A 72,089-nucleotide genomic window follows, 5' to 3' on the forward strand; every position below is an offset into this window, starting at 1 on the left:
ACAGGACTGAAGAATGCAATTTATTCTTTTCTGCATTTAGGACAGGTGGAAGAATCTCACACTGACCTGCAGAACTGGGGAGAGAGTGCCTGCAGTTTGAAATACAAATGAGTCCATTGTTGAACTATAAAGTCAGTTCTGTAGCTGAGCCTTGCAAACAAATTCGAGTGTGCATCCTTAAAATGCCTGCATTGTAATCACACAGGTTATTTGCTATTGAATCATGTCAATCAAAAACTAAAAAAAAAAACAAAAAACATTCAAGGTATCATCAGTCCCTTCCGGCTATGTTTAATGTGACCCCCACAAGAATATTTTTTTAATATTTTATACTCAGACTGAGAGAACAGATGGAAATTCCCAACATTTACCCTGCATATACAATATGCATAGGATGTTTTGGATATTTTGGGATTGAATTCTTAACTTTAATATTTATTTGTATCACCTTGACAACATAAATGAAAAAAATAGTTATCTTCTCTATTCAAATTATAAACAATTTTCCCCTCACTTTTGTGTCTGTAAAAACTGAGAATGCCAATAACTTCTTTGTACCTTGATATTTGTAATGAGTTTCATACAGAATAGATGTTCTGGGTATGCGACCTGTTTTTATTATTTCCAAATTCAGTATGCACAAAGGTAACTTATTTTCCATTGTATGCCTCTACCCATTCCACAAATTAAGATGAGATTCATTTGTATTTTCCCTGTTTTCTTACCATCCTACACCATCTGACTCTAGCCAATGAATCTGTGCTTTTAGTTTTTGTGCTTTTCCTTTCTGCCCATTGTCTTTAAAGCAAAAGACTTTTAAACTGTTGTTTTAAGCTCTATTTTTGAAGCTTCTTCAGTTTAATTACCTGTGAGGAATGAATTATGCACGCCAAACAAAATCAGAATGACCTGCAGTGTCCTAAAGGCTCTGGAGTAGCAATATTAGAAATCTAGAATTTATCAGATCCATAAGCAAAATCATGTAAATATAAAGTCATAGTACAAAATTACAAGTCCTCATAACATCTTCCAAAGTTGATTCATAATAAGAGGTCAGCGAAGGAGAAATAGACTTTCTGTGTGTGTTGGGAGGCTCTGTGGGGGAGGGTGGTAGTGGTGAACTATCAAGAGGCATTTGAGCTAACACGATCAATAAGGATGAACGTTGTCAAAATAGATTATTTGTAACCAAGAAAATATGACAACAAAATGTGTTGAAATTGTTGAAAGAAGAGGGGAAGGGGTAAAGGGGTAAAGGAAAGTAGTAGGATGATGAGCTTGTTTGGAATACCTTATATGTGTGGAAATGTAACATGAGATATTTCATGTTCTACTGTAACTATTATTGAGTTCATACTTATTACTTTCATCTTGGTAGAGCAGAAATGGGGGCAATCAAGGTGGGGAAATCTTTGTTTATAGATCCTGAGTTTGTTTGTATGTTTTTTTGTTGATCCTGGGGCTTGAACTCAGGGCCTGGGTTCTGTCTCTGAGCTTTTTCATTGAGGCAAGCATTCTACCACTTGAGCCACAGATCTCGTTGAAACCTAGGCAGACTTCAAACCATGATCCTCAGATCTCAGCCTCTTGAGTAGCGTGAATTACAGGTGTGAGCCCCCAGCTCCTAGCTAAAGAAGATCTATAGATCCTATTAATCCACATTTTTTCCATTTGTATCATAATGAACAGTGCTCTTTTCAATCTTTTCTACCCATGCACAATTTATACTGCCTTTGTAGCAGAATGTTTCTGAGTATAGCACTTCTTAGCTTTTTTTTTTAAGGGATGGAATGAAAATAAGATTGTCTAGAATATAAAGTTCAATGCAACCGTTGGAATACTGAATAATAACCTTTGAGGGACATTCATACCCTCAACTATAGAAACTAAATATTGTGTCTTATATAACCCAGAAGGATCAAGGTTGCAGATTATCCTGGATTCTCTGGGCAAGCCAATGTAATAACAAGAAGAAGGCGGAAGAGTTGTCAAAATGACACGAGTCTTTAAAAGTGGAAGAGAAAGTCAGAACGACTTGTAGAGAGGCTGTATCAGCCATTGCTAATATGCAGAGTCAAAGGATCCAAGAACCAAGAGATGAAGGGAATTTCTATACATTGTGGACGTCAAGGCATCTGCTTGTCTCTGGAGCTTCCTGGAAGGAACTAGGCCTTCTGCATTTGTTGACTGTGGTCAGGAAGATGTGCTGGAGACTTCTGACTTTCAGAACTTTCACAACAGCAAGAAAATATACCTGTGTTGTACTGAGTTGTGAATAATTTGTTATAGATACAGCAGAAAACATAGTCAGAAAATGCTTTCTGCAAAGGTTTCAGAAAAAATAGTAGGATCTCTGAAGGCCAAACTGTCTATTGTCACAGCTATTCTAAATTCCCACTATTGTCTAAAAACAGTTACAGACAATAGACAAATAAATTGATATGTCTGTCTTCTAGTAATATTTTTATTTGTAAAATGAATTGGCAGGCCAGATTTGGTTGGTATATCACAATTCTGTGAGTGTCCGTGGTTTACCCATAAGCACACATTTCCATTTCCTTGAATCCTATGTTGTCTTATGTCTTTGAGCCTTTGTTCTTTACAGGAGCAATGTGTTTGAGATAAATAATTATCTTCAAAAATTCATATTCATTTCTTCCATAATGGAAGTTGCTCCTAATAAGTAACTGTTCTCCCAAGAATATTTTGATGTATTCTTTACATTTAGGTATAGATATAACCTTCTGTCCAATCAGGATCTGAGTTCAAGTGATGGTTCCATTCCCATGAGTATCTACACATGAGTATCTATACAACTCTGCTTGAAAGTCATTTTTCAAGTTGTAATAGAGATGGCAGCAAGAATGACCTTGAACATGAGATTTTGAATGTGGGCATCTTTTATTCTTGGGTTTCTGAATAAATGAATAGACTACAGGTAATTTATTTTAGTGATCCAAAAAATAACATGTGAACAAGAAGTAATTTCCAGTTCTTCAGAGCTGTTATAATTGTGTAAGTTTATATAAATTAATATACTGTATTATCCATCATTTAGAGTTCTGCTGAAGATTAAATAAAATACTAAGTAAAATACTATATACAACACATGAGCTAGTGTTCAATGAATAGTTTTACCATGCTTAAAAGCAATATTCAACAAATGACAGATAACTATTATGTTTAACTCTTATGGATACATTGGATTATGTCAGGGTTTTAGTTCATGTTAACAAATACTCTGAATTGTTCTTCAGTTATGCACCATATATATGCAGTGTCTGGATAATGAGATATCTATTTAATTCATTATAAAGTAATATATCATTAAAACTAGAAAGTAGACTTTAAACAGAGAGAAGCATGTGATTAATGAAGTAAAATAATAGCTTAGGGGAAAAACTTCGTTAGACTTTTATGTTCCTGTGAATATCAGCTATATAGCCACATTTTCAAATAGTTGCTGAATCTCCTGGCTTCAATTTTTGACGTATGTTAAGTAGAACAACCTGGAAGAGTTTCAGAAAGAATAAGATAAGATAAATAACCTCCCAGTATAGAGCATGATGCACAGTAGGTGACCAATCATTATTGTTATTGTAATTTTAAAATCTTAAGCTACAAATGCTGAGTAATAACCATTTTGAGACTGATTGCAATTATTATTATCACAAGAATTGCACTATGTGAGTGATGTTTTTGTTATGCCATTTTCAAGTCCTTGTTCTAAGAGTGAATGTAATCCCGTTGCAATATTCTGAATTTTGTAAGAGTAACAGTCTTGACTTGAACATGGATTGGTTAAGTCCTGAAGATGATAAATGATTTTCATAAAAATTCTCCCCATTCTATGTAAACCTAAAATACTGTACATGGTTAAATCTTCTGATAAATCAAAAGAGTGTGTGAAAGCTGAAAACAGAGGTTATTTGAAAAGGCAGACTGGTTAATCCATTCATTTGCATATCTATTTAGACTTTCTATTTGGTTATCCATCAAGTAATCTTCAAAGTATAAATCAATGTTTCAGGTTAGCTTTATATGATCAGAAATCGCACGTCTCTGTATCTAAAAAGCATACATCATCACCAACAATGTTTACTGGAGTTGTCATCTAACAATAAAGAACCCACCCTTGTCGATATTGTCCAGCACCAGAGAAGAAGTCTTTCATTCTTCCTGGAATTGTCAGAGCATTAATTTTAACCTCTATTCCTGTAGAACTAGACATGAGGCAATTCCTGTCCAGTTTCTTTCTTCTTTTTTTTTATTATTCTATTTTTAATGATATTTTCTTGCAAAAATGCTGTACAGAGAGGTGACAGTTGCCTCAGTAAGGTAATGAGTACATTTCTGTTTTTATGTGTACATTTTTTATTGTAAAAAAAAATGCTGTATAGAGGAGTTACGGTGACATGAGCAAGGTCATGAGTACATTTCCTATGAGCACTGTTGCCTCCTCCTTTGTTTCTACCTACCATCCCTTCCCTCCCACCTCCACAACTACACTCCCACCTAAATTGTAAAGTTCGTTTTTCAACATAGTGTTTTGTACATCTCATTGTTACAGGGGGTCAACCTGTATCCTTATTGAAGGATTTTGTTTTTTTCCCTTCCCTTCCCTGAATTAGAGAAGTGTACCGAGATCAAATACAGTGAAAACAGGGGTTATACCATGAGGGAGGAACATACAAAGCAACAAAAAATCACATGGTACATGATAAATATGTTAGAAACAACAACGAGAAAGAAAAAAGATCTTTGTGTCACTATCTTGGGCTTCATTTCGCTGAACATCATCTTATATGATAACTAGCACATGTGTAGGACAAGCAGAAGAGGCCAAAAGCTATGTTCATATGAGTACATTTCTTGTCGGGCATTGTTATTCCCTCCTTTGTTTGGCTAACACTTTTCCTTCCCTCCCCTGCCTCCCGTATTCCCTCCTGCCCCACAAAGTTGTAAGGGTCATTTCTAACATAGTGTCTTGTGAGTATCACTGTTGCAACATCCTGTGACCTTGTTTCAGCATTTTGTGATTCCAGTTTCTTTAAGTTGTTTTTATACTATGGATTTCAGTGTCCATTAGATTTTCAATTTTGGGGACTGTCATTCCTTCATTTCTCGAGTTCAAATTTATAGATACATTTGACTCCAATTTTCTCTTTTCCATAACAATTGGCCATCACACTTGATAGTTCCTTTCCTAAATATCAGACAATTTGCTTTCTTTTTTACTCTGTCAACTCCCTTGCAAAGGTCTTTCATACTTTACAGAATCACTTCTGAAATGGTCACATAATGTTTAGCTATGACAACTTATTTTCAAAAAATATATGCATGAATTTGAATGCCTTGAGGGCCAGGAAAATGATGCAAAGTGAAACTATATAATATACATACATAAACATACATATACTGTTTACATACAGCTTTATATTATACTAGGAAATAGTTTATTTGCAGAAATATACAACATTTCTACTTCTCTGTAATATTCATGCTTTTACGATTTTCAATATTTTCATTAACACATAGTTGCATAACTTTGAATAGTAAATAGCATTAATATATTGTATATAATAAAATCTGTTTTCTGACCCCACAGTTTCCTCTCTTAATTTTTATTCCTTCAGCGGATAAACTAAGACATGTTTATGTTTTCAAATAATTTTTTGTATTACTGCTCTACTTATTCTGTTTTCCATAAGATATTCTGCATTGAAGAGGAATGTTTCATAGTCCTTGAAAACCTATACCCATACATTAAAGGAAAGACTTCTTTATATGTTAGCCTGTGTCAGTCTCGAATATTGGATTTATGAAGCACAGATCATGGGTTTTATCCTTAGAGTTCTGATCCAGGATTTCTGATGGGGAAAGTAATATTTTGTAATCAAATCAAAGCAAGGGCCCAGCAATTTCCTTACATGGCCTCAACATTGCTGTTAGAGGACAAACTTTGGAAACCATTAAGTTGTTATATTATTACTTGTAAAATAAATATTTGTTGTCATTTTAATGGCTCAAATACCATTTGGGCTTTTCTCCATTATAGTGTGCTAGAGTTGTCATTCATTATTGTGCAATTTTCCTGTCACTTCTGAAAGTAATATTTTTACATTCTTATTTACAAACTAGTATTTATTGAATTAATTTTAGTATCTTTAAATAGTTGTGGAAAATCATTTCAGTTCAACATGTCAGTTTATGAGTATAATGCTTCAAACTCTTTAATTGAATTGACAAATGTCTATAGTCTTCACATTCCAATATGCTAAAGAATGTAATAGTTTATATTACTTTTTAAAAGCATCTGTTCTGAAGTTTACCTTTATTCATTTCTATCAATCATTTATTTTCTATTATCTATCTGTCATCTATGTCTAGCTAGCTAGCTAGCTATCACCTATCTATCTTATCCTTATTTTAACTGCTTGCTCTTTAGATCATTATTATAGATTTTATTCACATCTGAAAATTTCCTTGACTATTTCCTTGGATTTTCTACTTCCTAGGTTCCATTTCTTGAATTTTGTGACTTTCACTTTCCTTTTGCTAAAACTATTCCTCCAATAGCTCACCTTAAGTTAATTCATATATGAATATATTCTTATTGAACCTATATATTTGATTTTTTTAGCTAGTACGCTCTTATAAGAGATAAAATGCTTTTCCCTCAGTAGTTTTTGAAGTATTGTTTCATTTTTCCCTTTTAGTATCACTACTGGGAAATCTAATATTTTTATTCTATCTTATGTGTGTATGTGTGCATGTGTATGTAAATGTAAACTGAAAATATATTGTTGAGAAGCTGTAAAATTCAGGAAGACTTCTGAGAACTTTTAGATGAAAGGGAACAACATAGAAGAAGCTGTAAGTTTCATAAATAGGAAATACATTTCTCTGAGACAAGTAACTTCTCTCTGTAGAAGAATATATAGTGGAAAATGGCAAGTGTGTGTGTGTGTGTGTGTGTGTGTGTGTGTGTGTGTGTGTGTGTGTGTGTGTGTATTCTGCATACTTTCTGATACTTTACATTTATAGTCCTCCAACAAGTTAGTCCCTACATAGCATTTAATACCAAATCCTAACTTTAACTTTGGGATTGATTAGTTACCCAGGTGGACTGATGAAACTGTTCCAATATACCAGATCTAGGAATGGGCATGTGACCTATCAGTGTCTGGGCTTGCAAAAACAGAGACTATGAAATTCCTCTTCTCAATGGTCAATATGCTTACCAAGTGGTGAGAGCCTTTCTGGGAAGAAAGCCAATGCTAGATAAAGAGGAAAAAACACTCAGCACTGAGAATATATCTGAGCTTCAGAATTCACTCTTGCCTTTCCCTGATAAAAGAGAAAACAATCCTTTTTAAATTAAATATGTGATTCATTTTGTTACATTTGATGTATAAAGCCTGGATGTGTATACTTTCTATCTACCCAGATGGAGAAAGTCTTTAACGCCATTGAATGAATCATTTAATATATCTGGATAATATAGTTACAAGCAGAAAAATTCTAAAAGGATCAAAGCAGATCTTGGTAGCATATTTTCAAATGTCCACTTATAATTCAGAAAACCTTTTTCAATGCAAGTATAAACTCAAAATTAAAATGAAAACAGGGTTATATGGTATATGTGCCTGGCAACTGTAAAGATTATAAAATTATTGTTTTCATTTTTATTATAATTGTGATTAGTATCACCAGTAATGCAATGCTACTCTTACTGGATTCTCTAGGTTATGGTTTCTGAGACATTGATCAGTGTATTTACTGTCATACATTTTTATTGTATTATCGTTTATTAGTGCAAAAAGCATCACCATATAGGATAAATTATATGATATACAAATTATATGATACACCATTCTGGAAAGTGTTATCATAACCAATCACAATGCCACATGCCTTTTCTCACTGCTGCTATTTTGTACCATTTTAATGCCTCTAATTTGTATGCCTTGCCTCTTATCCCTTCAATCATAATCTCACTTTAATTGCCTCTTCCATGGCAAATATAAACATTATCTTCCTTACTCCTGGAATTAATAACTTCTCTGATGGCTTATCATCTTTTTTTTGTTCTCTAGTGCATGGTTTCCAATTAAAATGGAAATGAAATGGAACTGCCTGTGACAACCAAAATCATATATGTAGCTTCTTGCAGACTTGTATTCTATTGCTAGACAGAGCTCTTTATATGTGAGTCATTTTTTTGCATGTGATGTTTTCTACCAAAAATGCATATATGACATTTATATATACATATACAGAGAGACAGAATCACAAAGGATGAGAATGAGGATTCCAAGGGAGAGAGGGAGGGAGGGAGGGAAAGAAGGAGAGAAGAAGAAAGTGAGAGTCTATCTATTCATACTTTCATTTTTCATCCTGGAATTTTGTAATCTTTTTTAGTTGACAATTTCATTTTTCTCTTTGGTTGGTTCACATTTGTTTTAGTGTCTTTTCTTGTTTGCATATATTTCTCAGCCCTATCACTGTTACTTATTTATTTGTCTGCATCATATAAGCTTGGAAGATGCTTGGAAAAGGGCTATTCATTTACTTTCCCATGTCCACCTCTCTGTCCCACAGTCCTTGATCCTGTCCACAGGAGTCCTGTGCTTAGCCCTCTGATATTCCTATCTGCAGGGACAATTTACTGTCAGGAGAGTTCATTCCTGAGCAAGGGAAGGTGACTCTTCTGCTTCTGGACTTCAAGGTGTGATATTAGGGCAGTCCACTATACCTTGGGGTCATCCACATTCCCTAAATTCCTCCTTATTTTACCTATTTACCCTGGTTAAAGTTCATGACCCCAGTGCTTATTAGACTATTTCCTTGCTTTGCCCATTTAGACTAGCACTTTGAGTTGTTTTTGGCTTAAATTTCCAAATAACCATTCGCCTTCCAACTACTTATTATTATCTGTTAACTTCTACCTACTTTCTATTATCTCTTACTTATTTGTATTTGACAAAAAGTAATTTATGGTCACTAGAATAAATGAAAATATAGTAATGGGAAACTAAAGATAAATTAAGATTACCAATGATTCCATGATAAGAGAGCACTGCTTCATTCAAAATATATTCTCTTTCTTTTAAAATGTTTTACTGTAAAGAATAATTACCTTTAAAATTTCAGTTTATATTACATGTGATTCTTAGATAATTGCTCTTGTCCTTTAAACAATATGCAATGGGTTATTTGCTTGACTCAAAGAATGATCTTTGTATTAGTGAGTCCAGGCTGTCATAATAAAATAACACAACTTGGCAGGCTAAAATGAAACAAATTTATTCTCACCTTTCTGGCCTAGACTTTTGAAATCAATGTACCATCAAACATTTTTTTTCTACTAGCTTGCTTATGACTTCTTGTTCACTGAATTTTCACATAAATTTTCCACTCTGGGGAAAAATGGGAGCAAAATAGAGAGAGGGAGAAAGAGAAAGAAAAAGAGAAGGGAAAAGACACATAGAGACAGAGATTCTTAAAAACTCACTTTGGAGATTTTTAGTGTTAAAGTTCAATGTGTAAAGGTTTCTTTCAGTATAGCTACATTCCAAAGTGTTTAATTATATGGACTACCATAGTTCTCTTCACATTCCATTTCATATAATCAGGCTTTGTACAATTCTCAGTTTTTAATTATAAATGATATTAAAATAAGTATTAAAAGATTTCTAAAAGATATTTCCCAATTAATTTCAGTTGTTTCTTTTGGGAGAAAAGTCATAACTTAAAATGACATAGTCAAATTAGTTTTAAGTTTTGATCATAACAAAAAGTTTCTCAGGCATAATTGCAGTTTATTTCTATGACACATATGATCAGTATGTTAATTCTTTCATATTTACCACTGAGGAGTGACTACAATTTTTTTAAATCTGTGTGACTTTATTCCAAGGAAAGCATTACTATATTATATTACAACTTTTCTTTTTTACTTCATTTTATTGATAACAGGGAACTTTTTGCTCCAAGACTTCTCCCTCTCTCAAATGACTAGAGCGATTTGTCTGTTCTGAGCTTGTTATTCATGGAGTGTTTTCCTCACGGGGGTGGCATCACTTCATATGGAACCCACTAGAAGGTAATTAAGCAATGATGGTAATACACTCATGGAGAGGGGGAAGAAGAGGTTCATTTAGTTCACAGTTTTTGAGGTTCAAGGCTATGATGCTCACATTAACCTAGTTGTAGCGAAAGCTTCAACAGAGATGGTAGATGGAAGAAGACAATGACAAGAGTTTATTGGGTCAAGCCAAGACAGCAGAAATAGAAGCTTGGATTCTACAATCCACTTTGAAGTCGTTTCCCTAATGACTGCTAAAGGCCTCTGCATCCCCCAATAGAGTTAACACTGGGATCTGAGTCTTTTCTATCCCAACGGGCCCTTCCTGGACACTCACACCAATCAAACCATAGCTCAGGAATTTGATTCATACTTGGTTGGTGTTTTGCTCTCCTCTGATAAGTTTAGAGACCCATTTTGTATTCCAACAGCTTTGTGGAAAGAAATTAAACACACTTTTAAAAAATAGACTATATTTAGATTTATAGGAAAGTTGCAAAGTACAGATAAGGTCCCATGTGTCCTCATTAAATGTTGTCTCTATTTTTAACATTTTATATTCTGATGATAAATTTGTTATAACCAAGGAGCCAACCTTGGCATATAACTATTAACTACAGACTTTTAGAGTTTCACTTACTATTTTCCTAATGATTTTTCTTTCAAAAATATTTTCCACTATGCTATATTTTATTTATACCAGATTTCTTCTTGCCCTTCTTTGGCCTGCAAAGTTTCCAAGACTCTGTTTGAATTTGATGTTGGTGCCATTCCTTAGGAGTGCTGATCAAGTATCTGATCAAGTATCCTCAATTTGGTTTTGTGTCATACTTTTCTCATAATTACTGGGTATTATTCAGTATATTCATTTTTCTATAACAAGATACTTTAAATTGCGTAATGTTAAAACAAAATAACTTTATTTCTCACAAGTTAGCAAGATGGGAATTTCAAGATTATGTTGTGGGAAACTTACTGTCTGGGAAGAGTGAGTGCTCTGAGTCAAAGGTGGCGACTTTTTACTAAACTTTGTGTGTGGGATAGGGACTTGTTGATAACACAGGTAGGTGATGATAGCTCATGGCTATAATTCTGGCTATTCAGGTGGATGGGATTTGAGAACTGTAGTTTGGACCCAAACGTCCATGAGACTTTTATCTCCAATTAACCAGCAAAAAACTGGACATTTGTGTTGCTCGAGTGGAAAAGTACTTGCCTTGACTGAAAAAGAAGTGAGAGACTTGGAAAAATTATATTAAGTGGAGTAAGCCAGGCCCAAAGAAACATAGTCCCATGCTTTCCCTTATTTGAAATAACTGGTATATGTCTGAGATGAGCAGAACCTGTCAGATAAGTTGATGTTAGGGAAATGAACTCCAAGATAAGTATTCAAATTTTTTTCTTTCTCTTGCTATTGTTTCTAACATATTTATAAGATGATTTCTTTGTTGCTTTGTATGTCCCTCCCCCACAGCATAACCCCTGCTTTCACTGTATTTGAGGTTGGTATGATTCGAGGGGAAGGGAAAAAATTTGTTAAATAGGGATCCAGGTGGACCCATTGCAACAATGAGATGTACAGGATGTTATGTCAAAAAATGAACTTTACAGCTTTGGGTGGGAAGAGGGGGGCAGAAGGAGGAGAAAAAAAGTGAGAGCACAAAGTCCTACATTCAAGACATCCTTCCCCCCAAATAAGATGACTAACACCATTCAAGAGGGCCTCAATCGTACCACCTAGCCAACTCCTGTTGTTTTTGTCTAATGGGTAATGATCTCAAAATCGGAATTTGGGGAGAAGACAAATGTTCAGCTCACAGCACTGGGCAGGATGATCGTAATGAGGAGTACTTTTCTCATCTGCCTCATATCAAATGGACATCCTGGCATCACCCGGGGAAGAAGGCATTTCTGGGTCTTCTCCATTTTAAAGTCACTTTTAACTCTTTTCATGAATGTTACTTCATGTAATCCAATGCTCGATTGATTATGCTTCTGTTAAAAATCATTCCAGGGTTGAATATCAGTAGTCCTTTTACATTAGCTCCTGTAATCAGACGAGTACCATAGTGAAATATCTAAAGCTGGGAATGTTAAAGTTAGCATTAAATTTCAACAGGTGAGACTAATCTGAATCAACCCTGAAACAGGTCTCAGGTCCTTTTGCATATCCCTGGCCTTGTGTGTGTATGTGTGAACTTCCTTACTTTCTGACAACACAAAATACTTCAGAACTATTTTGTTGTATTCTCTAGAGTACACAATCATTCCCAAGGAACTCTGACACCTTTTCCTGAAAAATAATATAAGAAACCCTAAACCAGATCTATTTTCTCCTCATATGTGACCCAGTTTCTCAGTTGCATGGCCAGTGTAGCATTACAAACTCTTAACAATGGCCATTGTCCTCATTTCCTATTCTTGCCTGGAATCACCTCTACTTTGGCCTTTCCTAGGGATTCAGTGGCACTGATGCAACCAAACACCTGAAGTAGGGCAGAGAGAGAGAGAAAAAAAAAAAGCAGATCAGAACTAGCTTTGACCTAAGTCCTATGTAGTGCCCTACCCATGTTTACCCTTACCTTTAGAACCCAGCTTACATCCTGTTCCTGTTTCACATCTTGCTGCATTCCATTTATCTTATTCTCACCTCATTTATCTTTCTTATCAATCCAAATTACAACTCCAAACAGATTTAACTTAAAGTTTGCTTGTGTGGTAAGGAGCAGTAATGTCAGTCTTACTGGGCCTAGCTGTAACATGGGGAGTTTTGGAAGGTATAGATAAACAAGATCGCTCAGAAAATACAATTAATCAGACTGTCTTTTCTGATTAATTTCTCTAAGTTTGTAGGGATTATAAATCTACATGTTTCTGCTGCTGTAGTCTTGAAAGTGTGTAGTCTTGAAGTGATAAAGTAAAATAGGTCAGTTGGGATAGCTATTCAATTTGGGAGTTACTTTTCTTGCTAGAATTTTAGATGGAATATTGTTAAGAGATTAAACAAACTTGAAGAGTACCTAATAAGAGTGAGGATGACCTTAGCTGGTGGCCAGTTGTTCATGTTTATAACCCTAGCTACTCAGGAGGCTGAGATCTGAGGGTTTGTGCTCAGAACCAGCGTGGGATAACACATTAGAGATTCTTGTCTCCAATTCATCAGCAGGAAAAAAGGCATAATGGAAGTTTGGCTCAAGTGGTAGAGCATTAGCCCTAAGCCACACAAGGTCCCAGAGGTCAAGCCCAGGACTTCCATATACAAATTAATGAACACAAAGTTATGACACAGAAGAGAAACAACACATACAGATATGTCAAGATCCAATGATTATCAACATATCCTCTCAGAATTTCTTTGAAATATGAGTTAAAGGGCATATCTTGAGGTTTTGTGAATAACTAATAACCATGGGACCCTGGGCAACTCCTAGTCATCTAGTTCATTCAAATGATTGGAAAATTAATTACATAGAATTCTTTACCAGCCGATTATTGGAATTCTCTGTATATTTCAGAGTTGCATGTTGTGATGTTGTAGTTTCAATAAACTATCTTCAAATCCTCCAAAATTACTTGTTTCTTTTGAAAATATGTTTTGATAAATCATTGTTTTCTGAATGTTTTAATTGTCTTTTCTAAAAGAAATATTTTGACTCAAATTAGTCAATTTAGGTAACAAAATATAGATCATGATACCCAGGTGTGTGATACAAATATATCACACACACACACACACACACACACACACACACACACACACACACACACATACTGGTTTCTCAGAGAAGAGAATTTTCAAGTTTAATACCCATTGAATTCAAAATTTACACAGTAAACATGCAGTTCCTTATTTAGTAAGGTAACCACATTTTCAATAATAGTCATAGCTAGGTTTCAAGAGAGATGATTTATTTTTATTTCCTTGGCTATCAATACTTACCATTATCTCTTGGGATATAATTAGAATGATTATAATGATAATATATATTGTCTATAATATATATAATGGCTATAATTATAATGAATTTTTGTTACATGTCGATGGATATATTTCACATACTGCCTAATGTGCCCCCCCAAAAAAAATTTCTAAAATCAACAAAATATGTGGTTTTGATGCAAAGGATTTTACTCTCGTGACAGGGTACAGATGTTGCTCACTTGCACTGAATGAGCTTCTCTTAACATCGATGCAGTTCAGAGGCTAGTACTGGGTGTTTACGAGCCAGACTCAAAAGTAAAATGCTAGTACAGGTATCTGCAATTACCAAGCTGGTGAGAGGGAGCAAGTTATATAACTAATGACTTCCTAGATCACGGTGTACTGTATAGGCCCTTATACGTTATCCCACGGTCTGACACATGGGGCTTAGTAATGGTTAGATTTTAGAATTTATACCTGCAAATTCAAGTGAGGGTTGTGGTAGTTCGTTTCCCACATTCACTTGACTAGAGTCCTTCAGGGTATCACATCTTTGGTTGAACATTATTTTGCGTTTTGTGTCTGCAAAGTTGCTTTGTATGAGATTGACATTCAAATTGATAGGAAAAGTAGATTGCCACTCCTAAATGGATGGTCCATGTCTGGCAAGTTGAATGCTTACATAGAACACAATGGTTGATTCTCTGGTAAGTTAAAAATCATTTCTCTTACCTGGCTGCCTTTCAACTAAGAAATTGACTTTTTCCTGCCTTCCACTAAAGCTGAAATATTGACTTGTGGGTTCCAAGCCAGCTTGACTTTAAATTGGAACTATACCTTCAACAATCCTGTGTCTCCAGCTAACCAACTCAGTCTGAAGACAGAAGGATGTATCAATCTCTTTATAATGTATCTGTGTGTGTGTGTGTGTGTGTGTGTGTGTGTGTGTGTCTGTGTATGTTTGTGTGTATGTGGAATTGATGGTGCCCCTGTTCCTCTAGAGAACCCTGTACATTATAAGGGTAAAAGAGAGAAACCCAGATGATATGCTGAATAGTCCTGGTGTGCTAATTTCTAATTTCTTGGATGTGCTCTTCGCTTGTCATTTCCCCTCCGTATGTTGACCTGTCAGAGTCTCACAGTCAATAGCGTGCTGCCGATGATGGTGTAAATTTATAATTGGTGTAATCCTTATTGCTGACATGTCAATATTTAACTTGCATTAACCTTTCCTTTGAAGCTGACAAATTGTGCATCTGTGACTTTGTTCAGTCTAATTTTTCATGTCGGTGCCTGGCAAAGCATACAGATTTATAATGTCACCGTGTGATGGATGCAGATTTCCTCCTTTGCCTTGGAGAAGTGTTTCAACCCACTTAGATTATCTGCTGGTTTATTTATTTATTTCCAGCTCCATCTACCACCTAGTTTTAAAGGTCTTCAATGAGTTGTTCGCTCCCAGAGGGCCATATTTAAGGATGTAGGGAAGGGTAGTCTGTCAGAAACTGTTAGCACCCAACTGTAGAGGAGCCTACACATTGTTCTGGCCTCGGTCACACAGCTCAGCCTTCATCTGTGTGTGCATGTTGTCACTAAGAATTTGTTGACAGAAAGGGAAGACTGGTGAGGGAAAATTAGGTCAGGACAGTATGTGGGAAGCAGAGTGACATTCTTGTCAGTTTTGCCTAATCTCTATGACCTGAGCTTCCTGAGCTAGAATGTCCTTAGGATAAGGATTTGAACTAAAATTATTTCTCTACTTAAATAAAAGTCCTTTTCTACAATTTAGATTAAAAAAAAACAAACAACTCTTCTTCCAGGCGTTTGATACAAGAGGGCAAATGTCCAGGAGTTGGGTCAGAATTTGGGACCCAAGAAGGCTTCAGAGGCTGAGTTATCCTTACATGTTCAGCATTTGCATCCAACATGGGTTATATACAGATCACTAAGGGGGCCTGTGAGTAGTGATCACCTCAAAGTTACACAGAGCTGTGCAATTTTGGAGCCCGTCTCTCTCTGTAGGTGGATAGATGATTCCAAAGCAGTGGGGTCATTTCAACTCTCCACAGCAAGTCTGGTAAATTTATCTAAAATAAAGTATTAGTCACCCAGACTATATATTTAGAGGTAGGTTGGCTATTACAGTTCATTGTATTCCATATTTGAGGAACTGACACTCACATTGTTGCCTTAGTGTGGCAAAATATGATCTATACATGTGCTATTATAATATAGCAATCATTAGTCTATTTCCTGGTCTAAGATTAAACTCTTGAATATTTCGAATGTCTTGAATGGTTTATAGAAATAAAAAGTGGTTAATGTGTGTGTCTGGATTCCACTCAGTCTAACTCCGTACTTATATTCAAGCCCTAAGAATTACATAGGAAAATGAATATTATATCTTTCATGATTGTTTAAAATACCTTTTTCTGCTTCTCACTTTCCAAGAAATGTATATTTTCCACACAAAGCTGATTAAAAAAAATATATGAAGGAGCCTGAGATTTGCTATGCCAACCTAAGCCTATGTTGATAGCTGTAGGTACAGTTATCATTCATTTCATGCACATAAATCACAATAAATTCATTCACTAAATAGATACAACCTTCAAAGCAAATAACCCAATGAATTAGGACTAGATTATGTTTTTCTTTCTTAACCATATATCTGTTCTTTTAAACACTAATCCTACCTTCTATTTATCCTATTACCAGTAATGGGTAAAACGTTTTTTTTAGGTTGAATGAAGCCAATTCCCACTGGAGTTTTGAAGCTGAAGTCACAATATATTCCGTTTGTCTAAATAAATTCTTCTTCAGAGCCTGAATGTCATGATGTTACATTCCCCTCTACTCTTGATTCACATGTGAGAATACCATAGTGACAGAATATCAAGAGAGTGAACTGATATTTTAATAAGCAAAGACAGAACTTGTGGTCACATGCCATCATTTTAAAGTTAAGTATCCTGTTTGTGAAAATAGATTGGGAGACTTCCTTATGACTCTAAGTTCATTAATTATTCAACCTACTCATTAGCAGTGTTAGGCATTGTTTTTCAGGCTAGAGATACAAACATTTTCTATTAAAATCATCTCTGCCTTCATATAATTTATATTTTCATGGGAGATATAGGCAACAAACACCTGTAGGACTAAACATCATATGATGAGTGGCAAAGGGATATTACCCCAATTAATTCATACTGTTGGGAAGTTTTTTAGTGGTTTAAAATGAGTAAATTGGCAGACAGCAGTGGCTCATGCCTGTAATCTTAGCTACTTTGGGAGTCTGAGTTCTGAGGATCACCTTCCAAAGCCAACCCAAGCAGAAAAGTCCTTGTAAGACTCTTATCTCCAATCAACCCTTCAAAAAACTGGAAGTGGAGCTGTGGCTCAAACTGGCAGAGCACTAGCTTTGAGCAAAAATGCTGATAAAGTAATAAGAACTGTTAAAATAATACTAATTATTTATATACAATATCTTTTCCCTGAATTAAACCTTTAGCTTAATTTCTACAATGATTTCCAAAGATAGGTAAGTAATGCACTATCCTACTTAATGAATTCGAAGCTAAGTGGGTAAAGTAGAAGTTAATGAACTCATATTTCAATATTTTATTATCCAATAGTGCATATTTTCCTCTGCTTGATTAGTAGGGGAGATGGATAAATTTCTACTTTGAAGGAAGACATAGAGCTTTTATTTAAAAAACAATTAAACATTTATCTTATATATTTGGTATGTCAAGTACCACATTATGAATTAGTCATATAGGTGAACAAGTTAATTCCTGCACCAATGTCTACTCTAAAATTTAACAATGAGCTTTGTTTTTTTTTTCAGAATTCTTAAGTAAGCAGTTAGTATATCCTAAACATTTAATATATGCTAAGCACATGCTTCAATTATTCTAATAAGCATATCATAGGTACGATTATTTTATTTTATTTTTTTATTTTTTTTAATTTAATTTTATTTTATTTGAGAACATACTGTACAGAGGGGTTACAATTACATGGGCAGGATAATGCATATATTTCTTACCAAGCATTGCAGCCTCCTCCTTTGTTTACCCTTCATCTCCCTTCCCAGCCTCCCCCCTCCCCCCCACCCAATCATACCCCCCTCCCCCCCCCCACTCCGACATTGTAAAGCTGGTTTTGACATGACATTTTGTACTTCTCATTGTTGCAACAGGTCCACCTGAATCCTTAAACGACTTGTTTGTCCCCATCTCCTCCACATGTTATACTGACATCAAATATAGTGAAAGCGGGGGTTACACTGTGGGGGAGGGACATACAAAGCAACAAAGAAATAATCTTATAAATGCGTTAGAAACACATGCATGAAAGAAACAAAAACATTAAAATACATATTTGAGGGTTCGTTTGTACGATTATTTTAAAGATGATGAAATTAAAGCCTAAAATAATTAAGTCATTTCTGCAATCAGTCATTATCTAATTAGTGAACTTTGGGATTCAAGCTCAAGTTTAACCCCAAAGACTGATCTCCTAACTTTATGTTGTTTTGACTGGACAGTTAATATATTTTAGGGCCTCACACATTCATTGTTTTAACTTCTTCTAACATTTCGCTAGTGAGTTTGTGGAGGCAGAAACTTGGCTTGACTCCTTGTAGACAGATGATGTAGACAGACTGTACTATATGCAATCATCACCACAAGAAATTCTCTGACACAGAAACAGAGTGCCCATACCACAGTCTCCATCCAACCCACTGCCTTTTCCTCTATTGCTTCAGAGATGCTTGTGTTACAAACAATGTCAGCTTCTCAGATCTCTAGTTTACCCATGTGCTTCCAAAAAAAATTGTGACCCTCCCACAATTCAAACCATATTTCTTGTGTTAAAAACTTGGTTATAAGTGCTGTATCCTCTTTAGGACATATTTAGAAAACCTATATTTAAGATCCTGGACCCTAAATCTGTTTAAATATCTGTAACACTGCTCATATGTAAGTCTACTGTGAAAAGCTGATGTCCAATAAAAATGGGAGCTGAGAAAATACTATTGAATTCAGTAAGTGGAGATCTTCTGGATGCCAGAAGCAATTGTCATGGGTGTTGTGGGAGGAAGGCCTTCCTAGATTTAAGAAAGAATGAGAGGAGAGAATACAAAGGCAGGAAATAGAAAGTCTGGGTATTTTTTTTACTGGAAAGGGATACAAATATAAATAAAGCAGTTGTTGTAAAGAGATCGAGAGTGGGAGTGAGGGAAGGATATGCTTTCTAGGGGGATGCAGCAGATGACAAATGCAGGTGAGAATGACCAGGGAGACATAGAGAGAGGTTAATGTGGGAAGAGCCTCTCCCTTCAGTAGGAATACTGTGGAGAGATGCAGTGCGTGTGAGGATAAGTCGCCTTTCACTACACAGTGAACTCAGATATTGGAACAAGAAAGCGTTTAAAAAGGTTGGGCAAGGCTGGTAGGTTTGGTCCATTGTGTATTCTCTGTGAGTTAGGGAGACGCATCAGTGGAAACTCAGAAGAAATGCATGAGTGTAAAGGTTGAGGAGATTCAAGATTTTATGTCTTCTTCCACACAGGAGAGTGAATGCCAAGAGATTAACTTGTACTAGTAAAGGGTGATGTTGGTCAAGCAATCATAGGAATACAGTTAAGTCTATTCCATGCACATAAATTTTCCCTATCACATCAAGTTCTCCCTATATAGGTATTGACTGCAGTGGGAACTTGTGTTTTAACTAGTGTTATGTCAGGGACATAAGGTCTGGAAAGAAAACAGAGCTGAAGTCTGTTTAATTTTAGTAATTGGTTATGGAACCATGTAAGGCAAAAGTAAAGGAAATAAATGCTATAAGGGATGAGAGAAAATGGATTGAGAATCAGGCAGTAGAGAGAACTGAGCTAGAGAAATTTAAAAAATGGGAATGGAAGAGATGATGTTTGTTTGGGAATTCTTGATCACATCCATAATCCCAGCTTCTTAGGAAGTGTTTAAGGAACTTATGGTTAGGAAAGTAGTTAGACCCCATCGTAGTAATAAGCCAGTCATGGTAGTGATGCACAAACATGGTCGATTCTTGTTCTCCAGTAGTATAGAAATAAAACCAGAAACCATGAGCACAGTTATAGTAAGGTAGGAAAGAGATTATTTAACAAAGGGAAAGAAGTAAGAGAGAGACTGCAGAATGAGCAGCAGGACCTGGAAACAGGGTGTCTGGTTTGGGGTCTCTGGGCTTTTGTTTTATGTTACTCCTTAACCTCCCTCTTTAACCTCCCCTTATGCAGTGTGGAAGATTGGCTTGTCTAAAACAGGCAAGACCCTCCCCTGCCAAACAGCCACAGGATGGTGGGCTGGCCTGAGATACGGTGGCATTCCCCCTTTTTAGAGAAAAATTGCCTTTTTTTTCTCTTCCCTAAGTAGTCCATGCCCATGTCCCAGCTCTTGGAGCAGGTCTGAGGCTTGAAGTACCTGCTCATCAAGTATAAAGCTGTAAGTTCAGATCTTAGAACTATAAACCAAAAAAATGGCGATGTGTAAAGAAATGATTGAAAATGAAGGCATAGAAGGTGACATAGAGAAGGGGAAATTATCAGTAATAATGACTAGGTAATGAAAGTGACCAAGGCATTTTTAATTGTTTTTTTTTTTATTGTGAAAATACTGTACAGCAGGGTAACAGTTACATGAGCAAGGTAATGAGTACATTTCTTATCCAGCATTGTTGCCTCCTCTTTTGTTTTTTCCTCTAGAATCTCAATTGAACTAAAGCCCTCTGAAATGTTTTTAGGATAATGGTCATTTTCCAAGTCAGTCAAAAGTTCTACTGTTCAATAGGGTAGCGATTAGCAATATATGGCTATCTAAACTTAAATTTTGTCGAATTAAAATTAAACACTATTTACAGCTCACTTTGTCAATCTCACTAGTCACATCTGGATTCTAGCAGACCATTCTTGTCTCATCACTGCCTAATTAGACAGGGGAAATTCAAAGTTTTCCTATCATCACCCCCAAATTCTGCAAATGAAGTTATCCTTGTGTTTAGTTAGAATCACGTCCATCTTTGATAATTTTGGTGCCGAGTGGGAACTGAATTGCTTTATTTTTTACATTGCACTGATCAGTTTTACTGAAGAGTGGAATTATGACATCTCCTCAGGTACTATGGCTGCCCAAGATAGCATATGGATTACAGCATCTGTGATATGGATGGACCATCACCCAGGTTACTCCACACATAATATGAGCTAATGAGGCATGATTTACTAGTAAAAGACAATATAAAAAGTGTGATTGAGTAAAGCAATCATCTCCATTAGGTTCTCTATAAAAGATTCCAGTTATTTATGGATGTAGAGGTTGGGATGCAGACCTTTCCATGGTAATGTACTTGTTAGCCTTCAAATAAAATCTATGCTATGGCTCAGAATGGAGGTGGACATACAAATGAGAAAAAGCAAACAAGCAAATAACACAATGGTTCTTTGAAAATCATGAAGCTAGCAATTTGCTAACAGTCTTACTTATTTGGGCAAAAAACCAGATGAACAAATAAATTTATTGCAAGTGAAAGTGAGACCCGTCAAATATTTGCTTTGCTCTAGTGATGTAACAAAATATTCAGAGGAGATATCAGAGTCATTTTCTGGCTTCATGGAATATTGTCATTTGATGGAATTTAGTTTTTGTAATATTTAAGCAAATTCTACACTGTAAGAGAAGGAGGGGCAAGTGAATATAAGAGGAGAAGTAATATTTTGAATTCTTAATCTATTTCAGCTCTGTAAGAGATGGTTAATTATATTGGTTCACTTAATTTTCGCACTAAGTATTTGGAATATTTTTACCCATGATGCATTGTATAAAATTGTTCGTTTATTTGTTTTGGGGGAGGGTGTTGTGGGGCTTGAACTCTGGGCCTGGGTGCTGTCCCTGAGCTCTTCAGCTCAAGGCTAACGCTCTATCACTTGAGCCACAGCACCACTTCCAGTTTTCTGGTGGTTCATTGGAGATAAGAATCTTATGAACTTTCCTGCCTAGGCTGGCTTTGAACCATGATCTCAGATCTCAGCCTCTTGAGTAGCTTGGATTAGAGGCGTAACCACCAAAGCCCAGCAAATAGTTGTATTTCTATTAAATCTGATGGACATATTTTATGACAATATGTTAATAAGTTAGAAATTCACCTATCCTCTGAGTTAAATGGGCCAAGTTATCGAACCTACTACTAAAACAGCTCTAGAAAGAGATAGCAACTCCACAAATGTCAACTGGCACATTCAAAGATACCTTTATCTTCTTTGAAGGTCCTTTCTCCCTCTCATAGTATAATTAAAATTATAGTATAATTAAATATGTTGTTTGTTTCAAGAACCAGTTTCTACTCTTCATGATTTTTGTCTATTGTTGTACTGTTTTTCATTTCATCTACTTCTTGTTTCTTCCTATTTTTCAGTTTTATGATTTCTTTGGTTTTCCTTCGTTTCTATATTCTAGCATCTTGAAATGGGAGTTTGTGTTGTTTACTTATGATTTTTTTTCTTTTTCCTTTGTAGGCCTTAACAGTTACAACTTCTCCTCTGGACACTGCCTTAGCTCCACTCCATTCACTGCAGTAAGTCATACTTTCATCTTCCTTTTCTCAAATTATTTCCAAGACCCTTTTGTGATTTCTTCTTCGTGACCATTTATTACTTAATCCCATATGCATATTGTTTAATTTCCATGTCTTTGTGAATGGCCACAATTTATTCCCCATTAATTTAGTCATCAGCAACATATGGACTGGGTCCACATCACGAAACCATTTCCTACTCACTAAGATCCCTTCTGGAAAAGTCAGACATTCTTAGTGGCAATGTAATTTAGTGCATCTGCTTTGATAAATACTTTGGCATTTCCTCCAAAAGTTAAAATTAGCATTACCATATCACTTAGCTGCTCTGTTTCTAGTTACATACATAAAAAAACTGAAAATGTATTCCATACAGAAACCTGTATATGAGTGCTTATTGCAGCTTTATCTATCACCATAGCCTAAAGTGGGAACAATTTCAATACTTTTTGAGTGATGGAAAAACAATATGCTCCATGTAGAAACAAGGGAGTATTATGTGAGCAGAAAAAAGAAATGAAATACCAATCATGCTAACAAGGATTAACCTGAAAATGTTATTCTAAATGAAAGTAGCCCCATGGGAAAGGCTGTAGATTGCATAGTACCACTTCTATGAAATATCCAAACAGGCCCACATAGAATAGAGGATATCAGATGAGCTCTCTGGAGGGATGAAGATTTAGGACCAATAGACACAATGTTTCTTTGTGGAGTTCATGAAAATATGTTACATTACATAGGGGAGGTTAGACATCTCCATGAATGCATCACTGAGCTCAGAAGTAAGCAAATACCTTAGAATAGAAATATTACAGATCATATTCCAATGTAAAAGACTGACTGTATATATATTGTTGTCAAGGGAGAATAGTCTGGTAAATTCCACTGGAATATTATCCAAGAATCAATTCAAAATACTCTCATTTTGGTACCACCTCCCTTAAAAAACCCTGCAGTGGCAATCTCATCTTTTAGCCATTTAGATTTTCTTCACTCTTAACCGAAGTGGAAATTTATGTTGCTCTCATTCTTTATCCCTCCTGGTGAAAGATCATCTTACACATGTCTCTGTTCTAAGATACAAGTTCTGCATGTTGAATAGAGAAATGGAGCCAAGACCTGCAGGAATAGTACAGAGGGAACAGAGAAGGGTTTCTTACAGAATAGATGGGAAGAAATGTCATGTTCATCACCTATAGACATAAAATGAAGCTTGACAAATCCTCATCAGAAGGAGCTGCTGATTTGTAGGTAAAACTTGAATGTTCAGGTAAAGAAAAACAGATCCCAACTTTAAAAGGCAGCGAAGGCACGTGTCTGGGAGAAGATGAGAAAGTAGGTTAAGGAAGGCAAATGTTTAGAGCTTTTGGGTCTGAAGGCCCCCAGGTTGCCTTGGGAACAGTCAGACTGGAGCAGGACAATTTATTCTGCTGCCAGAAGGGCTGTCATCTTCTGCTCAGTGTACCTGGCTGAAGTTGCAGGATTCCAGTAGCTGCCCATTTAGGGCAATCCGTCATATTCAACCCAGCTGCTCCACCCTTACTAGCCAAGTGGGTGGCAAATTGTAAAAGAAACACATGACTGGCGTGTGCAGTGGGATCCATTTCCCCCCAATGATTACAGTTCAAAATTTCTTTGGTGAATCAACCTGCTCCTTCTCTTGCTTGTTAGAAGCAGGATACAGATATGTTAACAAATATTTTTTTTTTCCCAGAGTGTCTGGAAACAATCAGTGTGAACTTTTCGAGAGACATGGAAATGCTTGCTGTTTGAGTTCTATAAAGAGCTGCTAAGCTCCTAACAATAAAGAGAAGGAGGAGAGATAATTGTCAGGAAATCATCTGGTTGTACAAGGTACTATCATGAAGCCCTGTGTAGGAATAGATGGCTGATTCCATGGTTGAAGCTACCACTGGTAAAATGCTCAGATAACCTGCATACCATCAGATTATTATTTGAAGTTCATAACACATGACCTTCAGTATCTAATGTTTACAGAATGGTAGCATTCCACCAGGAGATATTATTGACTCTGAAATTTGTGCCCCAACTACCTTTTACTTGCGGTTCATTCTATTCTTTTCTAGTAAGTGATGCTCAAGGTTTGAAAACTTTCATCTTCATTGCTGTGGACCCATTCTCTCTGTTTTTTTCCCCCTCTGCAAACTATTAAATCCTCTTAATACATGTCAGGGTTTGTATTCTCTTGAACCTAAGTAATATTCTGGAAGATACAATTATGGGGGATTTAGACTCTAAAAGACATCTTTACTGTGTCAGTGTAGCTTGCCTTCCAGGTAGAAAAGCAAGAGATGCTATCAGATGTTTATAGTGAGAACAAGACTTAGCTGCAAGCCTCTTTCTGGTTATCATGGTTGAGAATGATTCTGTCCCTCATGCCTGAAGACACTGTACCAAGAACCCTTTTCCCTATTTTAAGGGATACCAGGACTCATGCAGCATAGATATAAGTAGGCAATTTAAACTAATACCTGAAATGACTAAGTCTTAATCTGTTATTATTGCTTTGGGCCAGGAGTTCTAAACAATGTCAGTATTAAAAGAGTCTTTTCTAGGGGGACATTTCTCTATTTCCTGTTTGTCCCTGCCTCACACTTCAACTGAAGATTGAGTTGAAGCTTTTGAAGATTTCATCATCAGAGGAACCATGTCTGCTCTAATTTGTCCCAAGCTATGTAACCTATATCACAGGATGTTGTACAAATACTGCTGTAGAGTAGGCACCACAAAATACTTATTAAATTAAATAATCACCTGTTATATGAGTACTTTCCAATCAAAAGCAATAGAGCATGCAAGAGAATTTTGATTACATTGTTTTACGTGCTCAGAGATTTACACAAAATTATTATTCCTGATCAATAGCATATAGAAATGACTAGGGCATGAAATGATTATGAATGATGAGAAATCTTACCAAAATGATAGCATATACAAAGGAGCAAGGTGGTAAGAATAACTCACATTGAGGAAAGACACACTTATTCAACTGCCCAAACATGTCAAGAACACTTCCAGTGTAACTGATACCAGGCTCATGAGATACAATGTTTATAAAATAATGTCATTTAAATATATAAGGTATTATCTTATAAATGTTATTATAAGATATTTAATCTTTTATTTATAAGATATCTTCCAATTACCTTATAAATATTTTACCCGTGAGATAGCTTATACAGTATTATAAGATTTTTATCATGCTCATTTATATTATCTTGCTATCTTATAATAATGTATAAGATAATATTTATAACATTTGTATTATTTCCAAGTAATTGACAATCTAGTATTTCATAGCCTTATACAAATGAGGAACTAGAAAGTTGGGATCCCAAGGTTTTAGATGTGCCAACTGGGCTGTCAGATGGTATGTCTGCTGGCAGATGGGAGATAAGGAATGAGTACATCTGCTTTGCTACAACCAGGCCTCAGAGGTGAGTAGAGGAAAGCAAGGCATGTAAAGAAAACAAGAATCGTCCATGGGACCTCTGAGGATTCCAGACTATTAACAAATTCCTGTCAAGGAAACAACAGCAGCAGCAACAACAAAATTCCTCTTCATTATAATCAAGACATACCATTTTAAGTCCATAGATTCAATCAATATTTTGCTCTTTGTTCTTTACTTGATTTTATGTAGATGTTATTTTCCTAGCACATCGTATAAAAATAACATCTGATAAATAGCTGGCCTGACTCAAGGATTCTTTCAGACCTGATATAGTCCAGACTTACTAATTTTATAAAATGTTTCCTGAGAGACTCAAGTAGATTCACTCCTCTTTCACACAATCTATCTACTTTAAAATGAAACCAAAAAATATACCATAATTGAAAAGAATGATTCTATTTTTTTATTCAGGGCTGAGTATGTGAAAGAAATTATATTTGTTTGTATACTTTTACATGAGCAGACATTTATATGGCTGTATGTTGTGTGTAGGTGTGTGACTGTATATGTATGTGTATGTGTGTATATATATGTGCATTCTTACACATGAAGATAGATAGCCTATTTAGATTCTGAAATTTCCCAGTGAGATTTACAAGGAAAGAAAATTATTACAAAGGGTTATATATAAGTATATGCGTTAGCATATGCCAAATAGTAAAAAATATTGTATAGATTAAGTGGTTTCCTTTGTGTTTATATGCAACTTAAAGTTAGTGTAAATGCTCAGAGAAACTTAAACACTCATCCATCTTTTCAAGAGTCATACATGGAACACATTAGTGAAATACCTCCAAATATTCAAACTTCTGTAGTATTTGTGTCACAATGACCAGGACTTTAGACTATTTACATTCGCCCCAACGGTCCCTTCTTTGTTTTCACTGGTATTTGATGTTCAGATCTCAGGGGTGGTGGGGAGGAAGGGGCAGTTTAAATAGGCCCAACAGAAGCAGGTCTGTTTTACGTTAAAACACCAAGTCAAGTTTGTGCTCAGACTGCCTTCTGTTTCAGCCTGGAGCCTTGGGAATGAAAGTAGTTCCGGGTATTCTTATGCTCTCTCTCCTGGGGTCATAGACAGCTTTCAAGTCAGACATGCAGGACCCCAGTTGTCTCAGAGTAAATTTGATTAATCTCAGTATGTTACTAGAAAATTAGATAATTCTTTTAATGGAGAATCTTGGGGTTATTATACCATTTAGTAAATGTGAATGATTCATTTCTCAAAAACATACTTAAATCCCTCTTATTCTACTTTGTATTAGAGCTCAAACACCACTAAGAAAAACTAGATGCTAAGAAGGCAATTTATTCCTTTTTTACTGAATATATATTTTCTTCTGTCATATAAATCCAATTTTGAAAGGGTTGTATGTTTCTTCACTTAAATCATACTTGTGATTATAAAGAACATATCAATAAAACTTTATGCTACTAGAAAGTCTTATCAGTTTAGAGAAAGTCTAAGAAATTGTGGCCTCATTTTTTCCCTCTGGAAGAATATGAACTACCAGCTTGATGGCTCATTTCTATAATGTCAGCTACTCAGGAGGCTGAGACTGAAGAACTTAAGTTAGAGGCCAGAGCAGGAATAAAATGATGTTTATAATTATTCATTGAATGTGGGAGTACATACGTCTCTTCAAGATCCTGATTCTAATTCTTCTTGGTGTATACTCAGAAGAGGTATGTTTGTATCAAATTGTAACTTTTTGATCAGCTTCCCTCCTGTTTTCCGTAGCAGCTTCTCCATTTTACATCCCACAAACAATGTTAAAGAGTTCAATGGTTTACAACCTAGCTGATTCTCATTACCATTTTGCTGTTTCTTTCTTTTTATGTCTACAGCAGTATTTTTCAGTTACGAGTCTAACAGATTGGCCACATATTTAGAAGATTAAAATAAAACACCTTTACTGATTTATAGTTCTAAAGGGCAGACGACTAAAGTGACTTTATTTTTGTGCCTCTTCTGGAAGAGTCTGTGAAGAATCAGTTCCCTAACCTTGTGACCTCTAGAATTCTACCAGCATCCTTTGGCCCAGTGCCCTTTCCTTGTCCATTCCAACTTCCTGTGTCTATCAATCCATCTCTTCCATTCAATGCCTTCTTCTTATAGGTGCTTGTCATATGAGAACTCTGGGTGAGTTCATCATTGTAATATTTGTAGGGAACCACATGCACAAAGTAGTATTTTCCTTGTTAAGCAACACACTCAGAGGATATAGGATATTAGGATATAGATGTATTTTAGGGCCATTACTCAGTCTGCCACAATTACCTACTCATTCAAAAATATTAAAGATACAATGAATATTCTAAAGCCTGTTAAATTAAATTGTGGACTAGACTCATTAAAGGCGTATTAGGGAATGAGATGGATGTCCTCTGTTCCACCTGTCAGGGCTGATACTGGGAACAGAAAATTTCCGCCATCACTCACAAGAGAGCCAGACATGAGTCTTTCAAGGCTTGTGCTGCCTGGCCTCTGATATCTGCCCCTCCTGGTCTCAAAGCAATGGCTTTTAACTTTCTGTTCTTTCCCTTTTGGGGAGCTTAAAGCACTCAACAAGAATTTGACTTATTAATCTTCATAAGATCCCAGAAGTTCCCTGTGAAGTTATCAAAGGGCAAGGCAAAGGTCAGCGGTAATTATGCTTATTCCACAGATGGGGATTGCAACAGGAAAATGGTTCAATGAAGGTCTCTAATGAGTTGTAGAAAAGGTCCCAGAACGTTGGCAGACTCATCTATTCCCTGTCCTCCTAACCTCTCTTTTACTTTTACAACTTCCTAAGAATTTCTTCAAAATACCGTCTGGGCTTTTTGGCAAGTGAATTGGCCACAGCAGACTGCCGGTTGTGTTCCTTACTTGTACTGATGGCTTGTATCCAGTGTCACGATGCGTAATGGTACCTTTTGGGTTAGATAGCTCTAAGTGAGGCCAGAATTAGCTCATCTCAGAGGCAGCTGAAACCGAAGTGGAGGGCAGAACTGCTCTTACTGAATTTCTTCATTTGGAATTTCTTTGCTAAAAGATAGAAATGCACGTAAATAAGATAAATATAACACAAATCACACATTCCTACATGTCTATGTGTATGTCTATGTGTGTACATATGCATATATATGTGTATATATAGGGATTTATGCCATAAGGTCCTATAAGTCTTTTTGCAATCTAAAATTTGAAATGGAGCATGTGCTCTGTAAGCTATATTGGCCTAAAGGCCTTTAACAACCTTGTGCCAGAGGAACAGCATTCTGTGATGGGAGAACAAATTCACTCTATCCATGTTCTTTCTTCTATCAAGAAACTGAACAGCACTGGGTAAAGACTCCACATCCCTTTCCTTTCTTCCATTCTTTCCTTTGTGCTATAACAGCAAGTCTTAGAATTTGTATCAGAGAACACCAAACTGAAGGCCAATACTCAAGTTATGTAATGCGATGCAGCACACAGCCTCATACACACCTAGCTTTGCGCAACCCTTCTCGATTCCCCTCAGTGCAGGCAAATGAGTTTTTTGAAATCTCACTTTCCTGTGGGCTCATGTCTCTGCAAATACTGTTATTTTTTTAAGCATACCATGTATTCTCTCATTGTATTTCTTTTCTGTGTGAAACATTTGTTTTTTTTTTAAATTGTATTATCTTTAAGTAGTTACACAAAGGAGTTGCTATCAACCAAGCAGTTTATGAATGAAATTGGTCTTGATCAATGTCACCCCTTTCAACATTCTTATCCATCCTACAAAACTCACCACTTGCCTCTCTTTTCTAAATTTTGTAGGACATATGTTAAAAGTGAGTACGGCACCTTACCACCTCTCCTTGACCCCACGCCCATACAAGTACCTGTTTTCCTCTGTTTATTTTGTTGAACTTTTATTTTGCCTCTGTAAGGAATTAAACAATTGGAATGCTTCCCTGACTCTACCATACTTTAGTTAATACATTTGTGTATTCTGCAAATCATATATGTATATTTACATATTTATAAAGTTTATATTTTAAACTTCTCCTGACTTGGTTTTTCTTCAGTTCCTAGTTTGCAAAACACTTTATAAACCATCTCTTTCTCCATGAGTGTGAATAATATTTGGCCTTAATAGATTCTATGACACCCAACAGAAATTAAAATTATTTGTTAAGTTTGGACTTTTGTATCAATATTTTTTAAATTAATTGTTATAATACATTTTCAGAGGTGTATTAAGTCAAATAAAAACAAAATCAGAGGCAAATGCCTCTGACATGTGATTACCTATCTAGAGCTTTTTGTCCTGAAATCTCATTTCTAGAAAATTTCATAAGGAAATGAAATTCACAAAACAAAATGTTGGCAGGAAAATATTCATAGTAGCCTTGTAAAGCTTTGAAAATAAAATCAATTTTCAGGTGTGGAATTAAGGATTGTTGTAGATGAACTGTTATTTATCCACTGAATTTTTTTCTCTGAAGATTTTGTGACAAGAAGATAAGCATGGTGTTATCTTACACAGAGTATAGTTTCAAAGAGGAAAAATAGTATAAGAATGTGTTTTAGGGGGATTAAAATTGTAGCTACATAAATATTTGCCGTTCTGTATTAATTGTAATATTCAAAAGTTAGAATGTCTAGGCCTTCAAATTACTGTTATATAATCAGTACTACTCTTTAGAGGAAATAATTTTATTCTCAAGTGTCACAAACCTATAAACTAAAAATACATCCTGAACAAATAGCAACACCAGACTGGGCTACACAGGCTCATCCCCAAGCGAGTCCCTCCTGCCCCCAGCCCTCCTTAGCACACAGATCCCAGTGTGCAGCTGCTGGCGGAGCCGCCCCTATCGGGAGCTGCAGAATGTCGGTACACACCAGCCCAAGTCACGAGTCGCGAATTGCATGAGTGCAGGAGCACCCCCCTACCTGCGGGCCTGCCCCTTCGGAAACCTCATTGCTATTTCCCAGACACCGGAAGCTACTCTCCCCAGCCCTGAGTAGCAGACATTTCCATTCAAGTAGCTGCTGGTGGATCACATCCCGGAGCCACGAAACAGGAGTGCATGCGCACAAGCTGTGGCATGCCAAGTGCCAGCTGCTTGTGGGGCAAGAACCAAGGTACAAACCAAAAGCTAGTGTACTTGGGGGGACCCTAACTCTTCCAAAGGCCACGCCGATCCTGGAGGCCAAAGTTAACCTTTCCAGCCTCTGCTGAAGACTGGACTGAAATGCTTTCAGCCAGCCTGGGGCTTCACATGGGCACAGGTACTTGCTGTTCCCGGGACCCAGAGAGGGCTTGCCTACCCAGTGTGAACTAGCCCGGACCACTTGAGGGCTGCTACCAGTCGGGCAGGAGCAGGCCAAACTTGGACCATGACCCTGACAATCTCAGAACCCAAATGCATCATTCACATTGAAAGAGTACAAGATTCATCGACAGTCAAGACAACAAAGTAAATCCAAAAGCCAACAATAACCCAGAGAAAGACCTCGGTGAAAGAGAAGAAGAGATGCAGGACAAAAGAGCCATTAAAGAAATGATGACAGAACTGGCCAAAGAAATGAAAGGGGAAATGTAAAAGCAATTTCAAGAGTCCAAAGAACAAATGGCAAAGGTATTCCAGGATTCCAAAAAAGAAAGACATGAAGATTAAAAAATGGGCATGGTATACACCTCATTAAGAGATGAAATTAATGCTTGGAAAACTGATATTAGAAGCATACAAGGCTCAATTTCCAGAATGCAAACCACAGTGGAAGCCATTGGTAGCAGAAAAAGTGAAATGGAAAATAGAATATCAGGAGTCAAGGATAAAACAGTGGAGCTGGAACAGAAAGTGAGAGGTATGGGAAAAAAAAAAAAAAACACTCAGAACTTACAAAAGGGAAATCCAAGAATTGGCATATTCAGTCAAGAAATCAAATCAATGCATAATTGGGATCAATGAGGGGGAGGAATTTAATAGTAGACACATGGAAAACTTCTTTGGTAAAATAAAAACAGAAAACTTCCCTTTTAAGAGAGAAAACCTCACCTACCTAACAGAAGCATATAGAACCCTTAGTAGAGACTTCCAGACAAATCAGTAAAAACATTAGGCTTGAATAGCAAAGAATTGATTTTAAATGCTAAAAAAGAAACTATATTACAATGGGAAGACAATCAGAGTCACTGCAGACCTCTCTGTACCTCTCTACCTCTCTACCTCTACTACCTCTCCTTTCCTCAACAAAAGGAGAGCCATGAATAGCATTATCCAAGCCCTGAAGATCAACAACTGCTGACCCAAACTGGTGTATCCAGTGAAGCTATCATTTATATTTTACATGTGACAATGAAAGTAAAACTTTCCATGATAAACAAAAATGAAAGGAATTGGTGAACACTAAATCAGAAGTACAAAGAATACTAAAGGGAGAAACCACAAACTGAAGCAAACAATCAAAATCAAGGAAACACATCATACAAAAATCACTAGAAGCCAGGTACTAGTGGCTCATGCCTGTAATCCTAGCTACTCAGGAGGCTGAGATCTGAGAATTATGGTTCAAAGCCAGCCTGGGCAGGAAAGTCCATAAGACTTATCTCCAATAAAGCACTAGAAAACCGGAAGTGGCACTGTGACTCAAGTAGTAGAGTGCTTGCCTTGAGCTGAAGAGCTGAGGGACAGCGCCCAGGCTCAGAGTTCACGCTCCACAACCGACCAAAGGAAAAAAAACAACAACAAAAAGCACTAGAAGATAAATTTAGTAAGGACAGGAAGAGGAAAGAAGCAAAATACAAGAAAATAGCAGGAAACATAACATATCTCTCTATAATAACCCTAAATGTTAACAGACTCAATTCCCCATTCAAAAGAAAAAAAAAGCACCAGATTAGATCAAAATACAAGATCCAATAGACCCATCCCATAGCCAAAGATAAAAACAAACTGAACGAAGGGATGGATAAACATCTCCATGCAAATACACTCTGCAAGAAGGCAGATATTATCAGATATGAATATCTGATAAAATGGACTTCTCAATAAAATCAATGCAACGAGACAAGGAAAGCCCTTATATACTAATAAAGGTAATAATCCTGAAAAAGTATCACAGTGGTCAATATAGATGGACCCAGCAACGGAGCACCTAAATACATTAATACTCCCAGACTTAATACTCTCAGACATTACTACTCTCAGAATAAGATAGACCTAAGCACAAAAATAGTGGGAGATTTTACCACTCCACTGTCAGCAAAGAACCTAAGCAAATACAAGAGGAGGGCTGGCATAATCTTTGCATCCTATCCGACCACAGGAATCACTTGTTCTTAACAGTAAACATACTGTAGAAATTACACAAATACGTGGCAGCTGAACAGCACACTACTGAATAAACACCTGGGCCAAAGAAGAAACTAAGGAAGAATTTAGAAAGCTCTTACAACTCAATGAAAAATGAAAACATGTAACGATGGAACCTCTGGGATACAGCAAAAGCAGTGCTGAGGGGAAAGTTCATAGCCCTAAGCACACACATAAAGGCAATAGAAACAGCTCCAGTAAATAGCCTTATGATGCAATTAAAACAGCTAGACAAACAAGAAAAAATCAAATCTAAAACTACTAGCTGGAGAGAGATAGCAAAGATGAGGGCAAAATAAACGAAATAGAAACTAAAAATTTATATATAAAATCAATGAAACAAAAATCTGTTTCTTTGAAAAAATTTATAAAATTGACAGACCATTTGTGAGATAAATGAAAAAAAAAGAAGCAAGGAAATTCAAATCAACAAGATCAGAGATGCCACAGAAAACATTATAACAAACATTCAAGAATCCGAATGATTATAAAGGACTACTTTCAAAACCTATGCTCACAAAAGAAGGAAAACCTAGCAGAAATGAAGTCCTAGAAACATTCAAACTGCCTAAACTGAACCAATAACATAAACAAACTACACAAATCAATAAGATACAAAGAGATAGAGGAAGTAATCACAAGTCTCAGAACAAAGAAAAGCCCAGGCCCAGATGGATTCACTTCTGAATTTGATATGACTTTTAAAGATGAACTAATACCAATACTCCTCAAGTTTTTCTGTGAAACAAAAGCAGAGGGAGCAATCCCAAGCTCATTCTATGAAACTAATATCACACTCATCCCAAGACCAGGTAAGAATCCAAGAGAACTACAGACCAATTTCTCTGGTGAACACAGATGCAAAGCTTCTCAATAAAATATTAGACAACAGAATCCAAAAATAATTTTTTAAAAAAATTATACCTTATGACCAAGTAGACTTCATCCCACAGATGCAAGGCTGGTTTAACATATGCAAATCAATAAATGTCACCACAGCAACAGAGCCAAGGTCAAGCACTATGTGGTCATCTCAATAGATGCAGAAAAATGTTTCAACAAAATGGAACACTATTCAGGTTAAAAGATCTGGAGAAACTCGAAACAGAATGAAGATTCTTAAAACAATAAAAGCTATATATTGGGGCTGGGAAGATAGCTTAGTGGTAGAGGGCTTGCCTTACATGCATGAAGCCCTGGGTTCAATTCCTCAGCACCACATAAGCAGAAAAAGCTGGAAGTGGTGTTGTGGCTCAAGTGGTAGAGTGCTAGCCTTGAGCTGAAGAGCTCAGGGACAGTGCCCTTGCCCAAAGCTCAGGCCCCATGACTGACCAAAAAAAAAAAAAAAAAAGCTATATATGACAGACCAACAGTCAAAGATATAAAAGAGCTATATAATGAAAACTATACAAATCTAAAGAAAGATATCAAATAGGATACCAGGAAATGGAAAGACCTTCCAGGTTAATGGATAGATAGAGTCAGTATTGTGAAAATAGCCATACTGCCAAAAGTAATATACAAATTCAAAGCAATCCCTATCAAAATCCCAATGAATATGGAGAACAAAATACCTAGAATAGCCAAAACAATTCTAGGCAAAAGAAACAATGAAGGTGTTATCAAAATACCAGATTTCAGACTCTACTACAGAGCCATAATAACAAAACCAGCTTGGTATTGGCAGAAAAATAGACCTGAAGATCAATGGAACAGATTAGAAGACCCAGAAATAAAACCACATACTTATAGTCATCTGATATTTGACAAAAGACCCAAAGACATATAGTGGAAAAAACATAGCCTCTTTAACTACTGGTTTTGGAAAAACTGAGCAGCCATATGCAGAAAACTCAAAGTGGATCCCTGCTTGTCCCTATGCACTAATATTGACTCAAAGTGAATTAAAGACCTCAACATCAGACCAAATCTCTGAAACTACTGCAAAGGAGACTAAGAGAGACTTTAGAACTTACAGGTACTGGCAGGCAGAGACTTCCTGAATAGAGTCCCAGAGGCACAACAGATAGGCAAGAGACTCCAAAAAATGGGACGACATTAAAACAAAAAGTTTTTGCACAGCTAAGGGCACAGCTACTAAACTAGAAAAACAGCCAACCAGTTGGGATCTTTACCAGCAATACATCAGACAAAGACCTAATATCCAATATACACGAGGAGCTCAAAAAACTAACCCCTCCCAAACCTAATAAACCAATTACTAAATAGATAAGGGAGCTAAGGAGGGACTTCTCAGAAGAAGAGGTAAGAATGGCAAAGAAACACATGCGGAATATTCATCATCCCTGTCCATGAGGAAAATGCAAATCAAAACAATCCTGACATATCATCTTACACCAATTCGATTAGTCAATATTATGAATTCTGACAACAAATGCTGGCAGGGATTTGGAGAAAAAGGAACCATACTGCACTGTTGGGGTAGGAGTGGGGGTAATGTAAACTAATACAACCACTCTGGATGTTTCTCAAGAAACTAAACATAGACCTTCCCTACAACCCAGCCATACCACTCGAAGGCATATATTTTGAGCATCATGAACCAGGATATGAGAAGGACACCCGCACATGCATGTTTACTGCCACACTATTCCCAATAGCCAAGACAAAGAAACAACCCACAATGGATGAATGGATACAAATAAATGTGGTACCTATATACAATGAAAATTTCCACAGCCATTAGAAAAGATAAAATAATGTTATTTTCAGGGAAATGGATGGAACTACAACAAATCATGTTGCAATCAGAGAGACAATTGGCACATTGTTCTCCCTGATATGTGGAAGTTAGATTTAAAACACAGTAAGCAATGACAAATTATACAGAATTCTAGACACCCAGTGAGATCCAAAGAGTTCAGTCTTAGGAGAAAATCACCAAGTTGTCAATACCCAAAATTCTTTTCATACATATATAAAATAATATGCATGAAAGGAATGCCAACAGTATGGAAACCTAGGACTTTTTTCATATTTTTTTTCATTCTCTGATGACTGTATTCCTTACCTCATATACAGTGTATACATGTGTGCATCTGAGGGAAGGCACAGAAGCAGTGGAAAATGGGTGAATCAGCAGTAGAACTCATTGGCTGTACTGGACACTGATGAAAGTGAACTACTCAACTCATGGGCGGTGCTGGGAGGGAGGGAATGGGAGAGGATGAGGGAACTGATGATGCTATGCAAAAAGAAGGAGGAAATGTACTTATTACCTGAGGTATGGAAAGGTAACCCTGCTGTATATCACCTCTAAAACAACAATAAAGTAATGATGATGATGATGATGATAGTAAGAAAAGAAAAGTCTTTAGGAAAATGCCAGCCCTGGGCACGCTCTACCTTCTCCTTCCTCAACACGTATGGGATCAGCGGCCTTATTCATGGAGGCCCCTGAGAAGAGGCCTTGTCCCAGAAAGTAGTCATCTACCCCTGTGCAGAACAGAGGGCTGGCTGCTGCCAGGCCTGGCCAGCTCCCACAGGGGGGATGCTGAAAGGACCTCACAGCCATGGCCACCCACAGCAGAGACAGCACAGGTGCTGTGGGGGCCTGAAAAGCTGGATTCGGTGTCTGAGTCCCATGTGAGACAATGTGCTACACTTGGAGTCACACAGCAGCAGCACCATTAAAAAAAAGAAGAAATGGGATGAAAGGCAAGCAAGGCCAAAGCCAAAGTTCTTAGGGTTTTTGAGAAACTTTGTGTTCATTGTATGAAATAATGAGCTTCATTGTAAAACGTTCAGACATGTATATATTAGAGCTGGATCATATTTATCCCTGTCGTGCTGTTTCCCTTCCCCACCCTGCTTGTCCTTCCGAATAGAATCCCTGTTCTACTTTTATGTCTCTTTTTTTTTTTAAATTGTCAAGGTGATGTACAGAGGGGTGACAGTTACATAAGAAGGCAATGAGTACATTTCTTGTCAAACTTGTTAACCATTCCCTCATTTTTTCTCCTACTTTCCTTCCCCCAACCAACTCCACAATCCCCACCCCAAGTTGTACAGATCATTTCCAACGTATTGCATTGGTTCCACCCTTGTCATTCACTTAATATTATCTATGATCTTTCGTGTCTTTTTAAAAAACAATCTTGATTCCCTATTTGAGAGACAGCATACGATGTTTATCTGAGTCTGCCTTATGTTGCTTGACATGATGCTATCCAATTCCATCCATTTTCTTGCAAATCTCATTATTTCATTCTACAGAACTCTGTTGTGTATATATAGTATACCACATTTTCTTTATCCATCCATATACTGATGAGGATCTAGTCTGACTGGGTAAATTCACATTTGTGAATAGTGCCAGGATAAATATAGATGTGCAGATATCTATATAGTATAGTAAATTGGCTTGATTTCTTACACACACACACACACACACACACACACACACACACACACACACACACACACCCCTACGAGTGGAAGAGCAGGAGGATCACATAGTAGTTTAGTAGTGTGTTCTTTTCCTTCCTTCCTTCCCTTCCTTCCTTGGAATCCATACTGATTTCTATAATGGCTGTACTAATTTTTACCCTTACCAACAGTGTTTAAAGGTTTATTGCCCACCCTGTATCCTCAACAATATTTGTTTCTTGATGATAACCATTCTTACTGATGTTAGATACTATTTCACTGAGGTGTTGGTTTACATTTCCAGAATTTCTTTTTATTTATTTACTTAATTTATTTATTTTTATTGTGAGAATACCATACAGAGGAGTTACAATTACATGGGCAAGATAATGAGTACATTTCTTATCAAGCATTATTGCCTCCTCTTTGTTTCCCCTTCCCATCCCTTCCCATTCTCCCCCCAGCCCCCACCACAGTTGTAAAGTTCGTTTTTCGACATAACGACTTGTACATCTCATTGTTGCAATGGGTCCACCTGTATCCCTAGTTATACAATTTGTTTTTTCCCTTCCCCTCCACAAATTATACCATCCTCAAATACAGTGAAACCATGGGTTATACCGTGGGGGAGGGACATACAAAACAACATAGAAACCATCTTATAAATATGTTAGAAACAATTGCATGAAAGGAAAAAAAAAAAAAAAAAAAACCATTTGAATATTTATCTTGGGATTCATTCCCCTAACATCAACTTATCTGACCTTTTCTGTTTAACTCAGACATATACTAGTTATTGCAAATAATACATTTCCAGAATTTCTAAGGATGTTTAGTATCTCTTCATGTATAGTGGCTATTCATACTTTTTCCTTTGAGAATAATCGCTTAATTCATTTGTCCATACGATTATTTGTTTGATGTTTAGTGTTCTTTTTAAATCCTTTGTATTTGTGGATAGCAATCCCCTGTCAGGTGAATAGCTGGCAAAGAATTTTCTCACTCTAGAGGATATCCCTGTACTGGGTTATTACATCCATTGTTAATGCTAATTTTTTTTAAAATTTGCAATTGCAAATTTCAATTCATGCTATAATTTAGGAGTTTAGTCCTATCAGAAAGTCATTACTGTGTCCATGTCTCCAAATTTTCCTTCTCTTTTCCTGTAGTAGCTTCAAACTGCAGGTCTTTGCTCCATTTTGAACTGAACTTCTCTGGTTTTGCTGCAACTTTCAGAAAACTTTCAGTTTTCCTTAGAATCACTCATAATAAGAACTGTGAATTTCTTCAGCCCATTTACATCTACAATAACTTGAAACAATTCATTCTCTGGTTTTGTTTAAGCTATTTTAAGTTAAGGTTCAGAAGAAAAGTCTTGTTTCCTTTGTCAAAAGACAAAGTTACAATAATTGTGTTTAAAAACTCTTAATTGGTTTGGCTTTTATTTTTGGAATTGGACAATATCTCATTACACAGAGTACAGTAAGGGTTCCAATGACTGAGCAGGAAGTTGATTACAGACAGGGAAAAGGCTGAAGAAAGCAAGAATAAGAAATAGAAAGAGTTGGAAAAAATTATATTAAATGAAGTAAGCTAGGCCCAAAGAAATATAGGTCCCATGGTTTCCCTTATTTGTAATAACTAGTACATGTGTAGGACAAGCAGAAAAGGTCAAAAGCTATGCTCATATGACCAGATAAGATGATGCTAAGTGAAATGAACCCCAAGATAGGGACACAAGTGGTTTTTTTCTTTCTTGCTATTATTCCTAACGTAGTTAAAATGTACCATGTGATTTTTTTTGTTTCTTTGTATGTTCCTCCCCCACAGTATAACTCCTGTTTTCACTATATTTGATGTTGGTGCCCTGCATCTTGTATATATACTTCTCTAATTTGGGGAGGGGAAGGGAAAAAAGAAATGCTTAAATATGGATACAGGTTGACCCATTGTAACAATGAGATGTACAAGATGCTATATTGAAAACGAACTTTACAACTTTGGGGGTGGGAGTAGTTGTGGAGGTGGGAGGGAAGGGATGGTAGGGGAAAAACAAAGGAGGAGGCAACAAAGCTAATAGGAAATGTACTCGTTACCTTGCTCATGTAACTGTAAACTCTCTGTACAACATTTTTACAATAAAAAAATGTTCAAAATGCGTAATGAGGAATGGGTTGGTCATCCAAGTTTCTTCCAATGAAAAGTGGGAGAAGGACAATAGAAAAATAATTGATCTACATCGTCTTAGATCAAGCCCCTTCTTATAACGATCAAGAGATGGATTGAAGACAGTTCGCAGCTCTATTATTATAACAATTTAAAACTAGGCTGTTTGGGAAACTTGGGAATCTCATTAAATTTTCTCCAAGAGTCCCTGAGAATGAAATTTAAACTATGATCTGAGAAGGAATTGACCAGTGAACAAGGTACACAAAATAGGAGATAGCTAATGAGCAAAAAAAAAAAAAAAAAATGGCCATAAAACCCATGTCCAAGTAGCAACATTAGTAGCAAAGGTCATTCTCAGCTATGTAGCTGCTCAACTTTTCCCTCTTGTTATGACCTCCTAAATATTTGTTTTCTCTTACTATCTCTTTTTTTCTGGGAATTTATTTAGCGATTGGTGGCTCCAGGATTCAGAACAAGGTATTCAGGTATATGTGAAAAGGATGGGCTGTGAATCACAAACGTGCTTCCTACTCTTCTCTTCAGATATTTTCCAAAAACCAGTAACAAAACCTAGTACTTACTCCTCTTACTTAGGTCATTTCAAAAATACATAGTAGCTGCATTCAGGAACTGAGACCACCCATATATAACACATAGTTCTTCATGTGTTACAATATCCCAAATCTGTTTCATGTTCAATCTTAAGACACCGAAGTTATCTAGGCAGAGCTGATAAGAAGCTAGTAGCAACTGAGTTTGGCTATGCCAAGTATGTTCTTTCCATGAGATTATTTAGGTAGTTTCTTAAGTAACTACGTAAGTATTAGATACCAGATATATTTTTTTTCCTATGTAATTTTAACAAACAGAAAACACAAAGCATTTCACTTGGGACCCTTGTTTCAATGTAGTAAGGACGTACCTGGGGTTAATAGGAAACAGAGTTTATAAAATAATTAATTCACAGCAGCTATTCTCTAGTGATCAAAGATGGAATCATATGCAAGTGTGGTTTTAATTTCCTTTTCAAAATGAAAAACAAGCAAAACTATAAATCACATCTCCAATATTGCTATATATCTCATTTGTTCCATTGCTTGCTGACAGTCTAAGTGAAGTATTTTATTCTACAAATTCCTTGTCCACATCAAATTCATTATACTTTGTTGTTTCTAGTATTAAGTATGCACAGGACATGCAAACCGTGAAGTTATTCACAAGATTACTGAATGGCTTTCTGTGATTGACAGCAACAGGCAATCAGACATGCTAACTATCTCAGCTTGTCCTTGTACATCACACTTTACATTCCACAGAAAACAAAATGTACACACTGATGTGTGTGAGAGTGTCACATGGTGATTTATGAATTTCAGTGGGGGAAAATAGTCTCCAAGTACCACTGGTTATAACAGAGATTTCTTGAATTTAGAACTTCACATTTATGCCAGTGCTTTTGGATACAATGCTACAGAATTCACTTACAAATAGCTGAATATATATTGAAGTCTTCTAAACCTTTATATCCTGTGGTAACCCAAAATTTCTGTTAGATCTCAGATACTTTACATACTGAGAGAGAGAGAGAGAGAAAGAGAGAGAGAGAGAGAGAGAGAGAGAGAGAGAGAGAGAGAAGAGAGAGAGAGAGAAAGAGAGAGAGAGGAAAGAGAGATTTTGAGCCAAATTTGTCAGATGTTTTCTTTCCTCTCTTAATTCTCTTTTTCCTTTGAAGTTTTGCAGACATACATATTCTTTTATCTCTGTTTATACTTTCAAATGTTTGATATATTTTTGTAGATACATAGATTTTGCTATGGAAATGGCTCTGAGTGTTATAAAAACCTAACAGTAGATAACACAGGTTTTTTTTTTCTTTTCAGAATAATGATTTTGCCCAAGTCATATACTAATGTGCTGAATTAAAGTTACAACAACCCAAGAAAAACAAAAAAATTATGCAAGATTTCTTTTAGCTCTTGCACCCACACAATTTTACCAGTTTAATTTTTGATGATTATGTAGTGAAATGTGTATTTGTTGATCATAAATCTGAGAATAATGTTATGAGTCATCCATATTTTTGTATGATATCCTTAAAAGTTATAGATAACCACTTTCCAGGCAGGAAAACAAACTTTCAGAAAAGGAGTCTTGGACTGCAGTTCTAATTTTGGTCTCTTCATGATGTTCTAAAGTATAAATCAACAGATTTATTATTCCTTTTTGGCTTTCCCTCAGGCAAAATGGTCATTCTTTACACTTATACTCAAAAGGAAATATTGGACATCATGGATGTTTGCTAAAATAATTCTCCTTATTTGAAAGAATCCCTTACTAGGGATGAATTATTCAATAACAGTTACATCTGTTTCTCCACCTTCTATATTGTCAAAATGAGATATTTTAAGCTCTAATACTCTCAAGTTCTTCCTGAGTAAACCGTCATAAGAATTTTTGTTTTACATCTTATGAGACATAAGATGTAAATTTGGAGTAAGCAAATATATGACGAGGAAGCTATGGTCAAATAGCCATTTCAACTTGACAAAAACTATCAAACTGATTTTATTTTTTTAATTGAAATGTGATGGTCTAGGATCTTTATGAAGCCCTAGTTCTTACATTGTTCAGAGATGCTTGCAAAATTACTTTTGGCTCTGAGCAAAACTTTTACAATGATATATTGCTTTCAAAATATAATTCTGGAAGTCTTTCCCCATCAGTATCCCCTTTTCACAATTGAGTAAGTTGCTTTTAATGAAAGAGATACATGCTGGTGGAGGGTTATCTGTATGCTTTGGTTTGTTGCAGTTCATTCATTTCAGTCATGGGAAATGATCTCTCTGATATTCGCTGTGCTGTAATTTCCTGAACAATATGAGCTTTCTGTCTGTATGTCTCATTTGGAAGGCCTTCCTGAGGTTGCCTTTGATAGTGTAATTCTTGTGGATATTGTAGTGATCTTGTGATGTTGGAGTCCTGAGGCAGAGTAAGAAAATCTGTTAACCACCAACTTGTCTCAGAGGAGAAAAGAATGACTTGAAATGATGACATTAATAATGAAAATGAAAAAGAATAAGGACTTTTTCTCTCATTAGGTAATAGAGTTGAAGTATTAATTTACATTTTTCAATGCCCATTCTAACAACATGCACTGTAGGGAAAAATGTACAAGTCTTCTGACTTGAGGAAGCAAGATCAAAATGGAGAACGTGAAAATAGCACGGGTAACAAGTGATAGGATAGTAAGCAAGCAGCATTTTCTGTTACTGGAAGAAAAGAACATGCCCAGAAGGCAAACACTATTGAAGCTAGCTGAGAATGTTCATTCTCACTTCTGTATGAAAAATGATGGTCATGTCAAGCAGAATTGGCATTATATACATAAGTGAGCTATACATCAAGTCTGGAAGACTGACTACAAAATCAGTGTTGTTTCACAAGAAATTTAGGTTTTTAATTGGTTGTCTGTGATATTTATATCTGAAATATATGGAAACCTAAGTTTAGAGAATCTACACACTGGCATTCTATTTACTTAGCGCACTTAAATGTTCTGCAGTTTGGTTGAGATAGGAATTTTGATCACACAGTATATTTAATAACTGAAATATTGCCCAAATAAGTGAAAATATACTTAGCATATTTAGCACATATATATGTGGAAATGTGTTTATTTGGTAGAAATTAGATAGAATGGAACAGCACTTTAAATATTTATGTTTGCTTGCAGAAAAGGGCCTTTAAAAAACAAGCTCCAATCATAGTTTATTTACTTGTATTTCTCTTGGGGAAAAACAAAACACACAAGAACAAAGAAAATGACAATATGGACATACTTTAATTGATTTTTTTCTCATTCAGATACAGCTAAAAGAAAGGTAAATACATTTTCCAGTGCTAGGAAAGTAAAACTAGACAGATAATGTACTGTAATCTGTAAGTGACCCCAGAGATCTTGAAAAATATCTAGTTTTCTGATTGAAATAATAACTTTTAGCTAAAAGATGCATCCATTAACCAGGGACATACTTCCAGATCAATGTGATAAGACTTTGAAGAAATAAAGTTAACTTTAAAACCTATTTTTAAATTACTTATCATTCCTATTAACATTGTATTTATTGAATTGCACAGGCATACAACCATATGTGAAAATCTGTCTAAGTACCACATTATTCCTTGGAGAACATTTAGGCTGGTGAGAAGTATAGCAACTTTGAAGTTAGATATTCCTAAATTGGAAGGCCGGTGTGCCTCTTCATTTCATGTGTGACCTCGGGGAAATTACCACTTTACAACTCACTTCTCTCTTTGTCCCTTAGCCCCATGTGACAGATCTGGTGTGAGGATGAGGTGAGACAGTGTCTATAACGCTACCATTGTTCCTGGACCACAGGAGACTCACCTGGTTTGCGTTGTGTGCTTCTCAGACAGGTGACTGTTCATCACTTGGATGACAAGAGTAGCCACTTGGTACAAATTATGGGCAGAGCCCAATGAGGCGGTAGATACAGCTTGTAAAGCTGAGAAATGGGAAATGGAAAAGATGAGTTGTGAAATCAATGTTAAATAATGGATTTTGTCTGAACATAGAAGTATGGGTTTGTCTTCCACTGCTCTGGAGGAGGGAAGTTCTTTCTGTTTCTCGCACTGAATAATCCCTTGTCCTTTCCTGAATCAATGACACCTAAGCCTTGTTAAGGCACAGGATGATTTGAGTTCTTCAGTATTGTCCCTCATTGTTATTTCGGCTAAGTTAACCTTATCTATCTGGAAGCTGGAAAACTGATTTTAGATTCTTTTACATAGTTGTTTGGGTTAAGCAGGCTTGAAACTGTGGACTCTTTAATGACTCTTCACTATTATGTGAGGAAATTACATAATGCGGTGCTCTAGCTTGGCATTTAACCTGAAATTTTAATTCTATTATTCAGGCATTAACCTTCTATTTTCTATAGTTCTGATTCTTGGATTATCAGTATACTTTGTTGAGTAAATTAAATGGAATGAAATGAAATTTCCCAAGTGCCCACCATGGTATTGTGTGTGTGTATGTGTGTGTGTGTGTGTGTGTGTGTGTGTGCGTGTGTGTGTGTATTCGAATGCTCTCATGATAACCTGTATATGCCATACATTCAGTAAACATTTTAAATGAATGAATGTCAGTTGTTCTAATAGCTAGCAACATGAATAAGTTGTGTTCTGAATGCTAAAAAAGTGCAAAAGAAAGATCAGAGGGGGGCTGGGAAGGTAGATCAGTGGTAGAGCGCTTGCCTTGCATGCTTGAGGCCCTGGGTTCGATTCCTCAGCACCACATAAGCAAAAAGAAAAAAGCTGGAAGTGGCACTGTGGCTCAAGTGGTAGAGCACTAGCCTTGAGCTGAAGAGCTAAGGGATAGTGCCCAGACCCAGAGTTCAGGCCCACGACTGGACCCCCCCCCCAAAAAAAAAGAAAGATCAGAGGGCTAATTAAACATATCTGAATATTTCCATGTATTTTGTTAACTATGAAAAGATGTGATTTAGAATAGTACTTATATGATTTAGAAGAAAACAATTGCTTAGTGTTCAAAAACAATACCATGCAGAATGCCATATTATACAGGAATATTATCAGATAATTAAGGGAAAGATCAGAGGTCCCTTTGTAAATTTCAGACACATTAAAGAATGCAGAGTTCATGCCTGTAATCCTCACCACTCAGGAGGCTGACATCTGAAGATTGTGGATTAAAGCCATCATGGACAGGAAGGTCTGTAAGATTCTTATTTCCAATTAACCACCAGAAAACCAGAAATAAAGCTGTGGCTCAAGGTGGTAGAGCCCTAGCCTGGAGCAGAAAAACTCAGGAACAGAGTCTAAGCTCTGAATTCACATCCCACAACTGATATAAAAAAAGAAAAAGGAATTGCAAGGCTTTCTTGTAACTTAGTCAGTTGATAGAAAACAAAATCAGCTTTTCTGAAGATGTTCCTACCTAACAAAACTTACATGCTATTATTTTTTGTCATTTCTTGTATTCTTATAGTTAGAAATTTGTACAGAGGTAAATTTTGCTCAGTATTATTTAGTAGTTTAAAGGCATTATCACAAAAACTTCATGCAAGTTAGACGAACCTCAACAAGGAAGGCAAGATTTTGCAGAAAGAGTATATGGTTCCAGAATCAGAGAATTACTTCTAGCTGGGTAAGTTAATGTGATATATTGTACTTCACTTAGCCTCCATTTTAGTATCTTTACAGAGCCAGTGTACCTTAATGTATGAAAGTAAGCAAGATGAAGATTCATAAATTATCTAGCAAATTTTGTAGCTTCAGTGCTCAGAAAATGTAGATTATTTTGTATCATTTAAAAATCTTTGCTTCAGTGGTAGACATTTGTAACACAAATTAATTTAAAGAATACATGAATTCCTTTACACATAAACAAGCAAAGGAAACTCTTTTTTTTTTTGTTTGTTTGGGCCGGTCATGGGGCTTGAACTCTGGGCCTGGGCACTGTCCCTCAGCTCTTTAGCTCAAGGCTAGTGCTCTAGCACTCGAGTCATAGCGCCATTTCTGGCTTTTTCTGCTTATGTGGTGCTGAGGAATTGAACCCAGGGTCTCATGCATGCAAGGCAAGCGCTCTACCACTGAGCCACCTTCCCAGCCCGCAAAGGAAACTCTTAACTTGGGTCACTCAAAGGTATGACAGTATCAGCAGAGAACCAGGTATAGGCATTGCTTTTTTCCTCTGAATTAACAATTCTTAGCAGTCAATTGTTTTTGTAAGCTAATAGTTCAGCTCTGGTCATTCACATGGTCTGATATGGCTGCTTTAGTTCCAGATTTCACACGTCACATTAATAGCTTAAGGCACAGGTAACTCTTTCTTAGGGTCTCTATATTTTGACAGCTAAATCTTTTCTAGAATATTTTTAATAGCTGTTTTGCTTGTCTCTGACTAAAATAAGACAGACATCTGTCTTTAAGTTGTTATCCGGAGAATGGCATTATTTTTACTTTATTTTATTGTAAAGGTGCTGTACAGAGTACTTTACTTGTTGATCATTGTTACCGCTTCCCTTGTTGTTGTCCCACTATCCCCCCTCCCCCCTCCCCCACAAGTTTGCTTGTTTCCAATATACTGTCCTGTGGGTATCCATGTTCAATCACTCTGGAAATCAGTATGGAGGTTCCTCAAAAGACTATACATAGAGCTCCCTTGTGACTCAGCAGTCCCACTTCTGGGCATTTACCCAAATGATCACAAACTAGGCCATACTAAAGCTACCAGCACAACTCTATTTATTGCAGCATTATTCACCATAGCTAACATATGGAACCAACTCAGATGCCCCTTAGTAGATGAGTGGATCAATAAAATATGGTATATATACACAATGGAATTCTATGCTTCCATCAGAAAGAACGACATTGCCCCATTTGTTAGGAAATGAAAACACTTGGAAAAAATCATATTAAGTGAAGTAACCCAGTCCCAAAGAAATTTAGGTCCCATTGTTTCCCTTATTTGCAATAATTAGTATACATATAGGATAATTTTATCAGATGAGCTGAAAATCTCGAAAGCCATTTACATATGACCATATAAGATGATGCTAAGTGAAATGAACCCCAAGATATGGACACAAGAGCTCTGTCTTTATTGTTATTATTTTAAATGTACCATATGATTAATTTTGTTGTTATTGTTTCCTTTATATTTTCTTTCCCCTATGACATATCCTCTGTTGTCACTGTACTTGATTTTGGTACACTGCATCTTGTATAGACCCCATTGGCATTATTTTTATAAATACAAATATTCCATTTGAGGTGAAACAGATTTTCAAGAGCTCAAAAAATCACTATCCCAAGTATGCTTTTCTATTTTAAAAATATTTCAAATAAATAACTCAAATAAATTTTCATAGTATCTTGAATAAATAGAGCAAAAAAGGAGAATTTTCCAATGAAATATTTCTCAAACACATATGAAGCATAGTGAGTGGCACATGTTCATTTTTGTCTAATGAAGCTAGTCAATTCTACTTATCAATGAGGGGAAAATAGCCCTCTTACCAATAGAAACTTTAGGTAAAATTTAAAAGTGTGAAAATGTCAAATTGATTCTCATAAGCAATTCTCAATAAATTATAGCATATGAATCACTTCTTTTGATTTTCCAGCCCATTTTTGAAACATCCATAGACCCCTCTTTGACTTATGAATCTTCCATAGTTCCCAAGCATTGGGAAGTATTTGGCATTTAGGGGGTGTTCAGTTCCATTAAATTGAATTTAACCTGAGATGAAATATGCACTTGTAATTGACCTCCAAAGTGACATGACATCATTTAAGGTCAAAATACATATTCAGTAAGTTTCCATGGAGACTTTAGAAGCAGACACTTGAGTGTCAACCATTTCCTGGTATTGTTTCCCCTTTGCCTTTTAATTAAATATTATGAGAAAACTTTACCACAAAACAATGCATAGGAAGTCATAATTTATTAAAATAATTACTACTTCAAACTACAACTTAATATAAGTACATAAATTTTGATGAAACTTTTGATCTTTTATATATATATATTAAATAGGAATATTTCCCTTTAGGTCTTAACATAATGGCCTAAGGTAACCAGTTGTTTATATTTTAGTGATATTTCATTTCACACACAATGGTATTTTCACTGACTATAAAGAGAATGGTTATTTCTGTAAAAAATAGGTTGTGAAACATCATATTTGACATTTCCATTCAGTGCCAAGATTTAGTGATGCAGTTGGAACCCTGACAAATGATTACATGCTTCATTCCATTAAATGACCATAATTTTTCCTTTTAGGGATGAAATCTCCCCATTTCTAATTTTATCTTTAATTAAAAAATATCCATTGTGTCTCTATAAACCACATAAACCACTCAAAATAGTTAACAATTTAATGTCTCCCAGATGTTTAAACCATGTTGGAAAAAGTAAAGTGGCAAGACCAAACAATTCCACCCTGAGTATTGTGAATATGACACTCACTGCTGGGTTGTTGTATTCTTGGTGAGTCACATATGCTTGGGAGTGGTAAAATGACATTTTAACTGTTTACAATTCAGGATATGCCACAATATTTTGAAACTAAAGGATGAATGCAAATTTGGAGATATTTAAATTGGAATGCCATTATAAGCAGGTGATACAACACAAACAGTAAATACTGTGTGAGGCTTTCATGGTCTATTGTTACTATGTATAGGAAGATTGCAACCAGCCATTAAATTTTGTTATACATGGGGCAATCAAAAAGACAGTAGTTAGCTGCTATTCTAAATTTGATTAGACATATTTCTGATATTAAAAAAATAACATCAAGTCATATTCCTAATGTTGCCTTTCATTGACTCGGTTTAGGTTGTATATTGAGTAGATAATCTACACAGTTGTATGAAAGTAAGGAATAAGTATGATTTTGTTGGAAAACAGAAGACAACATTAAGTTAATGGTACAAACTGGAGGCAAATTCACTTTTGAAGAAGAAGCTCATAAAAAAGGCACCATCGTCATTCCTTTCAGCCTTCTCCTGAGTGATGTTGTTCACAAAAATGCATTAGTTATTCACAATAACTTAAACACACAAGACAAAAGGCCATTTAATCACTAGTAAGTTTATTTCAAATTGTACATTCCTCAGGGATGACTGAAGTTATTCTGTCACCCAGGGAATTCTCAGCCCAGTTTGTAGCTCAGGAGAATCTGGCTTAGCTATTGGAATGTTGTTAGGCGGTATGGAAACAAAGGAGAGACAAGCAAATACCTTTGTCCTAAAGGAATGTGCAGTCATATGGAGGTGAGTGGAACTTTTTTCTAGGAAGCCTTTATTTGGACATAGATGGATAAAGTTGTTTGATGCATGATTCTTTGGAATGTCCTTCTGTAATCATTTGGGGCAATTCTAACCATATAAAAGACTGCATATATATATATATATATATATATATATATATATATATATATGTATGTATATTTAATCAAAGAGCTTTTGAAATTGTCCAAGCCAGCCTCAGACATTGATCCTCTTACCTCTACTTCTTGAGTAACTGAAATTCAAGTGTGTCCTGGCAGACCTGGGCCAAATAAGACATTGTCATTACAGTCTTTCATAACTTAAGGTACCAAGACTTCACATTCACATATAAGCTATCGTGTAGCTGCAGCACTCATCAGTGACTTCTATTTCATCTCCATTTGTATGGGTGTTCCCAATAGTTTTAAAGCCCATATTTAATATGAGATCACTATGGGATTTGTCCAATCCCATATTTGTCAGGTCACCTTATTTCATTATTTATTTATGCCTCTATTTTCCTACCAGTTTGTCATCTGTATTCCTGAAAGCCATTTATTTACACCTTTCATTATTTTCTTTCTCACATTTTATGTGTTTCCTAATTGTAACTCTGTTGATGGTAACACTTACTGCCTAATTACCAGTAATGCAAAGGCCCTGGGTCTTAAATCATGCCTGCATGACCCAAGGTCTATGGATTACTCATTAGCTAAACAGAAGCAAACAAAATTGTTGTTCAAACTGTAGGCATGAATAAAATAGGTAATTAAATGGCAAATACTTGATGAATAAAACTTTTAACATAATAAACATAACAAAATAGTGAATTCACAGTAAAAAGTTTTACTACTTGAGCTCCTTTAGTTTTATTCTTTCAGCTTGCCACTAAAATTTCAAAGTGGGAAGCAACTTTAAAAAATGGTGTACAGGATTCATAAACTGCAGGAAGTAATAACAATATTGTCCTCAACAGCAACCATAATGAGTCACATCTTCATTGTCTCAATGATCTTTTCTTTTTTCCATGTCTTATACGTCCTCTCATTCGTTCATTGCACATCAGCTCTACCTAAGCTTTTTTTTATTCTCTTTGAGACTTCAGTTCTCTTTAGATGATTATATTTTTTCTACTTGCCATCTGTACCACCAATGCAAAGGAATGATATGGGATGGAGACCAGCTAATCATTGGCATTAACATTGAAAGCTTTTGCAATAGATTGCTTTTATCTCAGGATTCTAAAATAATTTAAATTCTAATCTCACTGAACAAGTAAATGTGTACTCTTTGTGAAACATGAAATAGATGACCGATTTACAACATTGAAAGCAATCAGTATTATTTTCCATGTAGAAGATGGAGATAGGTTACACAATGTAAGTTGACTATGAAGTCCAAGCAAATCTATAGTAATTATTTCTGTATTTTGTTGTACCTGTGGACTTAATTGATATAAACAGAGGTATAAAACCATGGGCACAGGGATGGTGAATGGAAAGAATAGATGAGAGTGAATATGTGCAAAGTAGTTCAGACATACGTGTGCAAATAGAACAGTGAGACATGTTGAAATTGTTTTAAGAAGAGGATAGAGGATATTAGGTAAAGTGATAGTATGAAGTTTGTGGGTAGATTGCATACCCACATGGAACTGTCATGATGAAAACCCTTTGTACAACTAATGTATGTTAATACAATATCTTTTATAAAATAAAATAGAAAAAGTAAAATACAAATTTGAAAGCATGGTGAAATATTGATGTTTTCTGTTAGACATACGTGATTTGGATATGCAAAGGGATCCTAAAACTGATGATCTCAGTGTGTGTGCTAAGAGACATTCATTCTCATGTTCTTTCTTTTACTGGCTTTATGGAGCCAGCTTTCTGATTCTATGTCCTCATAAACTACCCGAGAACCATAAAAGAAGTCACTGGTATGACATATAAAAGAGGTTTGATTCATTCTGATAAGTAGGTGGCTTGATATGACCAGGTGTCCTCAAAACTAATCGCCTTGGAAGTTGACTCATCTCTGTATCTTCCTGCATCTAGTGAAACAAGTTCTGATTAATTCCATTCCTTGTGGACTCCTGTGACCAAGAGTTACCTTTGCTTATTATAATCTCACTGAAATTTTTAAATTACCCCCCCCCCTTTACTTAGTGGCCATGAGTAATCACATATACAGATTGATTCTGGAGATACATTTTGACTCTTTCTAGATAAAAATAAAATCAAAATACTGTGCTGACTTGACAAAAATGTAAGCCAATCAATTAGAAAACCAAAACAAGCATAACCCACACGCTGTGATAGAGCTGTTTACACTGGCTGAGAAGTGTCTTTTTCCATCCCATCACTACCTATGAAATGTAGCCTTTTTCCAGTCCAAAATTTAGGCTTTGTCTGATTTGTTTGGTCATTAATAGGAATGCTTTGCTATGCTTTTTCAGAAGAGGATTTTAGGAGCAGTGCTAGTTGCTGTTTTATTCATTGTTCCTTTCACACATTTTTTTGAAAGTGCCTTTTTGACAACATTAGAATCATGTTACCATTTTATATTCTTGCTTTTCGTCAAAGGAAAACCAGGAAGTCTTCCCATGTAGGATATTTAAATCTGATCTACACGCTGAGGTTTAGCTTACGGGAGACTAGCTAAGACCAGCCTTGAGAATGCTGTGAGGCATGACAATTAACTTTCATGTAATATAATTGAGAAATAAATATTTGTTAGAAGACTTTGAGATTTTTGTCATGTTTATTGCACGCAAGTTACTAAAGGCTGACTATCCCAAGCAATATATTATCTCTTTGCTCTAAAGCAAGTGGAATGAGTATAGAAAAACCATCAAATATTGTAAGTATTCTCATATTCACTACTTACATAGTTTATGATGAGATAAGTATAATTTCTAGCCAGATATTTATATTCAGCATGATATAGGGTAGAGTTATCTCATAAAGCATCCTTGTAGTGAGTGTACTCTATTCCTTATATGAAGCCCCAAATTCAATTAGTCATTTCTACCTTGTTAGATCATTAACATGTTTCCAATCATATGTTGCACTGAAATGAATGTCTTTGATTCTAACATATTCTAGAGTGTGGAAAATCAGGGCATAAGAGTTTCACAACATGAGCTTCATTTGTCCAAACAAGTATACATTTTAAGCTCGCTGATGCACATAGTTTTTGACATCCAGAAAGTTTGGAGCAATTTATTCTTCCATCACCGTTACATGCAATTCCCTTTCCATTGTTCTCTCATCAACACGAAGAATTTGAAATTTCTAAACATCTCCTAATTATATAGGCAGAAAGAGCATCTCATTTTAATTAGAAATACAATGTCATTCAAAAATATTAAATTATAAGCATTAGAAGAGAAAGAATTGCTCATCAGGAGCGAGGCTGTGATGTTCCTGATTTATGGCACACTCACATTGTTTACCTTGGAAGAGAGCATCTCAGAGATGGTCTGTGTGGGATTTCTGGGGACAAAATCCTTCACAAAAGCTAATTGTGAATGAAATAGAAATGGCATAGTTTTAAGAATATTGCATATTAGTGAGTTTGTGGCAGATTGTCTCTGTGATTCAGGCCTGGTTCTGCCAAAACTAGAGACCTTTTAAAACTGATCTCAGTTGTTACAATGATGTGAAACAGCTACAGGCTTTTAGTATGTGTATTCCCGATGTCATATTTCTTGAGCTTCTTTGTATGGTCCTTCATGAAAGGGGATGGTGGAAAATGCTGGCCACCATCTCTTTGAGAGACTTGGATTACAGGATAGAAATAGATAATGTCTGTAAACTGTCTATATCTAATCTCTCTGCAAGCTGTGTGTGTCCGTTCATTTTGTGCTGCTATCACTGAATACCGGAGACTCAGTAATTCACAAAGAATAGCAAATTTGTTTCTTATAGTTCTGGAAGTTAGGGTCTATAATAATATCAAGGTACTAGCAACTGGTAATTGCCTTCTTGCTAAATCAACTATGGTGGGAATTGAGAAGAGAGAGTGCATGAGAATAAAAGGAGATCAGATTTACTTTTTACAACAAATCCAGTCCTGTGTGGACTAATCCAGGCTTGTGTGAACTATCCCACTATTGTGATCATGACATAAATTCACTAACGCTATGGGGTTCTCATGAACTGGTCACCGCTTATTAGCTTCTTGTTCCTCCCAATGTTGCAGAGAGAGTTATTTTTGTAGGACATACTTAGTTGTAGTGTCATGATCACACATTTTGTTGTTCATGTTTCTCCCTTTTCCTCTCTTCTTGTTCATGTACACGAACACAGATAGAAAAATATGCAAAAAGTGTTCATTAAGAATTTTTCTAATCACTGTAGCAGAGAGCAATTCATATCGGCTTTGAGTGCCCTGACAACAGGCTATGGTTGGCCTAGATGCAATTCTGGCACATCTTAATCTTTAGGAGTAAGTGAATAAGTATCATGGGTTTATGCTCACTGTCTGTGTGATCTGACTCTTTCAGAAATCTGAGGCTGATGAAACATACAAGTCAAGATTCAGGCAAACAAAACCACTCTAAACTTCTTTAAGAGGAAGAAATTTAAAACAGAGGTAGTCACTTAAGAAACAATTGAAAATGTTCTGGGAGCAAGAGTCAGTGAGAATCTATTAACTTCCAGGAAATGAAGAGGTAAGGTAATTGAGAATAGACACTGCCAGTAATCTCTCTTTCTGTCAGCAAAACAGGAGGTTATTGGAAAAAGTTTACTCAGTACCTGATAAAAACTTTCTCTCTCTCCCCTTCTCACATCACTATCATATTCGTTGTAGAAAAGGAGCCATGACTTCTCCTTTATCTCCATATTTGAAATTTCACAAAAGTATCTGACAGGTAGACCATAACCTAAACCCAAATAGCCAAACAGTTAAGGAAATGTATTTTCAGATTCCCAGACCCTAGAAGCTAATGAAAAGATGAGGATTGGGAAGGGAGAACAAAGCAGTCATTCTGGGGCAGTAGCACCAAAGCAAGAGCAGATGAACTGGAACAGGTCAAAGGTCAGAGAGCTTCATTCAGAGTATGTAAAGAAGAATTGCAGGACTCAGGAACAGAGGGATGAAATTCCTATGCCACGGGCTGCAGAAGAGGACTTTCAAAGTACAGAGAAGTTGTCAGGTAAAGGAAAGACTCACTGTGAGGCTTAGAGATAAGTTTACTGCCGGCAGATAAATCTCTACAGCTTTCTTCACTATGAGTTGCTTCTTCTGTAGCATTGCCATCCTATTGCTATTAGTTGAAGACATAAGAATCTCCTTTTCATTGTTTTCAATATTTTAGTAGTTCTAAGGTTACTTATTTTCAACCCATTTCCCATTGAATAGAGCCCTAAAATAACTTCTGACTTTATTCATCAACATCCAGCATGGGATAAATTACATTCATCGCTAAATCCCTAAGGACTCCTTTGGTAGTGATATAACTCATGATTAAAACAAGAAAGGAGACATCAATTTGTTCATAAATCTCAAATCATTATGTTTTTAATTTTCTTGGTAAAGATTTCCTATAAAGGGAAAACAGTAAATACTTTAGTCGGGTGGAGGTACATGTTATATTAAAATGCCTCTATTTTTCTAACTCTATGAAAGATTGCATAGAAAGTGCAGAAATAAGTAGGAGTGGAAATGTACTAGTAAAATATTTCTGACAATCAGTGAAAGTCATATTTTACACATGTATTTTGTACGTCTCTGTACAGTCTCAAAAAATTGTCCTTATTTTGACTTAGTTTCAAACACTTAAAAAAGAAGAAAACCATTCTTGGCTCCTGGACCATCCAAATACAGACTGCAGCCTGGGTTTGGTCAAGGACCCATAGTTTACTAAATTTCACTTTAAACCTACACTGTAGATGAATATGATCAAGGCACATTATGTGTGTATATGAAAATTTCACAGTCAAACCTATTATTTTGAACAATTAATATATGCTAATAAAACATATTTTTAAAACTCTAAGTTATCTGATACAGTATCCACTAGAAATATACAACTACTGATCACTTGGAATATACCTGGTATGACAGATGAATTTTGTGGATGTATTTTTCCTTTACCTAAAATATTTATCACAAAAGATATTCAGTCTAGCTAGTGTAAAATTCAAAATTCAGTTAAAAGAACTAGGATACAAAAACTTCCTTTAGGAGGTAAGAGTGGAAATTAAATATTTCTAGTTAAAATTTATCAATAGTATTAAAGTTGATATATTTAAAATCAGGGAGAGTTTTAAAGAGAGCCTACAAAAAGAACACAGTATCTATAGCTGATATTTTTTCATATGTAATATCTGTTAAAATGTAAATTTTTAAATATATTTTTTCTATTAAAATATATTATTAGAAGTAATTTTGTCCATTTCTTGCAGGGTACTATGGTTACTAGAAAACCTACAATTGCACTTTTGGCTTACAGTTTATTTCTATTGGACAGAATGACTCTAAATATTCAGCAGGCTTCATGTCCTTGTCTCTCTTGCAGTTTGGTAGACCAGATTATTGAAGCCAGGTCAAAGAAATGGGGGCTATATGGGTACATGTAAGCTAGGGGGCCCATGAACATTAAACATTACCCAGTTTGCTCTTATTACCATCATGCCAACTAAAGGCAGAATTTGGAGAAAAGCTTATAGGTCTTGGAGCTTGCTGGTCCAGAAAGATGAAGGAACCTGGGTCCTGAGACTTCTGTAGATAGCTGGCCTGGAAAGCCCCAGCCCAATGAACCAGTTTTACACTCTAATATGAGGAGGAAATATTTTATTTTGTAAAGCATTGTGATTTGCACATCTTTTTACAGTGGGTAGTCCAATCTAATTAACTGCTTAACAAGTTCAACAAAAAACAATACCCAACAATAACAGTAAACTCAGGACAGAGCAAAGGTTGAATTTTTCTTTGTGCTTTAAATACCTACATAACTGGGTAAAGGTCCAAGACAGCTTTTTATCAGACTTAGAAAACTGGAAGACTAGTACTGTGATCACAGAGCAAAGGAAACAAACAAATTAAATCCTGTGTTTGCAGGAGTTTGCTGCCTGCAGGCAGTTTGAAGATTACAGAGGAAAGGAACACAAACAAAACTGGGTGGTGTTTCTCAGTACAGAAGACAGATCAAAATTTAAAGAGGTCAAAGTAGCTAGAATTTCAATTACTTTGTGTATATGTATGAGAAAGAAACACACAGAGACAAAGAGAGAGAGGAGAGTATCTCCAAGACTTATGAAGAGCCCTTCTCAAGAATCTGACAGATAAAATACATAGTATATATCTGAACAGTACTGCTAGTACCAAAGAAAGATCTGCCTAAAAGGATTAAACAATAAATAAGGTGTTGTATGATCCATATGAGAGGAACTCCATATGGAGGTGTGTGTTTTTCGATTACTTAGAGTGGAAGGATGTAGCAATAATTAAGGATTAGGTAGAATTGCCTTAGTCAGGGCTTATAGCCATAAAAAAGGAGTTCTGGATCCACAGTAAAAATCTTAAAAGAACTAATTACACGAATCTTAACTTTATTTTAAGACAAACTTAAAATGGTCTTAATGAAGGAGATGAAAATACTATCCCATAACTATCAATACAGAATTTTAACTCTGATGCCTAAACTAAATGATCAGACATGAAAATGGGCAGGAAAAGTTCACCAGTAAGCATGAATAATCAATAGTAGGAAAATAGGATCTGAACTAAATTACCAGGAGAGAAAATAAAGGCATGACAGCTATCATATGTTCAGCAAAATGAAAAGTATTAAGACCACAAAGAAGAGAGAAAAGTTTGGCAAACAAAGCATCCAAACAGAAAAATCTGAGTTAAAAATAAAGCACCCCAAATGGAAAACTTATTGAATGTGACTTGGGGCAGATTGGATGTGGTCAAACAAAGCAGTTAATAAGAAGTCATAGCAAAGCAAACCACACAAAGAAAGCAAAAATCTGAGGTCAGTGAGCTCTATGACAGACATGGCGTATAATATAGAAACAAACCGAGCCTCACAAAATGGAGGGGTGACGTACACAATAAATGTTCTTCTCATTTGTCATCATTAGTACATATGAATTGTACAAAGGGGATTCTTCCTGATCTTTCCATATAGTCATATAACAAACTTTGATCATATTCATGTTTACGCCCCTCATCTTCCTCTGCTTAAGAGGCTTGCCTCTGTTTACTTAGATCTAGATTTCACACATGGGAGAAAACAAATGACATTTGTGTTCCTGAATCTCGTTTACTTTGTTTAACATGACGATCTACAATTTTATCCAATTTCCTGAAATTTTATTATTCTTTCTGTTTGAATAATATTCTATGGCATATATCTATATATCTATCTCTATATCTTACATTCTTTATCTGTCAATCAGTTGTTAGATATCTAGGTTGGCTCCTCACCTTGGTGGTTGTGAATAGTGCTGTAGTAAACACAGTTGTGGAGGTATTTCTCTTCAGATATATGCCCCAACATAAAATCAGTGTAATTTTAGTCCTCTGATGAATCTCTATACTGGTTTCCACAGTAGAGTACCACTTTCCATTCATATCAGCAGATAATGAGTACCCCATCCCCAGTTCTACCTGTATGTCCACTCTCCTCCTTGCCAGTAATTGTTGGTTGATTCCTTACTGGTAATTATTCTGACTGGGATAAGATGGAACTCACATCATTTTTATTCACTTTCTATGGACAGAGATACTAGGCATTTCTTTTTCTTTCTTTTCTTTCTTTTCGTTTTTTGTCAGTATGGGGATTGAACTCAGGGCCTGGGTGCTGTTTCCAAGCCTCTTTGTGCTCAAGGCTAGCGTTCTACCATTTGAGCCTCAGCACTCCTTCCAGATTTTGAATAGTTAATTGGAAGTAAGAACCTCAGAGGAACTTTTCTGGCTGGGCTGGCTTTGAATTGCGATCCTCAAATCTCAGCCTCCTGAGTAGCTAGGATGTCAGGTGTGAGCCACCTATGCCAGGCTAAGCATTTCTTTACATACTTTTCAGTCAATTGTACTTCTTTTTAGAACTGTCTGTTCAGTTGATTAGCCTATTTGTTAATTGGATTATTCATGCCTTTAGTGTTTAATATCTGAGCTCTTTATAAATTCAGGATATGATCTCTTGTCTGATCAATACTTGATAAAGTTTTTTTCCCATTCTCTAGATTGTCTCTTTCTTCTATTTCCTTTGGCATTCAAATGCTTCATAATTGAATGCAACCACATTTGTTGATTCTTGTTGTTGTTTTTCTGAGCTGTTGGGGTCCTGTTCAGAGACTTCTGGCCTATGCCTGTATTTTAAAATGTTTTTGTCTTTAAAAAACTTTTAGTTCTTACATTATGAACATTGACTCATATAGATTTGTGAACATTTGTAAGTGCCAAAGTATATGATTTAAAAATACAGAAAACAAGGGATAAAATCTCATAAATTCTTGTGAGTAGAAGGGAACAAAATGAAGCATATGTACAGGTGAATTCTTGTAAAAATTATGAAACATTTTTAGGTAGAATGAATTCTTGTAAACATATCAAAGTCAGGACACGATGTCATAGCATCTTAAGTTTATATATGTTGATATAAACATATTATTTGTGTATATATCATATAGTATATATTATGCCATATATATGACATAATATATATGTGACATATATTATGATATAATATATATGACAATATATTATATGTTATACACATACATATAGTATTACATGTATACATATATACATATAATATATTAATATAACATATTATGTTAATATAATATATATAACATATATATTATATATAATATATATATAACATATATATTACTATATGTCACTAATAGCCTTCAGAATAAGAAAATCATGATTTGAAGACATCTCAGACAAAAAAAGTAGAGATATTCCAATCTCAAAAATAAAAGTGGGTATTGTGGGGTCTGTCTATAATTCCATCTAGTTGGAGTTGTGGAAGAGGATAGCTATCCAAAGCAAAAATGTGAGAACATATCTGAAAAATAACCTGAAGCAAAAAGGGTTGGAAGAATGGCACAAATGGCCCAGTGCTTACCAAGCAAGAACCAGAGCCTCGGTTCAAACTAACACACCCTCCAAAAATGGTTTAATAATGGTAAATAAAGGACAGCTAGTCGACATATGAGTCTTTCCCTTCACTTGCTGAAACTGCAGGCCTCCTTCACGAAGACCTTAGTGTTATGACATAGCACTAGTATGCAGGCTAGTATTCCACCAGCATTTTCTGACTTTTGAAAATTTTGTTTAGGGCTGGGAAGGTGGCTCAGTGGTAGAGTGCTTGCCTTGCATGCATGAGGCCCTGGGTTCGATTCCTCAGCACCACATAAGCAAAAAGAAAAAAGCTGGAAGTGGTGTTGTGGCTCAAGTGGTAGAGCGCTAGCCTTGAGCTGAAGAGCTGAGGGACAGCACCCAGGCCCAGAGTTCAGGCCCCATGACCGGACCCCTCACCCCCCCAAAAAAAAGAAAGTTTTATTTATTGGTTATACCGTTTTCTCCCTATGAGCTGTATTTAACATAATGATGTAATAGTAGTAATTCTGATTCTATAATGAAAAGGCAATAAGAATAGAAAAGTGTGTGAAAAATGGCAAACTGATTTTTTTCCCCAAGTTCTAATCCTGGAAGTTATTGTAAAACTAATGGATCAAACCCATTTCTTGCACTTACAAGCTGTCTGTCAATCTCTGTATTTATGTATCTATCTATGTTTCTATGTACGCATGTATGTATGTATGTATGTATGTCTATCTAAACATCCATCTATCTATCTATCTATCTATCTATCTATCTATCTATCTATCTATCTTATCTATATAAGGCTGCCGTCGTGCCTAATTTTTTTCTTTTATTTTTATCATGTGGATGTCCTATCTTGTAACTTCAACTAGTATTTGGAAAGGTCCACATCTAAAGAAAAAGAAAATTATGATAGATTCAAAACCAGTGTAATTTGCCACATATTCTGTGGGCAAGAATTTGTATATTTCCAGCGTTCACCATCAATCCAACACAAAGAATGTTCCGTAGAAGTTCCTGAAGGTTACTCAATAATGATGTTTGGAACTCTCATGTTCTCCTAAATTGAAGTTTTGAAAGGTGTCTAGGATATCATCTATCTTCAAGCTTATGGGTTTGGTGAAGTTGAAACTCTGTTCCCAGCCTCAGAGATGGACATGTGCCTTTCCTGTAAGCTAATTGGTCTACTGTATTTTCTGCCTTGAACATTTACTGAAACACACACACACACACACACACACACACACACACACACCACACACACACACACACACACACACACACACACACACACACACACACAGAGCAAATGTCAGTCTTTTCTGGGGCATTTATGGCTCTTTCTCTCACTTCATTAGAAGGTGATTTTATTTTTCTTTAGTAGGAACCTGGCTCCATATTTCTTTCACACTTGGGTTATCTTGAGAAGAAAGCTGTATGAAAATATAGACAAATTCAAGAAACAGAGGTCAAATAATAGAAAATAAGTGAACATTGATGATAACCTTATTTGAACTATTGAACTCAATTCTGTCCAAAATCAGAAACAATTTTTGTCTTTGCAGGTAAAATGAGTCAACACAATTTCCTTTTGCTTAAATCAAATGTGAATTGGGTTTTTGTCCTCTGTACTGGAAAAAGATCTATTGTAATAGTGAGTTTTGGTAGATCATACCTGTAATCCTAGCTGCTCATGGTGCTGATATTTAGAGTATCAAAATTCAAACCTAGCAGGCAGAAAAATCAATGAGGTATCTTCTCCAAATAACCAGTAAAAACTTGGCTGAAGGTATGGATCAAGTGGTAGTATGACAACTGAGTCAATGAGAAAGTTTGGCTTTAAACCCCAGAACTATCAAAAACACACACACACTGTCTAGTCTAGTCTAGCTAGTCACACAATCACCTCTGTTTCTTTCCATATGCAGAAAATAAAAATAGCCTTAGCTTGGATTCACTTATTTTACCTGAGCTATAAGTAGACTCTCTACCTATTCACTAAGGGGTTAGAATCCAGTGAAAGAGGTGGGTAAAAAAAAATCTTCATTCTAGGCCAGACTTCCATTATACAAAAGTAAATATTTGTGGACACTGGGCGCTATTGCAAAGGCTGTCATCCATAGTTTAATCTTAGGTTCATTTTCCCTCCAATTTATCTAACTAGTAGAACAATAGTCAAGTGTTCTCAATGGGTAGCTACGTGGTTTTACTTTTTAATGCTTTCTCGTGTTTCAATATACATTTTTTTTGCTAACTACAGGATATTTTTTAATCTATTTGATTAAGCAAGCCAGGAATTGGAGAGATAATGTTTTCTAACTTCCTTTCTGATGAATAATAAATGTCACCAAGGAATTAGATAGTAGGAGGTAGCTGCCTGAGCCATCTGCTGTGTGTGGGAACAAAGGAAGATATTAAAGTTTGAATTAGGTATTGCCTCACAGATCCTAAAAGATGAAAGGAAACACACACTAAACTGGAAGACGATCATCTATTCTTACCAGGCAACTTATTTCTTTGAAAAGGTGAAATATACAACTCATCTACTTCATGATCCATTCAATGTCTCCCTGATTAGCATGCATCCTGCCTTCATTTTCACATATTTTTGGATTTCTAGAAATAAAATATGTGGAGTTCTTTTTGAATACGTAACTCAAGAACATCTTCGAAAAATGATAAAGACAAGTTTCTCAACATATGTAACATACTAAAGAAAGCCTCGTCTCCTTGGCAACTGGGTCAAAGGAGAACACTAAAACATTTATGACTAAGTACATTTGCTTTAGAAATCCCTTACTGTGCTGCAATCCGTTAATTATAATGAAGAAATGATTTCTCTTCACCTTTCAATGCAATTTTTCACAAAGAAAATGTCAACAAATTTTGCTGGTTTGATATGAATTTCTATTTGGAAAAAGTTTCAGTCATAGATTTATTTTATGAAAAGAGTGTAATTACTACTGCAAAAGATGCAAGGGAAATAATTTAGTGTATGTTAACATTAGCTTAGCTTCAAAGCCAAGCAGAGATTACATGAACGTATGCACAGTATATAACCTTTTAATAAGTGACAATATTTTTAAATTACAATTTTGGCCTCTATAAAAAATGTTATACTTTCAACTAAACCATAAAGTACAAAAATAATAGAGAATAAGACACACCAATAAAAAAGGCAAAGAGGCAGCGGTGAATGTTGTTTGGTGTTAATGGGCTTTCTGACCATGCATGAGGCCCTGGGTTTCATTCCTCAGTCCTATAAAAACACATCAAACACAGACAGAGTGTGGACAACTATGAAAAAGTAAATCAAATTACATAATATGCTTAAAACTCACCAAGTTATGAGTGATTCAGTGAAAACACATTTGTATCCTTTCTGTGCTAAATTTTAAAAATTGGTGGGGGGGGGGAGATGAAATTATTCAGTGTTAGAAGAGTCAGTGACAAGAATGTGTCACATGCATTGAGTCAGGACATACAATAGGAACATTTTCAGAACAGCATTTTGGAAGTGACTGAGAAATTAAAAGGTGTCATATACTTGGCATATCTGTTTATTGTATGGCTCAGAATTACTTCTACTGAGAGACGGACATAAGTCTATAGCTATCAGTGTAGAACTGTAACTGCTGCTGGTCTTATCTAATAGAAAAGTATTGGACCGATTTAAATGTCCACAAGTAGATGAAGGAACACTGTGCCATGAATTCTATGTAGCTTTAAGACAAAGTTGGCCTACATGTAATGACATTGAAAGATGCCATGACATCCTATTTCAAGGAGAAACAAAAATAAATAAATAAATAAATAAAAACTTGGAATGTGATCTCTTTGCAATCTCTTTACGCTTGAAGATAAATCTATTAGTTTAGCCCAGAAGTATAAAACCTAGGTAATTTAGAATAATCCTACATAGCAACATTAGTGGTGTGAAAACAGTGTCAAATAATTATTATTACTCCAGTAAGTAATATTTAGAATCAACATTCATAAATAGATAATAGAGCTATGTTTTTCTCACCTAGGAATGTGAAGGTAGGATGGGAACAATTGCAGAGAGACAAGGTTGTCATGGGAACCCTTGCAGAGTATAAACTGTATTATTTTACAAAAGAATGTAGTGTATTAAGACATGAATTGCGATCTTTTCTTTCTGCTGCCATAGATTAAATAACAAAGTAGTCATTGCTCTCTCTCCCTCCTTCCCTTTTAGAAACATTGACAGTCACCAGGTTTTCTGTTTATTCTTCCATATTTTGAATGCTCGATTTCTTTTTAAAAAGGGGACACATATATATGTATATATATATATATATATATATATATGGGAGTGTGTATATGTACATATATATATGTATATATATATATATATGTAGTGTAGGGGGGGCGGGCAAGGACACAAGGTTGTATTACACAGATGTGTGATAAAGATGAATGAAGCTAGAGGTTGATAAAACCAGAGGAGAAGAGAATATCTTAGTCTCACCAGAAAAGATACACACTGACTGCCAATAGGAAGATTGAGGGATGACTGAGGGGAGTCTTATGTGTCCCCTGGAATCAGTACCCTCAATGACAGGGCATCATCTGAGGATGAACTGCATGGCTGTTTTGGAACTGAATTCTAGGTCCTAGGAGCATTGTTCTCTGGGGTAGTTGTTGAATCAAAGCAAAACAAACCGAATAGGCCTTCGGGGCTTCATGAATAAATGGTTAAAAACAAGAAACTCTTAAGTATCTTGGACTGTGCATATATGAAAGGAAAGTAAAGGAGGTGCAATCCATTCATAATCAGAAATGTAGATGCATATTTAATGGAGACTCCCCATTTGATTATATCTCACTTGTTAGCCAGTCAGGAGAATCAATAAGGAGTGAGGGAACAGAATCTCAGGATTTCCCAAAGATGCTTGATAAATTCACTGTGCATAGTAAAAGTTTTTACAGATATGTAAAACATTCTACAAACATTTTTTTCTGAGTATAGTTTAGAGGAATAGGAGGGCTGCCCTTCCAATCTTAACATGGAATTTCCATCTGATGCTTATAGCCATGGAAATATCATTATTGATATTTTAAAATTAAGTACATTGAGATTCAGTGCGTGTACATTGAGATTCAGTGCAGTAAGTCACATGGCACAAATCAAAATGTGAATATAAATTGAAGGCCAGAGCTTTTGTACTCAGAATCAAGTAAATTATCTTTCAGATTTTCTTAGGGATGCTTATCAGACAAGAAAATCATTAAAAAAAATTAGTGGGGGTTGTGGGCTACTTCATTCAATTAGTATTAACTTATTTTGAAAATTTTATCCAAGTTCTGAAAAACTTAAAATGCTTTGGTTAATCAGTGTGCCACCGTGGGCCCAAAGAAATGACACAATATAGGTAAAAAGAATGTGAAAGCAGTTTTAAATCCAGTTTAATATTTTGCCTTGCTTATCTATAGTCTTGGGCAAATTGCTTAGTGCCTATGAACCTCTATTTTCTGTGTCAAGAACGGAGACAATAACATTAAATTTTCAAGCATCCAATTACAGTGCCTAGGGCATAATAGTGTCAGATCATTCTTAGCTATGCATCCTGACTCTGGAAATAATTTAGATAAGGAATGAACACTGAAATTTCGTCAGTTGGCTTTATCAACCTGGGACTTGCAAAGTACCTGGGTGAGTAAAGAGTCCTGCTCAATGTAGAATGAATTCCAAATTGTAGAATCTGTAATTATAGACCCGGGATAGTTCCTTGTATTTACACTTGGTGGAATCTGTCACCACTTGCTTTTATCATCTACCTGCAGTATATTGAGAAGAGTGTTAGTTGGATCCTGTGTTACTAGAAAATAAACAGCCCCAAGTGACCTCAGCACAGAAGACTAGAGCATGTGAAAGCACCTAATGAAGAAGAAACGCAGGACAACAGAACAACAACATGTCTGGGGGAAAGAAATAAATGAGATAGGTGTTTGACTCAAATGACAGCCTTCTGCAGATATTCAGTTCTGAATACTGATTTCATTACAGTCATATAGTGTAGCAGAAGAGAAAATTTGTTTTTCTTCAAATAATTGGCAAACCAAAACCTCTTGTTTACTGAACCAGCATTTATGAAAAATATTTATTTATTCCATTGTGTCTGCGCAATGGAATATTATTTGTAATTGAGACCTATAACAAAATATGGACCAAGTAGCCATCAAAAGGTCATACCTATAATCCCCACTAACCAGGAGGCTGATATCTGAAGATCCCAACTCCCAGCCAATCTGGACAGGGAAATCCTCAGTACTCTTCTCTCCAATTAAGCAGCAAAAAGTTAGTACTGGGGTTGTGGCTCAACTGGCTCAACAATGAGCAAATTATCCAAGTGAGAATGAGCCTTGAGTTCAAGAGCCTGGACTACTGGTGTGTATGTGTATGTGTGTGTGTGCGCGTGTGTGTATTCTGTGGTTTGCCAAAGAATCAATGCATGATCAGACACAGAAAACATAGTGAAACAACTTGATGATTTTTCTAGTCACCTTTGGGTTCTTGATATAGTCAGAACAGAGGACTAAACAACCCTGGAGCATGGGTTATCCAAAAGGTTAAGATACGTGCTGGGGGATAAAAACATGAGAAATGAGTGATTTGCCTGTGGTTGAGGCATGTCCAAGGCCTTAGGTCTGTCCTGAAGGAAGAACAAGTAATTTTCCATACCTAAATTCAAAGCAGAGGATATATGTGAATTGGATATGAGAACCATAGGGAAATATTTATAAGGCCACCAATACTAAGTAATGGGAACCAGAGACACTGTAGGATGAAAAGATTGCACTGGCATATATGCACAAATGACTGGAAATGGACTATGTAACAAATTTGATTGTTATTTGCCATTTGGCTTATCAGTTTTCGAAAACTTGTACCTACAATTTAAGGTTTAGCTGGCTTGGCCTTCAGTTGGTTAGGTCCCAGGTGCCCTTTGCACCAAATGGGATTAGGTGCTTAGCCTCTGTGTTCTTAGAAGCAGTGTGTACTTGTGACCGCGGAGCAGGCATAACTGAGGTAGTGCAATCACAACACTTGTCACATCCTCTAGGCATAATAGATCTTTGTGAGCTCTGTCCCCTAGGCTGTGTGTTTCTTAGGATAGTGCTTATGGAAGTGCCTGTCACTTAGCAGGTGATCCATAAAGGTTGAATGAGTTAAATAATGAATGAGAAGAATATGGAGATTTTCAATTGTTTTCAGTTTGCAATGAGAGTTGAATACATATTTAAGCGATGGTTCCCTGTTGCCTAGGAAAGTAAAAGACAACTGCTGAGCCCAGCATTCCATAGCTTCACCATCTCTCTCTAACCCTTTTCCCATTTCTACCTTACTTGAGGTCCTACATAGGGATCCTACGCATCATCGTCCGAGCTAGAGTTTCCTGAACTTGTAATGTTGTAACACTGACTTGCCTTCTTCCACTCCTCCATGGAGTAAACCCTCAGATTCTCATCCTGGTTCAGTCAGCAATCTGCCTGAGGTATAGACCAGGCTCTTGGATCACTTTGTGTGCCTGTTTTTTAATCATTAAATAGTTGTTTGTCACTGTAAACACCAGTTTTTACCTCTCAATTGACTCCCATAATCTTAGGTAAAACCATCTCTGACAACTTTGTTCTTTGCTTTAATTTTGTTTATGCCTTACATCAATACCAGATAGATCCGAAATTAGAATAATACATGGCACAAAATAAATGCCCAGAATATATTTGCTTAATAAACGATTGAATGATGCCAAATTCAATTAAGTAATGGCATGCTTCTGTGTATCATTACTCTGAAGTCCTAGAGACAGGTCTTGGCCTAAGATACCTCATGTTTCTATCATGGTTAATGTTGTAATAGCATATATTGTGGGTCCTCCAAAAATGTATGGTTAATGCTTACATAATTCTCAAATTTAAAGTAATCACAAAGCCCAGCCAAAGCCTGTGCATTGCTGTTTCAAAACCCTGAACTAAATAGACAGCCTAACAAGAGTATGTAGCATGTTCTTGAATAATGTTACATGTCATATGCAAAGCATGTACCTAGTACGCTACTTTATGGAATGAGAAAAATAGACAATATCATCTTGCCCATAACATTTAGCATGTCTTGGACATTCAGTATTAATATACACATATCTATGAAGATATGATGATAGTACTAAGAACTTTACTGTGATGATTTAGAACCAGCAATTCCTAACCATATCTTCCTTGTGGGAGGGACAAGGGTGAAAACACAACTCCTCACCTGGTAAATTCTGGGTTCTTAGTCCTGTGTTCTATACAGTTCTCCTGAGCATGCCCTGGGTTCTCTGAAGTTATCAGCATATTTCTCTATCTTGCTGGCATACTGACTGGACCAGGAATTCCTTGTGCTCACCTAAAGTCACATTACACCTACCTATTCTGCAGAGCACATTTCAGATGCCTCCTCTGAGGGACTTTCCTTTACCTGACCATCATTCTTAAAATGGAGTGTCTGTCAATCACTTATTTTACATACCGGATCCTCCCTGCAATCATTGGTCACAGGTCTTATTCACCACATTGAAGATAGGGGTTCTCTTATTCAACTTTGTTTTCTAGAACATATAGTCTGTGAATACCATATGCAGCCACAGTTTTACTGAACAAAATAAAGTTCTTCATGTTCTAATTTGTTTTTATTGTGAAAATACTGTACAGAGGACTTACAATTACATGGGCAAGATAGTGAGTACATTTCTTATCAAGCATTGTAGCCTCCTCCTTTGTTTCCCCTTCCCATCCCTTCTCACCCTCCCCCCCCTCCACCCAATCCTCCTCGACCCCTCCCCTGCACGAAAGTTGTAAAGTTCGTTTTCTACATAACGACTTGTACATCTCATTGTTGCAATGGGTCCACCTGTATCCCTATTTAAACGACTTGTTTTTCCCCTTCCCCTCCACAAATTATATCAACATCAAATACAGTGAAAGCAGGGGTTATACTGTGGGGGAGGGACATACAAAGCAACAAAGAAATAATCTTATAAATGTGTTAGAAACAATCGCATGAAAGAAAAAAAAATTTGAATGCATATCTTAGGGTTCATTTTCCTAACATCACCTTATCTCACCTTTTCTGCTTGACTCAGACATATACTAGATATTGCAAATAAGGGAAACCTTCATGTTCTAATTTAAGAGAAGTGTCAGCGACAGTGAACTGTCATGCATGTGTTTATTTTATCCAAGTACTTTCTCATCCTCACAAGGACTTTATGTCAGTTACTGGTCAACCGAGGCTGGAGGAATGGGCTGTAGGGAGTCACAGGTTCAGTCTCTGGTTCAGCTCATTTTTTTATTTGTTCAATGCCTACATGTGCATTGAACACTCCATTTTGGAGTGTGTTCCAGACCACACCTTCAATAGCTATAGGTGAATGAGGTGTTTGCTCTGTGTTAAAAACCTGAGCACAGAATGGCCTCTGTGACTTTGCTCTCTCTCATTTCTTTGCCAGAGGCCAAGACCCATAGCTCAAAGGCCTCCCAGTGCCATATACAATATTGTGCATACTAAGTTCTTTTCTTTATTTTTCTTTTTTTATTGTAAAGATGCTGTACAGAAGGGTTACAGTTACATGAGTAAGGTAATGAGTACATTTCCTATGGAGCATTGTTACCCTTTCTATGTTTTTCCCCTACCATCCCTTCCCTCCCCCCTCCCCAACAACTCTCCCCACCATGCCCCAAAATTGTAAAGTTAATTTCCAACATAGTTTCTTGTGAGTATCATTGTTGCAATGGGTCATCTTGTGTATTTGTTTCAGCATTTTGTTATTTCCCTTCCCCAAACTAGAAATATATATATACAAGATGCAGTTCACCAGAATCAAATATAGTGACACTAGATAGGTTTTATACCATGAGGGAAGAACAGACAAATTGACCCATTGCAGCAATGAGATGTACAAGATCCTATGTTGAAAAAACAAACTTTACAATTTATGTGGGGGTGGGAGGGTGGGGGAGTGGGAGGTGTAGTTGAGGAGGTAGGAGGGACAGGATGGTAGGAGGAAAACAAAGTAGGCAACAATGCTGAATAAGAAATGTACTCATTACCCTGCTCATGTGACTGTACAGTATTTTTACAATAAAAAGCTTAAATAAAAAAAGAAAAAAAATCAGATAGTACATTAAAAACAACAACAAAGGAAAAATGCCCCAAAACATCAAGTTGGTCTTTCTTTCTTTCTCTCTTTTTCCTTTCTTCCTTTGTCTCTCTCTCTCTTCCTTTCTTCCTCTCTTTCTTCCTCTTTCTTCCTTTCTCTTTCTTCCTTTCTCTCTTTCTTCCTTTCTCTTTCTTTCTTTCTTTCTTTCTTTCCTTCCTTCCTTCCTTCCTTCCATCTTTCTCTCTCTCTCTCCTTCCTTCCTTCCTTCCTTCCTTCCTTCCTTCCTTCCTTCCTTCCTTCCTTCCTTCCTTCCTTCCTTTCTTTCTTTCTTTCTTTCTTTCTTTCTTTCTTTCTTTCTTTCTTTCTTTCTTTCTTTCTTTCTTTCTCTCTCTCTTTCCCTCCCTCCCTCCTTCCCCCCTACCCCCTCCCCTTAGAACTCTCTAACTTAGAGATACTCCACAGTGCCTCTGAGAAGCAGCATCTAAATCTTTTCCCTCTTCTGGACAGTGGCCCCTTGTTGTGAATCTCAGGACTGTGTCACACAATGACAATCTTCATCTCTCCAGCATCTTTGGCTCACAGGAAAGTTTATTCGGTTTTTTTACTTCTTCTTGTGGCTAGACTTTGTAGTGTAGTTTCCAAATCCCTGACTCCAAACCCCTCCACAAGCCAGTATCAAAGTTTATTCTCATGAAGAAATACAGAAAGGAAGGCAAATGTATTCCTTCCTGAGGAGAAGCTTATTATTTTAAAAAATTGCATTTACATTTAGCCTTAAGGATGAATGCACTGAATGTTACTATTGAGTAAACTGGAAGATCTTCCTTATTTCCCTTCTGCTCAGTATATACATATGTAACAATACATGTGCACATACTTGCTTTTTTGTATTGAAACATTTTTCAGTCCAACTCAGACTTTTGATCTCTTAGCTTTTCCTAAACCATCTCATTGGCTTTACTTCTATGCTCTCTTTTGAGCAACAGAAGACTCTTGAACAGGTACACAATCACGTGATACATAAGGCTCCCTAAGTGAACACGGACAAACCCTGCTGTGGGCAAAGCATGGTTTGCAAGCATGCAATCCTGCCCACACGTTACCTAGAAGGAAAATCTGCTGAGCAAGATTACTGACTTACACATTAGCTCCAAAATCTTTACCTAGCAGGGTGAGGGTGCAAGCTGTGTTCGTTGACCTCTTTACCATCTTCTTCTTTTTTTTTTTAACCTTAAACTCCATCCTTGACATCCTTGATAGGGAAGGGCTAGTTCACAGAGACTTTCTCTCAGCCATCTTTTGCAGACTCTAATATGATCCTTTCACCCCCCACCCCCATTGAATGCTCCCATGGCTTTCAATCACAATTAGGGTTAGTAAGGCCTCAGCCTCCCCCTGCGCTCCTTTCTCCAGCTGTGATTGAATGCAGTCTTCCCCACAGCTCCAGCCCCCCCATTGCATGAGGAAGGAAGCTCTTGACTTTCATCTCGCCTGATTATGCAGGTATGTGTTTCCCATGGCAGCTGGCTGAGGTCTGTGGCATCTTCTCTCCCTGTGGCATGTATGCTTTGTCACCAAAAAGACGCTTTCAAGTCTTCCTTTGCTACACATCCTTTATAGCTCCTTACTAGACAAAACAAATCCTCCAGAGAAAAAGGGACCAGGAAAGGGAGGGCTGGGTGTGGGGGGGGGCACAAAGGAATGGGAGGGGAGGAACTGGAAGACATCTGAACAACTTCCTTTTCCTTCAAGGGCCTGATTTAGCCCTTCTATAAAACCAGAAAGGGGGAACACCAGGGTTTGAGAAAGAAGGAAGTCAACATGTGTCAATGTCTTTATGCAGAGGTGACTTCTCTGAGTGTTTAGTATTTTTTAACTCTTATACCCCATACTTAAAACTGTGTAAGTCATAAAAGGCTAATAATAAAACAATTTAAGAGCATCATCGCTTTCCTTCTGTAACCAAGGACTGAACTATACAGATTATACTATCTAGTGTAGGGATGAGGTGAACAC

Source organism: Dipodomys spectabilis, unplaced genomic scaffold, assembly GCF_019054845.1.
Source record: "Dipodomys spectabilis isolate Male_0828 unplaced genomic scaffold, ASM1905484v1 ptg000021l, whole genome shotgun sequence".
Classification (NCBI taxonomy): domain Eukaryota; kingdom Metazoa; phylum Chordata; class Mammalia; order Rodentia; family Heteromyidae; genus Dipodomys; species Dipodomys spectabilis.